This window comes from Quercus lobata, chromosome 2 (assembly GCF_001633185.2).
Source record: "Quercus lobata isolate SW786 chromosome 2, ValleyOak3.0 Primary Assembly, whole genome shotgun sequence".
Classification (NCBI taxonomy): Eukaryota; Viridiplantae; Streptophyta; class Magnoliopsida; order Fagales; family Fagaceae; genus Quercus; species Quercus lobata.
In genome coordinates, this window is record NC_044905.1 from 28,041,363 (window position 1) to 28,113,451 (window position 72,089).

The following is a 72,089-nucleotide window of genomic DNA, read 5'->3' on the forward strand; positions in this document are numbered from 1 at the left end:
ATTTCGACTTTAAACACAATACAATAAAATAAATCAGAAAGTTATTTATTACCGTATATGTAATTGATGTGGTATTGATCACATTCACCATCAGTTAGTTTGTAAATCGTTTATTAGTATAATTGACCATTGTTTAAGTATTTTCTAATTTCTAACAACTAATTGTGGGAGACAGAGACTAACATTTATCAGGTAGAGATCATGTTGAACAAAAAGTATGCCTATGGAAAAAGAATAGGGACATTTCTTTTAAGTCCTTTAGGACTTGTTGACCTGTTGCCTTTTAGGGGTTCTTTTCTAGATTTCATCTGTTTTCACCTTCAGGGAAACTTGTTGCAGCCATTCAACATTGATGAAATAATGATTAACCATTTTGAAAAAAAATGTTAAGAAAGACTAAACCAATTCATGTGAGTCATGACTGGAATAATTTCTACCAAGCAACAGGGAATATCCTCTATTGACAGCATTCGTGGATAATTATGTTAATGACAAGGCCTTTGCGTCAAAAACTTCACAGTAAAGTAGGTCTAATTCAGTATGTAAGGATGGCGATTCTTTGAGGGTAGCGATCATATACAGAAGAAAGTTTAATTTGATGGAGAAATATAAAATGAGAATGCGTGTACTTTCCATGAATAATCACTTCTTCCAAGAGTTACAACTTACAAACCTGAATTAAATAATAATACAAGAGTTACAACCTTAACTAATTAAACAGTATTGTGGAACAAATAATCTTATTGTGGGTGAAATAAAGTAGATGAGAGTACCATGTTATAGCTATAATTTGATCATTCCCATTTATTTACAATTTTGCACTACAGAAAAAAAGTCTATAGTCACGTTTTAAAAATGTGGGAATAACTCCTACAAACAAGAGAAAGTATACTATGTTTCGCTAATATCAACTCAGCATCTGTTTTGGTATTTTCTACCTAATAAATGAGTGACACCTGTTTTAAAAAATCATATCAGACTATTCCAATAAATTAATCACAATTTTCTATACTATGGAGAAGATAAATTAATTATTTATTGGAATAGTCTGATGTTTTTTTTAAAACAGGTGTCACTCATTTATTGGGTAAGAAATACCAAAACAGATGTTAAGTTGGTATTATCGAAATATAGTATACTTTCTCTACAAACACAAATATAGTTCTATTTGAGCTATACTGACGTTTTCTATAGCAACGTTTTGTTGATAGATCTAAAAGAGAGAAGTAGAGAACTCCTCTTTTGTTTGGATTTTGATTTTTGATTTTCCATCCTTTTTTTTTTTAAATTTATTTTGCAGAGGAATTTGACTAGATTTGAAGAGATAATATATCTCCTTTTTTCCGATTGTTTAAAGAATACTATAGTTGAATAAATTTTCTATGCTTCCAATTTTTATTTTCAATAATTTATTGAATAAACTTTTATCACTTTTCTGTTTGCTCTTTCTAGAATCAATTTATATAATATCTTATTACTCTATTTATTCTCTTTTATATTCTTATAATTTGCTACTATTTCTTCTCTTTTTTATAATTATACCATCTATTATTTTTTAGAGCATTCAAAACTACATATATTGAACCGAATATTATTCATTAAAATATTGGAAAAAGCTAATGGATATTATCCTACTTTTTCTCTCTCTCATTCTAATCCTTTTTTTTTTCCTCTCGTCCTCTCCCTCCAAATTTTCAAATATAGTATACAATCATTTGGTAACACCAAAAAAATCAACTTGGTTAATTATCAAGTCTATGAATTTAGTAGATGGAATTTTTAGTGGTCCTGCAACTGAGTGATTTGCAATCCTTTATGCAACACACGGAGTGATACACCATTAACTAGTTGTTCCTCACCAACCATTTAATATTTTAAATTATTAAGAAAATGACGTAGGAGTGGATATACTACATAGACTTTAAAATTTCATGCACCGGGTGGCGAACTTTAAGGGTTCTAGTTGAACATAATTAAATCAATGAACCAATCTTTCCCGTATCAAATCTTTTCAAAGAAAAGAATAAACCTCATTCAATTGGATGATAATTGATCAGATTTATTCATTCAAAAAAAGATAGTCAATTGGATGATAATTGATCAGATTTATTCATTCAAAAAAAGATAGTGCGCTCTTGTAAATTAAGGCAATGTAGAACTTGCACACCAATTAACATCTTAATTAAGGTTCTCATTTGAGTGAAACACCGAACTTGTGGTATATATGGCACACTTGTGTCATGTGTGGAATCATCAAGTAGATAAAGAAGGAAATATTTACAAATTGTCTGTCTCACTTTAGATGTTCCATTTTATGGTTCATAAATTATAGCTTACCATGTGTTTGATTTTTTTTTTTTTTTTTTCATTTTAAATTTTGACTATTTTACAAGAAAATAAAAAATTATGCATGGCAAATTTTAATCAATAGAACATAAACTTATAAAGTGAAATACAAAAAATAGAATAAAAGATTTTTATTCGTTATATAAGCATGATAAACACTGTCATGTGTGAAAGCATCTAGTAGATAAAGAGGGAAATAATTTTTTTTTAAAGGAAAAGTAATTCCATGGAATTCTAAAACCAAAAGGATGCACAATATTCGGGACTCAGCCACAATATTAATTTATTAGATTTATTCATTGAAAAAGAAGTGCACCTTTCGTTTGTAAAGATAATAAAGTATTTTCAAACCCATTAACAGCCTAATCAAAGTTCTCACTATTCTTAGTTGAGTTTACACCACACATGTGTCACGCGACATAATTAAATTTGCAAATATCATATTGGCCAACACAGCATGTATCAATCAGCACGCAAGCAACATATGAAAAAAAAATAGAAAAAGAAAAATAAGAACATGCGCAATTCAAATCCCTGATAGTTTCTGAATTTAGCCATTATTTATGTAAAAGTTTACGAATTATGCAATAGTTTTTGCTTCTACAGTCACTATTCGAATATCTCAAACCGAATATACTTAAATAAAGTGGACTAATAGTAAAAAAGGTCACTTCTGTGTGAGTTAATCGTAATTGGTCGAGTTAGAATGCTTTTGATTTTGAAACCTGAAACATCAGCCATAGCTTCTTGGAGGATTACAAATCCAAAGCTGAAAGCAAGTCCATGTTCGCTTCTTAAAAGAGAAAGAATCCCACCCTAAAACATGACCATATTCATTTTTAATTTTTATGCCACCAAATCTCTCCAAATAAAGAAACAAAGAAGTAATATATTATATATATAATCCTAGGTGTATACCACTATACCTAGCTATCAACCTATTACTTACCCAATGAATATAAACAACTAATCTATATATGCATATATTGTTTTTATATATCTGTTATGCACATAGTTTTTCTGTAAAAAAAAAAATTCATAATATAATATTTTGTTGCTACTAGTTTCAAATGTATTGAATAAGGGTCTATTTGGATACCGCTTATTATTGAAAATTGAAAACACTGTAGTAAAATTATTTTTAAATGTGTGAATAGTATTATGAGACCCATTTTTAATGAAAATTTTGCTGAAAAAAGATGTTTGTGGGTCTCATGAACAGTGCACGGAACCCACTGATAGACGCAAATGCGCAATGCAAGCATTGAAAACACTATCCAAACTCCACCTAGATATATTCTAGATTAAAAATTATATATAAGAGATGTATTCAAAAGATAAAAAATATATATATTTTTTATATTTTTGCTTAAAGTTGTTAATGCAAGTCAAAAACAGACCTAAATTAAGTTACTAATACCACAAATTATTAAAGAACGAAGATATATATATATATATATATATATGGGGGGGTGGGTTTTTTTTGGGGGTGTTGGGGGGGGGGGGGGGGTGGGTGGGGGGAGATGGGAATTTTATTTACATATAAAAGAGCTTTTAGTACATGATAGCACTCTCTAAAAGTACCCAATTTCATTACATCTCATACAAAGTTATAGTACACAAAAGATGGGTATGTCTCAAATTCAACCACACTTCTTGACTGCTTTTTTCTCTTTTTTGCTAGGTCGTTTGCTACTCTATTGGCCTCACGGTATACGTGTTGAGGATGAATGGTCTAATCTCAACAAGTTCCTGCAATCACAAACCAAAAGTACAATTTCTAATGCCAAAACATCTTCTGTTGTTAGCCAATGTAGTACAACTACTTGAGAATCAATTTCTAATTTGACATGTTTAAAGCCTAATTCCCATGCCATAGCTAAGACTAACCCATGCCTGACTGCTCCTAATTCAAATAAATATATTTGATTCCCTGGCCTCGTGTGGCGCTCGTTCTTATTTTAAAGGTTTTTTGTAACTCATGCCAGATATGCTTTGGGGATTCGTCACTGTACCTCCACAGAAACATATCTAACATATATATATTTTTTTTATAATCTAATGAGTACCAATTAAGGTTATCCGATTACGTTTTCATTTGTACATAATGACCTTCTGGATGATGTTTCCGATGATGCTTGTGCTCACCATGTTCCACAGGTGCCTACCTAGACATAGGAATAGTTTTCTACTATTCTTTTTTCAATTGATTTGGTTGAAATCGGCATCAAACTTCTATTTATTATGAAATGAGACTTCTTTTGTCAACATTATTGAAAACTTTTTTTTGTTGATTTCTGGCCAGGTTTAATTAGCCCTGGATTTTCAGTAAGCGAGGTGCAAAGTTAACAATTATTGTTGCAGCCTGATCGATAAATTAAGAAATATAGCTAAGGGTGTGTTTGGATACCATTTATTTTGCTGAAACTGAAAACTTATTGTTGAAAGTATAGTAGATAAAAGTAAAAGTTGGTTGAAATAGTACAATAAGTCCCATGAATAGTACCAAAAAGTGCAGTGGCGTCTATGAATAGTAGCAAAAATAAGCTGAATAGTAAAATAATTTTAATTTTCTATTCCAATCCAAATGCACACTAATAATGATTAGAAAATGACCAAGAATATGTATAAACTATATATGAGCCTTGAATTATTTCACAAATGGATCATCAAGAAAATGGAGTATTAATTAGAGGTATTCACGCCCGATAAGTTCTTTGAACAGAATTATAGAATCATTGTATCCCGACTAAAATTAAGTACAATAGAAAATAGAATGGTTACTGATGAAGTGCAAATCGTCAATCTTGTAAGTTCGTCTAGATAGAGCTGGGTCCTCATCACTGTCTTTGCAAAGTGGAACAATGGCTCCCTTAAGATGGTCACCGGTGTGGTGCCTGCCACCACACCTCCGATGTCAAAGTCAGTATATAGAAGTTTTTAGAGAAAAATAAGAGAGGACTGAATATTAGAGTATCTATGAATACTTTTGGGTGAGTCTATGTACCTGGTTTGTCTCTGATCAGAGTGTATATATACAGCTTCATGGTTCCTAGCCGTTGGGGGCCTTCATTGTGGCTTTAGTGCCCTTTTTGTAAAGTCTTAGGGCTTATGAATATGGGTTTTTATGAGATTCCAACGGTCTACCAACTATTTGATAATTGTCCAAGGTATTGAATGCTCTTATTAATGGCTCTCTTGTGTTTGTTTGTGTCATGATAAGGTGGACGAGTATATTTGATGAGATCGTCCATGGAAGTTAAATTCGTCAGTCCCATTAGCTGCCCCTCGTGTTCTATGGTCGTCGTGACGTGTCATGACGACCATCAAAAGATGAAAGGTTTTCCGACTGGACATGGCTCTTGGGATTTCGCTCCACATTTAATGTGTGGTGGCAGCACCACACGCGTCATGGCCACGTGGCGGGTTCTGACAAGTGGAGTTTAATGCTTCAATTGTGTGACTCTTGGGTTTCCTCCTGTATTTCAGTTTTTTGTGCCTTAGTTTTTAAACTTCCCTTCTTTTCACTTCCCCTTCACTTTTCCCAATCTCTCAATCATTGTTCTATGTTTCTTCTTTTCCACTTTGCTCTTGCGATTTTCTTTGAACCTTTGCATTCTTATGGCTGAGTTGTGGTTGCTTCTTTTAAGGTATGTTTATCTTTTCCTTTTCCTTTGCTTTTCTATGGCATAGACAAATAGTGCTTAATTTCTGATTTTTTGCTTTTGTTGTTGTTGTTTTTTTTTTTTTTGGGGGGGGGGGACTTTTAGGATTATTTTCCCTTTTCCCCTGTTCTCAGTTTTTCCATGGCTAGTAGCTCTGAGGTTAGGACAGCTTGCCCTTCAATTTCCTTTCTTTTTGCTCATTTGGGGGCTTCCTTAGGTGTTTCCCGCAGCTTTGTCCCTTTAGTTGGAGGGTTTGTCTTTGAACGTAGTAGCTTGAGCGTCGCGTTAGCTGATTTGCTTCCCTTATTCAGTCAGTCACTTGATTGGTTCAGGGGTTTAGTGAGTGGGCAGGGAACGATGTCTGAGGTGAGATCTAGTGACGATCCCTTGGGGGGGAGGGACACTGCCATCTCCATCCCTCAAGAGGTTAGGGTTTTCCATGCCCTTGGGGAGGCGTGTGGTTTGGACAGTGAGACACTTTCTAGATTTAGGGATAGATTCCAATTCCCTGATAAGGTTAGGGCTCGTCTTCCTCGTGAGGAGGAACAAGCCTGCCACTTCTCGCCTGGGGAAGTATGCTTCTACAAAGCTGCTTTCCTAAGTGGGCTTAGATTACCTGTCCACCCATTTATTATGGAGCCTTTAGGACATTTTGGTATTACTCCTGGGCAACTTATGCCCAATTCGTGGAGGATAGTGGTCAGCTGTATGGAGATATGGCTGGCTGCTATGGATGGAGACATGATTAGGGTGGACGAGCTCGTTTACCTGTACCATTTGAAGGGGTTTAAAGAGCATGAGTATTACGAATTGGTGCCATGGGAAAGGAGGACTAGGATCTTCTGGGATCTACCTTCGTCATTCAGATATTGAAAGTCCCGGTTCTTTTTTGTATTCGGGGATGACTGGGAGACTCCCTCTGACGAGGTTTAGGGTGATCTCCTTAGGTTGCTCCATCGGTAGGGAACCCCGAACTTAGGTGTGTCGTTATTTCTTCTAGTCTTTTAACCCTCATTCTTTTTGTGTTCATTTTGTCGTCACTAACTCTTCTGTCCATCGTCTTGTGCAGTTAAGAGACAGCCCAAACTTAAGAGCAGGTATAAAAGACGCGTTGAGAAGGCCATCGAGTACGCGGGGACGATTGAAGATTTTGACGATTTGGTTGACCCACAGACTCTAGCCTTTTACTGCCTTGGTCCAGAGCCATCTGCTTTTGTCCTTCGAAATATTGAGATCGAGGAAAAAAAAAAAAGAGTAAGTGTTAAATTTATCCATGCTACTCCTTTCCTCTTCCTTCCTTTTTTCTTTTTTCTTTTTTTATTTTTTTATTTTTTTATTTAACAAGTGTTTTCTTTGTGCAGGAATGACGACTAAGTTTAACCAAGACATGTACATGAAAATGAGATTGAAGAAGAACGAGCCACTGTCCAATCTTGGGAAGAGGATAGTGCGCGTCGTAGGGAAGGGGCCCCCCGTCACTCCAGCTATCCTCGGTACTAAGATGACGAAGACAGCTTCTCCGGCCACTTTGGTTGAGGAGATCACTACTCCCATCCTGAAGAAACCACGCTTGGCCGACAAAGGAAAAGAGAAGGCTGATTCCCGTCCGTCCAGTGTTTGGGATGATGCTGGGCTGGTGGTGGAAAGGGCAAATGAGGTCGTCACTGTTGAGGACTTGAAGGTTTTCTCTGGTATGCCTTCCAATGAGATTGTGACTCGTCATGTCCACAAGCTTGTTCAAGTAATGTACTTGTGCAATTTCAGCCCTTTCTTTCTCCTTTTTTTTTTTTTTTTTTTTTTTTTTTTTTTTCTTATCATCCTGAAGGTTTCAATTTTATTTTCAGGTGCTAGGGGAGAGTCTTTATATCACCTCGAAGTACCTCACTTAGGAAGCAAAGGTTGCGTATGTGATGTCCAGGATGGAGGCTCTAGAAGTAGAGAACTTCAAACTGAAGAAAGACCTAATTATTGCCATGGATAAGGCCAACACCATCAAGTAAAAGGCCAAGACCTTGAGTGACGACCTCAGAACCGAGCGACAGCTAACTCTTGATAAGGACGAGCAACTTCTGGCAGCCAAGGAGAAACTCAAGACCATTGCTGCGAAGGCCGTTGAGGCTTTCCAGCAAACTGAGGAGTACAACACAGTGCTCTTCAGTTGGTATTACACAGGTTTTGAGCTTCTGAGGAGGTACTTTGTCAAGCACCCTACTGGAGTGGATTTGAAGAACCTCGATCTTGAGGAAGTAGACAAGGAAATGGTTGCTGACGAGGCCTCCCAGTCCACGGCCCCTGAAGGTGATGCTCTCGAGAGTGCTCCTTTGCCTCCAGCAAATGGTAACCCAACTCCAGATGCCTAAACCTGTTACTTGTCTTTTCTCTTTTTGTTTTCTGTTTTGGGTGCTCGGTGTATTTTGGGCCTTTTTTTAAATTCTAATTCCAAAAAAATATTTTTATTATAATTTAAGAACAATGTTTTTAGCCCAGCATTTATGGGCTTATAATTTTAATTTTGAAACAATGATGGTTGCCTGTTATTTTTGGGCCTTTAATTATATTTGTGATTACATACTTACTTGCTTGTATTCTTATCTTTGCATGATCCCCGCTTGCTTTGTCCACTTAGTTGCTTCGTTTGCATTGGTACCTTGTACATAGTTAAATTTTCTGTTGTGACTTGACGTTTTGAAGGGGAATTGACCCTTCAGTAACTTGCACCTGTCTAGGTGGAGTCTTTGTTAGCCAAAATTTCTTTTTTGTGACTTACATCCGTGTAAGGGATTTGTTGTTTTTATGGCTTCGTTAGTAACTTACATTCGTCTAAGCGGAATCTTGTTACTTAGCCGTTTTTTATGACTTACACCCATTTAAGCGATCTTGTCATTTTTGGCTTCGTTAGTAAATTACATCTGTCTAGGCGGAATCTTGTTACTTAGCCATTTTTCATGACTTACACCCATTTAAAGGATCTTGTCATTTTTGGCTTCATTAGTAACTTACATCCGTCTAGGCGGAATCTTATTACTTAGCTATTTTTTATGACTTACACCCATTTAAGGGATCTTGTTGTTTTTGACTTCATCAGTAACTTACATTCGTCTAGGCAGAATCTTGTTACTTAGCCATTTTTTTTGGCTTTTAAGCTGCTAGGTTTGCTTGCATTAAGTCATTGGCTAAATAGTTCTTTTATTGCTTTCAAAAATGAATACAATTGTCTATTACATCTATTGATGGTACTTCTTCAAGTGTTCAATGTTCCATGGTCGTGGAAGTCTTTGCTCGTCTAAAGTCTCTAGGTGATAGTTGCCTTGTCTGGAGTAATGGACGACCTGATAGGGAACTTCCCAGTTTGGGCCAAGTTTCCCTTGGGCAGGGTCTTTGGTTGTCAGGGTGACTTTGCATAGGACAAGGTCCCCTATGTCAAGTCTTCTGAGCTTCGCCTCTTGTTGTAGTACTCGGCCATCTTCTGCTGGTACCTTGTCATCTTGTTAGAAGCTCCATCTTTAACCTCGTCCAAGCAGTCCAGGTTAACTTTCAGTTGATCGTCGTTGCTTTCCTCGTGGAACATCTCTCGTCTGATGCTGGTTATTCCCACCTCGACCGAGATTACTACTTCGGTGCCATAAGTGAGTCTGAAGGGGGTTTCTCCTGTTAGGATTCTTGTTGTAGTCTTGTAAGCCCACAAGACATTGGGCAATTCCTTGTACCAGGTTCCCTTAATGTCATCCAACCTAGCTTTGATGATCTTGAGTAGTGTTCGATTAGAATCACTCTGGAGGAGCAAGTTTTTGGCTCCTAGTGCTTTTCCGACCCTTAGCCCTGTCAATATTCCTTCGTACTTGGCTTTATTATTAGTGGCCGAGAATTTTAGCTGAACCCCATATTTAAGTGTTTCCCCGTCTGGGGTGATGCTGACGACCCCTACTCCTCCCCTCTTTTGACGAACCATCAGTTTGTATCGTCCATTATTTTGCTTCGTTGAGGAGACTATCCTCGTCTGGGATGGTGAACTCGGCGATGAAGTCCACTAATGCCTACGCTTTAATAGTCGTCCTGGGGTGGTACTCAATGTCAAATTGGCTAAGCTCAATGGCCCATTAGACCATTCTCCCCGCTGCCTCGAGCTTGTTCATGGAGTTCTTAATTGGTTGGTCCATCATTACCAAGATGAAGTTTGCCTGAAAATAGGGTTGTAGCTTACGTGAAGCTACTATTAATGCGAATGCAATCTTCTCAATTCTTGGGTACTTGGCTTCTACCCCTTGGAAAGCTTGGCTAACATAGTAGACCGGGAGCTGTTTCCTATCCTCTTCTTGAACCAAGGCTGCACTCACGGCTGTGACTAAATACAAGTTTTCTCTCTCCTTGGACGGACTTAGGAAGGGTGGATTGCTTAGGTAGCACTTGAGTTTTTAAAAAGCTGTTTCACACTCGTCAGTCCCAGCAAAAGCTTGCTTCAGTGTCTTGAAGAAGAGTAAGCATTTGTCCGTCGCTCTAGAGACGAACCTGTTAAGTGTCGCTATCCTTCCTATGAGCTTTTGGACTTCCTTGACCGTCCATGGTAATGTCATATCGAGTATGGCTCGTATCTTCTCTGGGTTTGCTTCTATCCACCTTTGGGACACCATAAACCCCAAGAACTTCCCCGAGACTACTCCAAATGCACACTTACTGGGGTTTAACTTCATCTGGTATTGTCTGAGTGTGGCGAACGTTTCTTTGAGGTCGTCTAGATGAGCAAGCTCTTCCTTACTCTTGACTAGCATGTCATCCACATATACCTCCATATTTCTCCCGATCTGCTAGCTGAACATTTTATTCACTAACTTCTGGTAGGTTGCTCTTACATTCTTCAGTCCGAAGGGCATTACCCTATAGCAATAAAGCCTTTGGCTTGTGATGAAAGTGGTTTTCTCCTAGTCTTCTTCAGCCATCTTTATCTGATTGTATCCCGAGAATGCATCCATGAACGTCAGTAGTTTATGCCCTGTCGTGGAATCCACTAGCTGGTCTATCCTTGGTAGAGGGAAACTATCTTTTGAGCAAGGTTTGTTCAGGTCCGTGAAATCCACGCACATTCTCCATTTTTCATTTGCTTTCTTCACTAGGACAACGTTGGTGAGCCAATCTGGGTAGTAGACTTCCCGAATAAAACCTGCTGACAACAGCTTGTTAACCTCATCTGTAATTGTTTGATTCCGTTCTGGAGCAAAGACCCATCGTCTCTATTGGACGGGCTTCTTCTCGAGGTCCACATTCAGCCTGTGTTGGATGACCTTTGGGGATATACCTGGCATGTCCCCGTTACTCCATGCGAAGACGTCCAAGTTCTTTTCAAGGAACTGGACGAGTCTCGTCCTCATCTCTGGGCTTAATGTCGTCCCTATTCTGGTCATCTTAGCTATTTCTCCTTCAACCAATTCCACTGTCTCTAGGGCTTCCACTTTATCTTCTTCCTTCTCCTCAATCATCCACGTATGGTTTTCTTTTGTAACTAACACGACCTAGTAGCATTCCCTAGCTAGTACCTGATCACCTTTTACCTCGCCCACACCGTTTTCTGTCGGGAATTTTACCTTCAAGCAATAAGTGGACGTGGCCGCTTTCCAATGGTTGAGTGTGGGCCTCCCGGTGATCACAATGTATGATGAGGGACAGTCTACTACCAAGAAGTCCAATTGACGAGTTAGCTGCCTCGGGTGAGTCCCCACTATGACCGTCAGTGTCATTATGCCTTTGGAATACACCCTGTCTCCATTGAAGTTGACGAAGGGGGAGTCAAATGGGCACAGCCTTCCTGGATCTAGCTTCAGCTGTTGAAAAGCAGAGAGGTAGATGATGTCTGCAGAGCTACCATTATCCATGAGGATTCTCCGGGTGTTGAACCCTTCTATTGTTAACATTATGACTAAGAGGTCATCATGAGACTGCTTCACCTCTCTGGCATCTTTTTCAGAGAAAAACATGTTCCTACCCGTTCGTCTTTGTTTCATCGAAGGCATCTTGAGGATGCTGTTCACCTGCCTCTGATATGACTTCTTAAGGGACTTGAAAGACCCTCCTATGGATGGCTCGCCTATGATCGTCTTTATCTTCCCGATCACGCTTGGCGGACGTTGAGGCATATGGTCCTCGTCCCTTGGTGAGGCTTCACGCTTATCCTTGTCATTTTCTCTGGACCTATTGTGTTCCCCCTTCTTCACAAATCTCTGTAGTTTCCCTTTTCGTATGAGCTCCTCTATCTGCTCCTTCAAATCTCTGTAATCCTCTGTGTAATGATTGTGATCCTTGTGGAAACGACAATACTTCTTCTTATCACACACATTGGGTGATGAATGTAATGGCCTAGGCCATTTGAGATAGTGCTCGTCTTTAATCTGCGCTAAAATTTTATCTACAGGCATAACTAAATGAGTGAATTTTACTATTCGAGGAGCTTTTTCATCCTTCCTTTTACCCCTATCGTTTGTCTGACAATATTGACGTTCCCTTTTCCGTCTTCTACGGTTGTCCTCCTTCCTTCCTTTTTCACCGGTCTTTTCCTCATCCTTTATTGCGGCTAAGGCACCTTCTGCGTTTATGTACTTATGTGCCTTCAAGAGCATTTCCGCCATCGTCTTAGGAGGATTTTTCGTGAGTGAGACCACGAACTCTCTGGACTTCAATCTAGCTTTAAAGGTAGTTAACTGTATCTTGTCATCAACTTCATCTACCTTTAAGGTTTCTCGAGTGAAGTGTTTCACATACGACTTCAGGGTCTCTTTCTCCCCTTGTCATGGTAAGTAGGTGGTCTACTGGTCTCTTCAGGCATTGCCCTCCAACGAAGTATTGCAAAAAGGCATTGCCTAATTGCTCGAAGCAATCGATGGACGATATCAGTATCTTCATGAACCACTCCCTTGCCCACTCCTTTGCAACTCCTTTCGTGAACCACTCCCTTGCAACTCCTTTGAGAGCGGTGAGGAAAGAACGACATAGTATTTCGGTAGGAGGCTGTTGAAGGCCTAGTGTTGTCTTAAAGGTGTTGAGGTGGTCTAGGAGGTCCTTGAGGCCGTCAAATTGTTCCAGCTAAGGCAAACGAAATTTCGACAGCACTGGGCATTGCAGGACCACCGCTATAAAAGGTGAATCTGTCATCTTGACCATCCTATCTAGGTTTCGATCTGTCTTCCCTTTAATGGCATTTCTTAGTTCGTCCATTTCTTTTCTCATCTCCCAAAGAAGATCTGAATTTGGTTCATCTAGAGTGACCGGCCTTCGACGGTCACTCCTTCTTTAACCGATTCTCCTTTTGTTGGAGCTGTAGCCTCATCTCCTGATTTTGTCTAGTGAGCTCTTCTACACTAGCTGCAAGTGTCTGGACTTGCAGGGCTAAAGCTGCAGGGTCCTAGTTGGACTCCATCTGAATTTAGGAATTGATTGGAAACTATGCTTTCAAACCTAAGTGTGAAAGTGTCGTTCCCACAGACGGCGCTAAACTGATGAAGTGCAAATCGTCAATCTTGTAAGTTCGTCTAGATGGAGTTGGGTCCTCGTCACTGTCTCTGCAAATGTGGAACAATGGCTCCGTTAGGTTCTAAAGTTTAGGATTTTATGTATTTAGAACTTTAATGTGTATTGTTGGCAAACCATGATCAAAACAATGTGTTTAGAAGTGTTTAAAGCTAGCTCAAAGTTGTGTGTCAATGTAAAGTTGGAATCGAGTTAAAGTAGGAATCATTGTGCCTTTTGGCCTGGTTCGATCGATTGAACGACAGGCTCGATCGATCGAAGCTCGGACAGAATGCTTTTCTGCAGATTCGTCCAACTCAGCCCTAGTTGTAAACGTTTTTAGGGTTTCTTATTTGTCCTAAGTATAAAAGGAAAACCCTATCTACGTTTTAGTGTGGCTCATATTTGCGGTTTTTGTAAATCTCTTGTGAGATCTAGAAGAGTTTTCCTTTACACAAACTTAGGGTTTTCAAGGAGAAGATTTATCTACACCTTGATGATCAATTTAGTTGCTGCCATTAAAGCTTAAAGAAAACACAAGCGGGTGTGCTTGTAGCTGGTGGTGAATCCAAGAAAGAAGGAGTCCGTGGATTCGGAGTTTGCACATGGTCGTGTCAGTAAGTTCTACTGGTTGGTAGCAATAAGAAGTCGAATGTGGGGGCTTGTAAGTCTTATTGTATGAACTTCGATTCTTTCAAGATAGTGGATTCAAGTTTACCTTGAGGATAGGTAGGTCAAATCCTCCCCAGGTTTTTACCGGTTTGGTTTCCTGGGTGATCATATCATTGTCTTATTTATTTTCCGCTGCTTTGCATGATTTGATCTTTTATATTGTGATAACTTAGACTTGTTTAATTGGACTAAGTAACAACTTGGCTAATTACCTAGGTTTAATCAATTGTTTAAGGGGTCTAAAAACTATCAGGCTCCCTTAAGATGGTCACCAGTGTGGTGCCTGCCACCACGCCTCCGATGCCAAAGTCAGTATATAGAAGTTTTTAGAGAAAAATAAGAGAGGACTGAATATCAGAGTATCTATGAATACTTTTGGGTTAGTCTATGTACCTGGTTTGTCTCTAATCAGAGTGTATATATACAGTTTCATGGTTCCTAGCCATTGGGGGCCTTAATTGTGGCTTTAGTGCCAATTTTGTAACGCCTTAGGGCTCATGAATATGGGTTTTAATAAGGTTCCAACGATCTGCCAATTGTTTGGTAACTATTCAAGGTATTGAATGCTCTTATAAATTGCTCTCTTGTGTTCGTCCATGTCGTGACAAGATGGACGAGTATATTTGATGAGATCGTCCAAGGAAGGTGAATTCGTCAGTCCCATCAAAGGAAGGTGAATTCGTCAATCCCATCAGTTACATGAAACAATATAAATTCACAACAATTTCATAAAATTTTTAAAGTAGTCTACCAACATATGGACTATTAAAAAAATTAATTGTAAACTATGATAAGGTTCATGTGTGAAGTGATGGGTTGATTTAAAAATGTTAAGAATTTTTATTGTGTCTCTAATTTTATTACAAAAATTATCATTTTTAATTAGTTTTTTTTATTGGAAAAGAATAAATGAGGGTTTTTTACTTTTATTTTTGAAATAAAAAATCTGTACATGTTCTAAAAGAGATATACAATACGATTTCATTTGATAATGGGTTTAATAAACGTGGTTCCAAGGCTAGGGTTAACTTGGCAGTGATTTTTTGGAGACCATGAAGTTCTACGTTGAATCTGATGTATTGGTTAACCCCACACAACACACTTATAGACCCACATATTATAAAATGGACACTCCACGAACCAATCTCACGAAATAAATTTTCAATCTCCAGTCAGTCTGGATATGAGTTCCTTCTGAATTCCTCGATTTTTTTTTTAGTTCTTTTATTTTGTTTGTATCAGTGTCCTGTAGTTCTGATCTTTGAGATTGTTCAATAGCCCTTGAACGATCAAAGTCTTTTTGTTATTTTAAACTATATTCCAGCACTGTTTTGATCAGCTTAGGTTTTGGATTTTCAGTGGACCCACTTTTGAAAAATACATCTCCCACCATCGAGTGGACCCAATTTATATAGCTTGAATGGCTACCATCCTCGTTTGGACTATCCTGTGGCATTTTTATTTTGTCCTACGATTTCTCAATGACAATTATGCCCTGCCCTCAACGGCACTTGATTAAGACAAGCTAAGCAAGGATGGGTTCTTGTGTGAACACAGACTTTGATTGCAACCAATGTCCAGTTGCACTAGACTCATTCAAATGATGACACACTACTAACAGCATACACACATCATTTGGATGGTTCTAGTACAACTGAGTATTAAACCCAATCCCTACCCTAAAAGCATATTTTGTCACACATACTTGGTCATAACTTGCACATTTATTAATGTGTGATTGGATTATATCACTTATACATGGGACTACCATTAATACTTATAAAAATTTATTCAATCACCACTTAACATGTGTATAAGTTGTGGCAAGGTATGTGTCTCTAAACTTTTTGGGCGATGATATGTTGGTGATTTACAAGATTTGTTAGGTGTAATTATTAGGTGTTCTTAGAGTATCATGACACTGAGTATTAGACCCAATCCCTACCCTAAAAGCACATTTTGCCACACATACTTGGTCATAACTTGCACATTTATTAATGTGTGATTGGATTATATCACTTATACATGGGACTACCATTAATACTTATAAAAATTAATTCAATCACCACTTAACATGTCTATAAGTTGTGGCAAGGTATGTGTCTCTAAACATTTTGGGCAATGATATGTTGGTGATTTACAAGATTTGTTAGGTGTAATTATTAGGTGTTCTTAAAGTATCATGACATATTGCTTTGTCTTCTAGCAATCATGATACATTTCATTAATTATATTTTAAGGGTTTTACTAACGTGTGCCCTTATGGCATAAATTAGTAAACCATTTTAGGAAACCTTTTATGGAAAAATAAAAAAGTAATTAACTATTTTAAAGTCCACTAGCCAAACACTAAGTGTTGATTCAGACCCCCTCCCCCCAATTTTAATTACGGCTTAATAAAGTTTAGGCTAAACATAATTAAAGCAAATTTTATGTACTTAGCCAATTAATTAACCAAATTAAGAACTCAACAATTGCATGGATAACATAATTGAACTATGCCAACAAGTAAATGCAGTAAGTAAAGAGGATGTAAACCAAAGACAATACCGTATGTGTTGTCGAAGAGGAAATGGAGAACTCAACGGAAAAGTCTCTCCAAGAGCCGACAAGCCAAAATGATCCACTAAGAGGATGAGTTGGAGTACAAGGATAACAAGAAAACCCTAAAAGATCCACTACACTTAAGCCCTCCAAGCTTTAGTTATCAACGGACTTCTCGAAGTCTTTTATTATCTGACTTTTCAGATCTTGCAACATAGACCGATTGCACCGCCAAGCCTTACCGGTTAAATTTGGCTAAGCTCCAATGCTTCCCAACAAACCAAGACACTCTTAACACTCAGTTGATGTGTAGGTTGTGTTTGGTTTAATTTCCTCTCAAGATATAACAATGGGAGAAGGAAGAGATCGAGTAGAGAAAAACTATGGGAATTGGGTAGGAATTTGTAGGCTCAAATTCACTAGCTCTCCAATGGTGTTTTTAGGGTTTTCTCTTTAAAATTCTCCTTATAATTTCCTAAGAATTAGGATATATATAGTGTAAGAAAATAGAGGGATTGTTGCTTCTAGAAGATGAGTTGTTAGTGTAACTCATGGGTAGGCACACTTGCGAGTCACTTAATTATGCTCCAACAAACTTTTGAACTTTTTCTTATGTGCTCCTCATATGTTAACTCACAGGTAATTTAGTCCTGAGTCACTTGTGAGTCAATCTTGAGTTTTACTGAATGTGTAATTATTTACGAACTATAAACCGACCCAAACACATTGAAGCCCCACAACATATAAGGAAATAAATGGATTGAATTAAAAAAATTTGGCATGAAATAAATCCAACAGTAAAAAAAACTCTATAAAAAATCACAACTTAACAATATTCATAATGAAATCTATTATGAATACAAGAAGAGTGAGTACACTAAGGGCAATGGTGGCTCTAAGAGTTTTTTTTAGGGGGGTAATTAACAAAATTTGATAAAAAGTGAACTTGAATATATCAAGTTATTGCCAAAAAAAAAAAATCAAATACATGAAGTTTTACAATTTCCTTTTATGAGTTTTTATAATTTGAAATCGTTATATGATAGTTCATTATCAATTGTCAATGTAGTTAGGTGTGACCAGTTTATTTTGTTAAATTTGTATAACATTTTTTTTAATTTTTACTTAGTTTTCATTATTTTTATAAAAATATATTAAACTAGATGAAAAAAATGTAACCCATTGGCACTATATTATTTGAACCCCCTAGATAACAAGTAATGCTATTCCTACCTAAAGGCATTAGTTTAGAAAATATTTGTAGAAATTTGAAAAAAAAAACTAATTTTTTGACAAATTTTTATATTTTTCATAAAAATAACATCAAAAATTTCTTCAAAATATCAATTGATAAATGTTTTAAGGGTATTCATTAACCAACAAAATACTTAGGGTACGTTTGGTACACTGAATAGGGATTACAACAGGAATTGTAATATTTATTACTAGTAATAAAGTGTGTTGTAATGTAATAACTAAACATATTCATTAGTTTGATTGTGAGTTATAACATTATAATAAAACTTAACATTTATTTTAGGAAATATTTTACTCATACAATTATATTTCCTTAAAAATTGTTATTTTTAAATTTAAGATAGATATATGTTATTTTTTATGAATTTTTATTTTTATAATTGTTAGATGTATATGAAAAATTTGTTTATTTGGAAATATATTAAGTTTTGAAATTATTACACTTATTAAAGAATACCTAATACAACATTTTAAAATGGAATGATTATTCCTTATAATAAAAATATAACTAAACTAAAGAATAACTAAACCATAAGAATAATTTCATTTCAAAAAAATATATATATAAATAATTTTTACATTACAACACCTATTAAAGTCTACTAAACATGCTCTTAATCATTTTTTTCCTACGTCAAATTAGGACAATTTGTCGGACAGCAAGGTCCCACGTGGGACTGATCAATCGCGGAGGTCCAAATACTAGAGACTACTAGCCTAGTAATTAATGGTGCTCGAAAGGTACCAAAAAATTCATGCAAATGGACACGTGTGAACAGAAGTTGTCAGAGTCAGACAGAAACAGCATTGTCTTTGCTATGTACGGTCCTAGTTCCTAGTTACTAGACCACTAATGATGGTCTCCGAAAAGTGACAAAAATACATGCAGATGGACACGTTTTAACATTGTCCCCCGCTACCAACCAAATTTATTTGTTTTTCTTTCAGTTGAAAAACCTGTTTCTATTTAGCAACTTGCAAAAACGTGCGCGTAACTCCCTTGTCCCATCAAAAAAACGAAATGACAAAGCCAAGCACCTAGCTAGCTTGTGTCATGCCCGGTTTTTAGAAACGTAGATAAAAAGATAAATTTTACTAAACTACCTTAAGGTTTGACTAATTTATATATATATATATATATATATATTTATTTATTAATAGGTAAAATTAAGAGAAAATTTAATTAGAATTTAAGCTAAAATTCAATTAGAGTCTAATTTTATACCACGTAACCCATCTAATTTAAAGTTTAAATTTTTGTGTCAAGTGACTTAATTCAACATTTAGTATAAAAATTGAATTTCAATTAGAGTTTAATATTGCGTTATGTATCCCATCTAAGTTCTTTTAAATTTTGTGCCAAATGAGTTAATTAAGTATAGAAAATGATGAGTCTAATATAAATAAACCACAAAAAAACCTAATTATATAACTAAAAACAATATAAATTTATAAGTAGTTTATGTAATATACCATGACTATGTATCGGTCCATTACTATCTAGGTTATATATATAAATATTAAACCATAGTTTATAGAAAATTCAATTATAATCAAAATTGGATTTTGCTTTTGTTAGCTTTCCATAAAAATTAAACTGTTAAGAATTTTGTTATTATTTTTTCTCTGAACTAACGATTTTTTTTTTTTACACAATTTCTATTTAGATTTTTGTATACGAAGATATTGAACGTAACAAACTGTAATTGAGCTGAACAATCTCATATACCTTTCCTCATTCAATTTAAAAGATATTATTTGACCAATTTATTATTTTATTTTGTGTTTGTATTTAGTATAATTTCACAAACAATAATTGTGAATTGATATTGTATATGTAGATTCGATAGTGTTTTTCAAAATCATATACATAATAATAGTGTAATGAGAAACTTAGCATAATCAATATCATGAAAATTGAAAAAAAAAATTAAAAAAAAATAAAAGAAACTATTTTGGTACCTCCAAATGTACTGATCAAACTATGTCCTATATGTTTAATAACTCAAGCTAATATCAATGACACCACTATGATTCTTCATTCCTGTGTATAAGCATGGGTTACATACTAGTATCAATTAAGTTTAAGACTTTAAAAAAAATGACCAATTTGGTCCTTAAAAGACAATTTTATCCTTGACTCCGTTTAGCACAATTACTTTATTCTCACATTCTATTCACTCTTCTCTTTCTCATCTCAGACCCCTCTCTTCACCCTCTTCTCTCATATTTTCTCTTCTCGGTAAATGTTTATTACATGCTAAGATCTTTGAGTTCTATTCACTATGATTACACTAAATGAGCATGGATTTGAGCACAAATCACACTACACGACTATACCATGTCGTAGAACACAAATATACACTGATACACACATAGCCATATAAATTCTAAAACCTAAAACCCCCCAAAAATCATCCTATATTACTAATCATACACGCAGATTCATATGCATGCACCAAAAAAACCATCATATTAGAGTCATTTTGAGACAAACCCTAAATAAAAAAATACCCATAAATCTGCAAATGACCATACCTAAACCTCCTTTCAAACCGAAATCAAAAATCACCAAATCCTTATATTACATAAGAAAACCCAATCCCTAAATTGACCAAGACCCAAACCAACAAAGAACCAAACCAAAAGAGAAATAAATAAAAAATAAAAAATAGAATAGAGAAAGAGGATAGAGATTGGTGGCAATCAGTGGTGGTGTTGAAGCTTGTGGGTCTTTGCCAAACATTCCCTTGACATTTGGCACACAAACCTAAACACAAACAAAGACCTAAACCTAAAAACAGAGACCTAAACCCAGAAAAAAATACCCAAACACGTTTGGCACCAAATTAGAGCTATTGGCAAGGAGCAATAGTAGCAGTGGTGATGCGAAGCTTGAAAATCCCTAGCCAAATGTCTCCATGGCACTAATTCGGAGAGAGAGTGGAAGTCGATAGTGGAAAATCATGGGTTTTTGTCATGAAAGAGAGAGTCTTTAGCTATCGTGGGTGTGGGTGAGAGAGAGGGAGCTATCGTGGGTGAGAGAGAAAAGAAGAAGAAGAAAGAGCTAGAGGTTTGACAGAGAGAGAGGAAAAGGGTTTGAGTCTGAGATAAGGAGAAGAGAAGGGTCTGGGCTAAAGTAACGATGCTAATGAAGTCAGGGACAAATTTGTCTTTTAAGGATCAAGTTGGTCATTTGACTTTCTAGGGAGGATTCCACAAAAGGCCTCTTCTAAAATCATTAGTTATTTTTTATTCAAATAATTTTAGACGAAGAAGACTTGATTATTATTATTATTATTATTATTATTATTTTTAGATTCTTGAGGTAAGCATTCTACAAATTCCTTTTTTATTATTGATTTGGTGATTAAAAAATAGTTAAACTCTATGGAAAATTATTTTAGTATTTGTTTACACCTTTTTTGTAATTCAATTAATTATGAGGGATTTTAAGTTATGTTGGAGTGTTCTTAAAGAATTGCAAGAGTAAGAGTTTTTGAAGTAGGCATTACTTAAGGTAAATAACAATTTTCTTGACTAGTTATATTTTACTTGAAATAAAATGTTGTATTAATTAATTCTTCCTTTCTCTGTGGTTAAGTTTTCTAGCTACGATTATTTAAAGAAAAAAAAATTGAATACTATAAATGTATTTGATTCCATTGATTATTTAAAAAGTTTCTATTTCCTTCAAACTCGGATCAAAGTTGGGTGTGTATGTGTTTGTTTCTCCAAAAAAAAAAAAAAAAAAAAAACTCGGGTCAAAGTCTAAAAATTATTTGTATAATTTGACTATGCTTTAAATTCAGCTATGAGGGTTTTACTACTTGTAAATGAACAAAAACTAGTTTCTCATAGGGAATAATACGAGGCCAATGCATGATTCTTGGCCTGGTAATGGGGATACAATGTGACCATAATTATAAAAATTGTAAAAAATATGAAATCTGATGATACAGTGTGACCATAATCATAAAAATTATAAAAATATGAAATCTGATAGGATATGGGTATGGATATCGTTTGAAGTCCAATGAAATTTTTGATGTTTTGGAATTCATTTTAAATGTTTTGTCCAATTTTAATTGAACTGAGATATAATTTCTAAGCCTATGAGTTTTGTCTTGTTAATAGTTTATTTTATCTATTTTATTGTATTTATGCTTGATACAATGGTTACTTACTGAGCTATCAAGCTCACCCCCCATATTATATCTATTTCCGATTTTGAAGAGTATCAAGTTTAGATGTATGTGAAAGGGATATTAGGTGTGAATGGAATATTATGTTTGATTGTAATAAATATCAGACACATTTGCTATGCGGTTATATAAAGATTTTAAATTTAACAACTTTTGTGTCGATTGTAATTTTTGGAGATTTTTTATTTAATTATTAATTTATGGGAGATTAATTAATCTTGGACTGTCAACTCTTTTTGTTTCCAAAAGAATATTCAATAAACACAAAGTTTTAGTGTTAGGATCATCTATCCAACCCTAAATTCAAGCTTGTGCATGCATGTATAATTTGTAAAATTGATGCTTTTTTGATATAGTTTATTTTTGCCAATATGTTATAAACTTGTTTTTCTTGGATAATATGAGTTAAACTAGTATCAATAATTCTAGCTTTTAGAATTAAGATTTCTCATGTTCATATAACTTTCCTTTTGTGCTTTAACAGTGTAAATTATTTCATTTTTACTATAATTTTCTTATTTTTCCATAAAAAAAAATAAGTGAAATTCAAAACCTTCGATCTAGGGGATCAAATACCACCATTTGAATTACTTATTTTGAGAGGTAATTAACATGATCGTACCCATTCACATAGACACACTATTCCCTTAAGGTTGCAGTTTATTACATTACTTAATCCCTTTTAAAGAATAACGAAAGAACTTTAGAGTGGCTTGACACACTTAAAAGGTAAAGCCTTATGGGTTTGTACCATTCTCATGTGCCTAGTTTATACTTTGGGTTTGGAGTTGCGATACATAAATTTAAAAATAAACACGAAGGTAATTTGTGAAGAGTTTTTTTTTTTTTTTTTTTTTTTTTGTGAGAAGATTTGTGATGATGATAATTGTTGTGAATTGTCAACAAATGTTGTATTCCTGCATACATACTTTGGTTATAGGGATTTTGAAGTTTAACGCTTATTTGGTTCAAAGAAGAAGAGGTGGAAGGTAAGAGAGGAGAGGAAAAGGTCTATGCCATTGTCATCTGCCTAGCTAGCTCATACTTTTATTCTCTTTTATCTCATTTTCCTTTCAAATGAAGCATTTTCTTTTTTTGCTTTAGTCAAATTAAGTAAAGTAACACTAGTTTTTTATTTTATTTTTGTTATGAGTAAGATATAAATTAAATCCCCTATATCAACCTTGCATATGAGGCAGTATCATATCATGCTATTAGCCCATCAACCACACTAATTAATTTCCTTTCTTTTAATAACTTAATAGTTAAAATAATGCAGGAGGGGAATTTGAACATTTCCTAATAAAAAAGGTCAAACTATGCCATTGAGATATAAGACTCTATGCTTAGTTACTTATTTTTTTTGGCAAAAATGCAAAACTAACCCTCTAACTTTCAGTCTTTTTCATTTCAGTCCTCTAATTTTCAATTTTGTCAATTCAGTCCTCTAACTTTCAATTGCTATCAATTTGGTACTCCGTTAAATTCCAGTTATGTTCTGCCATTAATTGAGCCAAAACGACGTCGCTTTGACTCTTTTTCTTTTTTTTTAATAAATATCAGAATTTAATGAAAAAAATTGATATTAAAAAAAAGAAAAAGAAAAAGAAAACATTTAGCTGAAATCAAAACTGAGGAATCACTCCACACCCAAATCCCTAACTTTGAGAAATTTGGGAAATGATTATGCTGGTCGACAATTTGAAAGAGAGAGACTGAGTCTGTTTGAGAGAGAAATTGAGTCGGATTGAGAGAGATTAGAGTCGTTTTCAATAGTATAATGAGATTTAAAAACAAAGTTGATTTTTTCTTATCACAGAGTTTCGAAGCAACCAAACAGAGTTTTTTTTTTCTCTCTCTCTCTCTCTAAATTTTGATTTTGGTATTTTATAAACACTTTCTCAACAACCAAACACTGATAAATGCACACACTTAAAGCATGAGCGAAAACATGAGGAGCGTGACCGAAAACTTGGACAAACTTGGACTTGAAATTGTCAAAACGAAGCTGAGCTTCTTCAACTTGAGAACTGTTGTCGTACACTAGCTCAAGTGACAAGAACACTGGGATTGGTAGCTCTTCATGTTTCGCCATTTTTTTCCCCTTTTATTTTCTTGGAGTTCAATTTCCTCAGCAACTTTGTAATCTGTTTTTTTTTTTTAATTTTTTTAATTTTTTTAATTTCAGTTTATTTTCTTTAAATTTTGAAATTTATTATAAAAAACAAAGAGCCAAAACGGCGTCATTTTGGCTCAATTAATAGCAGGACATAACTGGGGTTTAACGAGATACCAAATTGATAGCAATTGAAAGTTAGAGAACTGAATTGACAAAACTGAAAGTTAGAGGACTGAAATAAAAAAGATTGAAAGTTAGAGGGTCAGTTTTGCATTTTTGCCTATTTTTTTATTCAATAGTTAATTAATTCTTTTATTTGCATAAATTTATTATTCTTTTTAACCTAATAAGGTATTGTAAAACCATGTATTAAAAATCAATTGAAGGCACTATTATTGTGATGTAACTTGCAAAACCATCTACTTTGCTAATCTGATCTACCAAAATGAGAGTTAACAAAAATGTATCTTTAACTGTTATACTAGAGAGATGCATGAAGAAGAGTTACGCATTGTGTAATCTATAATCATCATTAGATTACTAGAAAACGTATATATTAATTAATTACATGATGAAATTCTTAAAGTCTTTATAATTAATTAATTACTTAACGACCGGAAGTTATGGTACCACTATGAGTATGAGAGCATAAATATTACCTCATGACTCACTCACTTAAAAGTCAGGGCACGTTTGGTAGACTGTAATAGACACTATAATGTAATAAATATTACTATGACATCACTATTCGGTTGTTTAGTTATGTTTTTATTACAATGAATAGTTATTCCTTATGAATAGCTGTAAGGACTGAAATAGGATTGGTCCCAAAACTAGATTGGTCTCAAACCCAAGTGGCTCAAATAATAAATTTGTAGAGCGTGGATGGAAGAACTAGATTTATCCCAGAAGAAAAACGATTAGATTTAGTGGTTTAAGACTGTAAGACATAAGCAAGATTAGAAAATCTATCCTCGGAATAGACCAAGTAGGATGTATCATATGGTTTTTTTGAACAAAAAAAATTGTACAAGAGTCCCAGTCCTGATCTTAGATAATCCTTTTATTTTTCTACCCCCCTTTCTTTAGTACATCTTTTCACGTTATATATTCCGGTCTTGGTGTCACCCCTACCACACACGTGTAGGTTAGATTCGGGGAACTCCTTCCTGTCCCATCCAGCACTTCCCAGAACCATCAACTAGTAGCTATGAGGTTGTTTGATCACTGTTCAGACATTACTTTCACATTAATGCGGCCAGAGAGTTGGTTGGGAGTCATTTAATGCGGAGGTAACAGCTTTTTGAAGATATTTTTTGTCCTTATCCCTTATCCGACGTCTAACTCTTAGTGATGATGTAACTTCGAAATAAGTCCATGACGATATGGCACTTGAACTGACCTCGAACACATGTTGTTGAGATGACTTTTATCCTCGAACGCTTGTTGGACTTATCTCATATTGTCTCCACTCCTCTCTTCATTCTGTTCTCCTTATAATCTTATTTGGACCTCCTCGGATGGTCTAACGTCCTCGGATCGGGCCATAGGCCCAGTTAATACTGTCTTAACAGTACTTCCTAATTAACTGGCCCCCACAATAGCTATTTTTCAAAATGAGGGATAATTATTCTTTATCAAAAGTACTAAATATTTATTCCTTCATCTTATGTAATAACTTTTTTTTAAAATTTCCTAAAAAGCCATTAGTTGCCACATCTTTAAAAGGAAAGAAAATAAATTTTCCTTATTATTAATTATTAGCTCTATTTTGAACACCCTAAAATAAGTATATTTTAGGAAATTTGACTTAAAAATGATTTAAATACACCTTCTTTTTATACTTTACTAAATTGTGGATGTATATTCAGGATTCTATTCTTAAATAGTTACCAAACTAATGAATAATAATACTTATTACATTTCAACTTAATATATTTCTTGAAATACTTATTCCTATTCTCATATAATAATCATTACAGTGTACAAAACGAATCTTTATCTATGAGAGAATGACTAGTCATACGAAATCACACAACATGCTTACAAGTTGGGACAACATGGGGTTGCACGACCAATATCTAGTCATGCATCATGGCCTAAAAGCAAGAAGGCCCAGATTTTAAGAGAGAAAAGTGCCTGTCATTCCATATTGTCTCATTAAGGAGTGCCCTAAAAACAAAGGGCAATTCTTACATAGTCCCGGAGCAATGCTCCGAGACTATTTAAGTTTTTTCCAAAAACAAAGGCTAATATTAATAAACATTATTATGAGTAACAAGTTACATTTTTTTTATTCCTTCTTAAAAAAAATTCCATTTTTATTTTATTTTATAACCATTTAAGTGTCAGTTTGGCATGATTAATTTTGTCAATTTATTTTCCTATTCAGCTTATTTTTGCTACTATTTATGGATCTCACTGTACTTTTTGGTACTATTTATGAGTCTCATTATACTATTTCAACTAACTTTTATCTTAATTTACAATACTTTCAGTAAAAAGTTTTCAGTTTCAGCAAAATAAACAGATTCCAAACAAAACCTTAAGTGTGCATTTGTTAAAAATTATTTTTTCCAACTTATTTAACTATTTAGTTTATTTTTGCTACTATTCATGGGTCCTACTGTACTTTTTAATACTATTCATGAGTCTTACTATACTATTTCAGTTAATTTTTACTTTTATCTACAGTACTTTCTATCAAAAGTTTTTAGTTTCAGCAAAATAAGCAGATCCTAAACAAACTCTAAATATATAATATGAACTTTTTTTTTTCAAAAAAAGAAAAACACAATATAATGGAACATTGATTAAATACACATTAATTTATAGGTTTCAATTTACTCAACGCGTAAAAAGATTTGAAGTTCAAGTCATACTTACACCAAATACTAATTAATATTTACTATAAATTAAAATTCTATTGTTTCTTAAAAAAATATTAATGTTTATTAAACATAAATTATTTTACATAGTTTTACACACATTTCAAAAACACGATTTTAGTTGGTGAGTGTGTAATATTATAGTTGGTGAGTATGTAAAATAATATAAAATAGTCCATATCCAACAACTTTAACCATTTAAGCTTTAAAAATGAAAAATAAAACAATAACTTACCATATTATACAGATTTTTCTCTACAACCGGTTGAGGTATATTCTTTATCATGACTTTTGAATGGATTTGTGGTGTATCTTTATATTAGAACCTCTTTCCCTCTCATTTGTGTGTATTTGTTTCTAAAAAAAAGCTGAGATATATTCCTTACTTACCATTGCCAAAAAAAAAAAAATTGGAGGTATATTCCACGCGTTTTAAATAAGCGTGGGTGGGTGTCTATCTGTCTATTCAGCACCACTACTACAACTACTACGGACTACCCTTTCGTTTCCGTTACGACGCAGAGGCGGCGCCACAAACCTATTTCTATAACTGCCAAGTATTTTCCGTTAAACGATCAATAACATTAACGCATACCCTTGCTACCTCGTTTTTAACGGTTACACTTTTGTGAGCTTTGAATAAACAAACCTTCCCAAACTACCCCTAACTACTCTATATAAAGCTTTGAACTTCCCACTTCTTAGTCTAACCCAAATAAGGAAACCCACACACACAGACACACATATTCTTGCTCTCCATTCCATCTTTGCCTTTCTTTTCTCTCTTCTATCATGGAGACACAGGTTGATACTTTGTGGGTTTTAGCTCTTGCTTCTAAATGCAAAGCTCTCTCTTCTGAATACACCATTTTGGGTGTTGTCTTTCTTTGCATAACATGGCTGACCTTGGCTTTGTGTTACTGGGCTTATTGTCCTGGAGGCCCAGCTTGGGGAAAGTATTGGTGGAAGAGATCATCAGCTAAGAATATTAAGCCAATACCAGGACCTCGTGGGCTTCCAGTGATTGGAAGCATGAGCCTTATGGTTAACCTAGCTCACCACAAGCTAACCAAAGCTGCTGAGTGGTGCAACGCTAAGAGACTCATGGCTTTTAGTGTTGGTGAAACTCGTTTCATCATAACGAGCAGTCCAGACGTAGCTAAAGAAATCTTGAACAGCTCAGTCTTCGCTGATCGTCCAGTGAAAGAGTCTGCTTACAGTTTAATGTTCAACAGAGCGATTGGTTTTGCTCCCTATGGGGTTTATTGGAGAACTTTGAGAAGAATCGCTTCCACACACCTGTTTTGTACCAAACAAATCAACGCTTCTGAGGCTCAGAGGTCAAAAATCGCATCCCAAATGGTTTCCACGACCATGATTGCATGTAATAGTAGTAACTCTGGCCGTGAGTTCTCTGTTCGTGACATACTCAAACGAGCTTCGCTTAACAACATGATGTGCTCGACGTTTGGACGAAACTATGACCTTTCACAGCTCGATAGTGAAACTGAGGAACTGAGCCAGCTTGTGTCTGAAGGTTACGACTTGTTGGGAAAGCTTAACTGGTCTGATCACCTTCCTTGGATTGCTGGTCTTGACCTTCAGGGAATCAGATTCAGATGCTCCAATATTGTTCCTAGAGTGAACCGGTTCGTCAACCGGATTATCCAAGAGCATAAAGAGCAAACCGGTCAAAGAAACCATGATTTTGTGGACGTTCTTCTCTCTCTTCAGGGGCCTGATAAACTCTCTGAATCCGATATGGTTGCTGTACTTTGGGTAAGCAACAAACACTATATTCTAATATTATTCTATCTGAATATTTCTTTTTCTTTTTCTTTTTCTTTTTTTCATTACAAAATGTTTTGGTTATGAGGCTTGTTAATGGATTTTAATAGATTAATCAGTATTACCTACGAAAGATTATTAGGTACATACTGACAAAGTATTTCTTCTCACGTGTTCACGTAGACGGTGAATCAAACTATGAATTTGATCAGTGAGATTTGCAATTACGTACTAAGTGAGAGAGAAGGGAATCTCCAATATTATTTTTGATGTTGAATTCCTGTCCTAAGTTATAGTATGTATTCATGACAAACGTGTTATTTTTTAACTATTTTTAGTGCTAAAAAAACTGTGAGATTCATTTACTAGGAAAGTGTAGCTTCAATGGGCCGGGGTTAAGATTCTTGGTAGTAACGTTTTTATTTTACTGCAACGTTTCAGCAACTAAAAGAGCCATTATGATTGTTTAATATAATGCTAACTATTGTCTTCATTCATTATATGGTCCTTCATTACAGGAGATGATTTTCAGAGGAACGGATACTGTGGCTGTTTTGATTGAGTGGATACTAGCCAGGATGGTACTTCATCCTGATGTCCAATCAAAAGTGCACGATGAGCTCGATCGAGTCGTGGGAAGATCAAGACCGTTGAAAGAATCAGATATTCAATCCATGGTTTACTTGCCAGCTGTGGTGAAAGAAGTTCTTAGGCTACACCCACCGGGCCCACTTCTATCATGGGCCCGCTTGGCCATTGAGGATACTATAGTTGATGGCTATCATGTGCCTGCAGGGACCACAGCCATGGTTAACATGTGGGCTATTACAAGGGACCCACAAGTGTGGTCGGACCCACTTGAGTTTTTGCCAGAGAGATTTGTGTGCAAGGACGCAGACGTGGAGTTTTCTATCATGGGGTCGGATCTGAGGCTAGCTCCGTTCGGGGCGGGTCGGAGGACTTGCCCCGGAAAGGCATTGGGTTTGACCACAGTGACTTTTTGGGTAGCAACTTTGTTGCATGAATTTGAGTGGGTGAAATCTGATCAAACCCCAGTGGATCTCTCTGAAGTGTTGAAGCTTTCATGTGAAATGGCAAACCCTCTTACTGTTAAGGTGAACCCAAGGCGTACATGAGAAATTTGCACGTTATAATTAAATAGGCAGCATAAATTGTATTAATGCTGGTGTTTGTCTTAATTATCTTTCACCTAAATGTAACCCTTAATATATATGTGGGTTTAGTCACTAGGCTGTTAGTTATTAAGGTTAATGTACGTATAAACCTCAATATGTTGAGGTTGAATCATTAGCTAGCTAGGCTGTTAATGATAATGTGTGTGTCTTGTTTCTACTAATGTATAACCCTCTTCCATATATATATATATATATATATATATATATATGTGTGGGTACAAGGGCACTTAATGTTAATATATGTGTACTACTTCCGCTAAATGTATGTGTAATATCTTCAAGTTTGTATGCACCAATTGCACAACAAAATATCATAATTTTCGCTATCCCAACAAATGATTTCAGAGTAAATGTGCCTTCACTAAGCATACACACGGCAATTAAGTTGGGAAAATAAGCAAACGATCCAACTTTCTGGGGATGTAGAATTGAGTTCTTTTGCAAAAATAAAAGCATGTTACTCCACATGATCAGATAAACCTATACAAGAAAAAGAAAAATTTACATGCAAATTAATTTGCAAACGTAGTCTTTCATGATAAGCCTCCAAGTATGAGAGGGTATAAACTATAACGTCAAATCCCCCCCCCCCCCCCCCCAAAAAAAAAAAAAAAAAAAAATCCTAACACTCTAACAATATTGTATATGATTGACTAACAGAGTTTTGTTCCGATTTTAGCGGCTGAAAGAGAAAGTACAAAAGAACCAACCAATCTATCCTTGTTGTCCCATCTAAATGTGGTCCCATTATGTTTTAAACATTTAGTATAAGATCAAATTTTTAGCGGCTATGGCGTCAATCCAGATTAATAACAAATAGATTTTGTACTTGTCAGCTATTATCTTCTATATACAATTTTCTTGTAAAAAGACTTCTTATTTATATTTAAGGTGTTTTGTGTGATTTATTTTAATCACTAGTGGAAATTGACAACACACCTAAACGTTTTTTATATGCCATTATATCTTGATACTTGTCTAAGTTGTTGATTGATTGAGATTGATTGAGAGACTGAAAGAGGAAAAAAAAAAGAGTGAAACACAAATTTTTTTCCTGGTTCAAGTTAACGGAATGCGTTTTTAAGTGAAAACCCTTAACAATTACATCTCTATATTACTAAATTTGTATTACAATGAATGTAAGGTTTATGTACTTGAGAACCCTAACTAATTCTAGAGTTGATTTGTTTGCTCTACAAATAGATGAGTCCACAGTAGGTTTGGGGCTTCTTGGACTATAGTATGTATTTTTCATCTTTTCCCACTTAATGGCTTGTTTAAATCTTGTCCATGTAAACTTATACTTATCATATTGATTGCTTCATTCTTTTCACATTCCTCTCCAACACTTAAGTTGTTTGCATTTCAATTAACATTCTTGGTTTCACATGGTTTAATTCGTAAAATCTCTTATTGTTGAATAAATGATTTGTGATCAAATTTGATCTCCACTATAAATAAACTCACTTGGCATTATATGTATATATGTATATATATATATATATATATATTTTAACCATGATTTAGTTTTTGGAAATGAGGCATCCATGAGGTACTGGAAGTCTTGAAGTGTTGCTGTTAATGTATTTCTACATGAGCATCCTTTGAGGGCAACCTTCTCATTGCACGACCAAAAAATGAAAATGGAAAACATAAGCCTCCCTTATATTATATTCTATATATAGTTTGTCAAAAAATTAAGTATCCTTCTTGCATGATAATTTTTTTTTGGGTAAACTACATATTTGATCTCTAATCTTTATGCTGAATGTCAATTTGGTCCCTAACCTTTCATATGTGTCAATTTGATCCCTAACATTTTGGTATTGTATCAAAATGGTCCCTATCATTAAATAGTAGATGGAAAATGTTGACGTGGCTAATGTTCAATATAAAATATTGATTTTAGGCCACATAAGACTGCCACTTGGACTGCTACCTCAACCTAACATAAAAAGATAAAATAAATAAATAAAACATCCCAGTTTAGAAAACTCAATATTTCAACTTTTGAATTATTATTTTGTTCATTATTTATTATTTTTTCTTCATTTGTTCGATGTTCCTCTCCGATCCAAATCAACTATGCCTTTACTATTTTTCTTCCTCTGTCTATGTTCCTTTCAACCTAAATCGTCCCACTAATTTTTTTTTCTTCCTTGCTCTTTCTCCAAAATCAACCTCTTCACATACATCATGACGATACAGTCCAAATCAACATCAACAAAACTTAAACTGAGCCAAACAACACATATTAACTCCTCCACCTCTCTTCCAATTAATAAATAAGCAACCAAATGACCAAACAACCATGGACGACAACCAAATGGCCTAAAGATGAAAAGTGAAAACCATCTCGTTGATTCAAGGAGATGGTTGTGGTGGCCAAACAACGAAATTGAGAGGCGAGCCTTGTTGCCAGAGAGAGAAAAAGGTGGAGGAGAAGACCAAACAGCAAAAGAGAGAGAAAGCGGCCAAACAGTGAAAACCATCTCTCTCTCTCTCTCTCTCTCTCTCTCTCTCTCTCTCTCTCTCTCTCTCTCTCTCTCTCTCTCTCTGCTTTAATTGCTAGCATAGACTCAAGATAGGATGGAAGATTTGGGTGATTCATCTAATGGAATAAAGAGTCATGGGCACGTATCAGTTGAGGTTTCATTGTGGGTTTGACGGGGTTTTGCAGCGGTGGTTTGAGTAGCGACGAAGGGTAATTTTTGGTTGGATTTGAGGATTAGATTAGGCAGCAAATTTTGGGGATTATAGTTGTGGGCTTTGGAATTTATGGGGTTGATACGATTTCTTGGTGGCGACAGAGCTGTTGGATTGTTTTAAGAATTCATGGCTGTTGAAGAACAAACCCAGCATTTGGTCTTCAATTAAACAAGGCATGTCAATCAGAATTAAACCAAAATTAAAATGATGTTTTTAGAAAATAGAACTGCAACAACACTAAAGTATAAAAAGGACAATGAGCAAAAATAAAAAAGAGATTAATAAGCCTCGTGTTATTTGTTTTTTTTTTTTTTTAGGCTGACATGGCAGTCCAAATGGCAATCTTAGGTTGCCTAAAATCAATATTTTATTTTAATCATTAGCCACATCAGTATTTTCCATCTACTATTTAAAGGTAGAAACCATTTTGACACAATACCAAAAGGTTGGGGACCAAATTGACATATTTGAAAGGTTAGGGACCAAATTGATATTCAGCATAAAAGTTAGGGACTAAATATGTAGTTTACCCATTTTTTTTAAAAAACAAAAGGTATTTTCATCATTTTATAGAAGTAGAATTATCGTATTCCTTGGTTGGCTTTAGGGCATATATAACTTTGCGAACGTTTACCTAGTGGACAAATTTTAGTATGAAATAATAATACATAAAAGTCATTGTAGCACAGCTGAAGTATTGTTGAATAAGTGTAATAATTTGAATCAAAATAAAATGTCATGAAAGCATCCATAGAATATTCGAAGCATCTACATATATATGAAATATACACAGTGCCTTGACTCAGAAGTGGACCTAATTAACAAAAGAAATGGACAAAGGCAATGTCATTGCGCAACACAAAATTTTTGACCCTATTGAGGACGACAGATATCAAGCCCTATACACTTGAAAACGTACAAAATTTCACAAAGTATGATTTCCTAAAAGTTTGTTCAGATTTACACTTATTTGCAAGACATTTATAATTTTTTAAGAGCGAAGATGGCTCATGGTCCTCACAAAAATTTCACATTGAAGAGTCCACCCTTGAATTAAAATATTTAACATGTCGCATGTAACTAATGTAAGACAATGAAGTGGTTTGTGCACAATAGTTTCCATGAAACTTAGGAGTTTTGGATATGGACAACCTGATTTTTAATTTACTGGAGGTGATATATATGTCCAAAGTATATATATATATATGCCACCTGGAAAGCAAAGGCAATGTGTCCAAAAGAAAGAAAATTATTGAATATTTCCAGAGTACCATAATTGCGTACTTTTCCATTTCACATGAATTGTGAGTCCTACTATAAATTTAATTAGTGAGACTCACAGTTATGTAAGAGGGATGAGTACGCATTTATTGCACTCCGAGAATACCCAATAATTATCCCAAAAGAAATCTTCATATCGACAAGTTGTCAAAAATATGTTTACATCGTTTTCTTTATTATTTCCTTTTCAATTAAAGAAGCTAGGGTTCTACTTATTTAAAAAAAAAAAAAGATAATAATAATTAAAAAAAAAAAAAAAAAGAAAGAAAAAAGAAGAAAAAGAAGCTAGGGTAGTTAAAACTTAAGGATACCACAAAGTAGGTTCTAATAAAAGTGTAGTGGTAGAAGAATACTATAATATTTTCTTTCTTACAAATGCAAAGGGGGAATTTGAACCTAAATTATATTTCTTTTTGTGAAGAATCGGACAAAATCACTAGGTTATAAGATTTTTGAAAACTGATAATGAAAGTTATTGCCAAGAATATGCTCAGCCCAATAGAACAATGTCAATTAAGTTAATGTTAAAAACGTGCATTAAATATTAATTGGGCACTCATATCAGTAATGCTTTGTGGTAGATTCATGAAATGTCCTCATACAGGAAGAAATGTGAGGCTTTTGATTCAGAACTATCGTAATGACTGGATCAAATTGACTCTATCATTGATGAATTATGACTTAATTAAGCAAAAAGTTAGGCATAATTAGAGGATCATAAGGGTTTAATTCCCTTCTCTCCCTTTTTCTTCTCCTTCTTTCTGTTTTTATTACTGATTTCTCTTGTCCTACTATCGGGAACAAGCTCAGCTTGCTTGAGTTCCTGTTTTTTAAGTTGTATACGTATACTTTACTTCACATTTTAATAAAATTCTATCGGTTATCTGAAAAAAAAAAAAAAAAAAAAAAAAATTACCGATTTCTCTCACTCTTTCCTAGAAGGTTGTTTTCAGGCATGCATGGGTCAGGTGGAGCCCAGGGGGTTCAAATGAACCCCCTGAATTGAACCCAAAAAAAAAAAATTTATTATAATATTTTTTATTTTATTTTTCCTGTTTTGACACTTAAAATAAAAGTTTGAACTCCCTAACCTTAAGTCCAATTGAAATAAATTTAAATATAATCATCTTAATAATATCTTAACATTTTTAAACCCAAAGAAAAATCTTAATGACAAATCAATTTGATCTAAAATCTGGGAAAAAAAAAATTAATTAGCCCAACAACAAAAGTAGAATCTACTAATCTTAAACCTTAGAAAAAGCTCATTTAGATTTTAAGAAATTTTAAATAAATCAATCAAATGAGAAATTAGTGGATAAATGATTACTTGACTCTGTACATTGAAACATATGTAGCTAATAGGATTGATAATGAAGATATCATGCAATAATTTCAAGATATGAAACATTATAGAAGGTAATTATAAAACTTTATGTATTAAAGATTTTTTGTTTTTGTTATGTCGATATATTTAATTTATCTTTTGTTTAAAATTTTATATAATTTATATTTCTTATTGAACCCGCTAAAAAATAATGCTAGAGCCGCCACTGGCATGGGTGACACATCAAAGAAGTTGGCCGTGGAAATATTAATATAATTCAAAATGGTTAAGCGTGGGCTGTATATGTTCATAATTATATTGCATGAAATAAGCATATTATCCATAATATTCTTGGAAGAAATAAAAAAGAAAAGAAAAGAAAGCATGACAAAAAGAAGAAGAAGACAAAGGACACAAAGAAAGATAGCATGATAAAAAGCATGATCTTGGTGTTGCTTGTGGAACGATTGCTATCAATATCATCGTCTTGTTTATTAGTTTGGATCCCATTGTGATGATAAGTTTTTCATGTATATCTGTTTTGGTTGTCATTTCTGGCTCTATTGAAAGCTTTAGTACGATAATCACGTAACATGAACAACTAGTCGATAGCATGTGAAAAACACGTGGATAGAAAGCAATGGTACGAACTTCATGAAAAGTCCATGACATGCTAATAATTTTGTGCATTAACTCCAACATAGATTGATCATGCTCTCTGTTTTGTATGAGCTATAGCTATAGCTAGGTACCCTTGATGGGTCCAAATCAAAAGTCTTTGCCGGAAAGAAGTCTTTTGCTGCATTTGTCGTAATTGCAACCTCCAAGTGCCAAGCATGAAAGATCGATTTTTAAAAAATGTATTTTTCTGATAACAAGATTTAGTAAGATTTTCAAAACATTTATCTTTGTCTTTGCTGATACCATCTGTAAAATATCTATAGATTCTCTCCAGATAATGCTTGGTGTGGTTATCTAAAAAAAAAAAAGTAGTGAAGGTTAAAAATGTAGTACCGGTTAAGATCTTATTGAAGATTATAGAAGTACTATAGGCAAGATGAATATAGATGGCTCCTAGTACAGTCGTTGACCGACAAAATCTTTATAAATTGCTTTGTAGTTTTATACTGGGCTCGCAGCAGTAATTGTGTAAAAGAAAAATTAAATAACCACGTTTTAGCAAACTAAGTCCAAAATATACTCGGCTCTCATCAGTGCTCTAACTGGTCCATTTAACACTGACTTACTTTTGAAGCTTATTACTTGAAGCATGCGATCAACATCTTTGCATTATTGTTATTAAACCATAGCCAGCCGGAATTTGATTTGATATGGGTTTTGTATAATTGGATTAGTGGCTTAGCAAGTCGGTTACCAGTCAAAACATGTAATTTAATAAAAATTAAGAATATTTCAAAAAAATTCTAAAAAAGATGGTATGTTTGGTAACTATTTTTTCTCCCTTATTTTCTGTTTTCAAAAATAATTTTCTATTTTTGAGACTAAAAAACTTATTTGACAACCCAAAATAGACAGAAAATAAAAACTGTTCTCAAAACTCAATTTGTAAAGGAAATTGAAAACATGCAAGAGGCTATTTTCAGTTTTTAATTTTCAAAAGTCAATGAAAACACGTGTTTAATTTAATGAATCTGTGATTATTTAATGAGTTAGCATTAGAGTTCAAATCCTAGTAACGACATATTTTCGTATTTTCTATTTTTTTTTTCAAAAAAGTATATTTTTAATTTCAATTAACCAAACATATTTTTTATTTCAAAAATACAAGAAATTTTTTTTTTCATTATATTCCCAAAAACAAATTTTTAAAAATATAAAACAAAAACTGTTACCAAACATAACCTTAAAATTTGAATTATCAATTTTTAAAAAATCATGTAAAATATTCACAATAAAACATATAAAATGACATATTTATTGCAATATTAATTATCGAACACTCTTTGCATAAGACAAAGATTATAGTTCGTTAATTTTTTTTTGTTGGGAAAAATTTTTAAATGATTTCCTTAAGTTACAAACATGTATTTTTATCAACTAATAAATTTATAATTGTAGGATTAGATCCTAAGCAAATCATGCTTCCTCGTGAATTTATCTTGAATTGGAATCTTTTGACTCAATTTTATCCCTTTTTGTTGAGGGAGTAACCCCATTTTTCACTTTTAATTGGTCAAAATATGTAGAATTTCTTACTTTTGTGAAGAATTAGATCCAAAAACTAGAAGGGAGGGGGGGACTATGATTAATTGATTAATTAAATTCTTTTCCCAATAGTGAGCCACATGTATGGGATAAATTTTTCCATTGATCATGGTATGAAAGATGTTTTAGAGGCTCATAAATGTCCATTTATAGACTAGATCTAAAGGCCTATATGAGGGGTAATTATTGAGTACTCCCGAAATACCATAAATGTGTACTCTATTCTCTCACATAACTGTGAGTTCCACTAATTAAATTTATGGTAAGACACACAATTCATGTGAGATAAAAGAGTACGCATTTATAATACTTCTGATATATTCAATAATTTTTCCTATATGAGATCCTAAAAATGTCATGACATGCCCAATTATTTATTAAACTAGCCATGTTAAGATCTTTAACCATTATTGAAGCTCACCATGTAGCATTTGATGCCACCTTATCGATATCTAGTGAGTGACTATGGTATCCAACTTTCATTTTTCATACATTGACATGTGGATTGATGAATACTTCTTGAGTTGCAAATTAATCTATGAGTTCACCAATTATTGATGCTTCTTGAAGCAATAAGCTTATATTACATGTAGTAGTTTGCAGAATTATTATTGGAAAAATAAATAAAAGAATTGGGCCATGTGAGCTCTTCGTAATAATTATGACCCATACCTTTAACCAATTTAGCTCTTAATACAAGATCATTCAAGTTAAGGATTTTTATTCTATTTCATATTTTTATTTTTTAAGTTCATCCTCCAAGGAATGGGACATGGTAATTTTTCATCGTTTAGCTTGAGCACAAATCAAACAAATTCAAGAAATTCATTTTTATAGGTAAATTCCATAATATATAATAAAGTTAATTTCAAACAAATACCTAGATGATAAGTTATAAAAGAATTCTGAGTTTAACTTAATTATTAAAGAATTTTTTAGAATCAATTAATTACGGAAATTTGCAATGATAATAATAAAATAATATCATGACACATATTTAGAAGATTTCCACAAAAAAGTAGAAATAATTCATTTAAGGAAAAAATTGCAATTGAAAATTTATAAAGAACTCCTCATATTTAATTGGATTTGCTAAATTATATTCTTAAATGATCTAATTAAATACTTGAATCAATTAGGTAGCATAGATTAATGTCTAATCTATTGGGTTGGGTTGGTTTGGATTTTTTTTTTTTTTTTTTTTTTATACAAGATAGAATTTCTACTCTAACTTAGGGTCCGTTTGGATACCGCTGAAAACTGAAAATTGAAACTGAAAACTGAAAAATACTGTAGCAAAATAATTTTTAAATGTGTGAATAGTACCGTGGAACCCATTTTTAATGAAAAAGTTGCTGAAAAGTAAAATTTGTGGGTCCGTAAACAATACACAATATGCACTGATTGGCTGAAAAAAGTTTGAAAGGTCAAAATTTACGGTTACTGTTCATTGAACAGTACATGAACAGTAACCGCAAATCTAAGAAACGCGTGAAAAAAAAAAAAAAAAAAAAAAAAAAAAAAAAAAAGCTGAAAGACGCAAACGCGCTGGTTTTCAGCGTAATCCAAACGCAACTTTAATCTAAGTGTATATGTGTGTGAAGCTCCCACCTAGAGACTTGAACCCCGACCTTTGCCCTCCACATCCCATAAGCACTCATACTTGTGGAGTGACCACTGTATCAAGGGTGCGCGGTGGTTGGTCTGGATTTATTAATAGAGTAATTTTTAGATACTTCCGGAGCATAGAAAAATGTGCTCATTTCTCTCACATTCATGGTGGAGTTTACTGATTAAATTCATAGTGTGGTCCACTATGAATGTAAGAGGAAAGAACACAATTTCTCCATACTCCGAGAGTACTTAAGAAAATTTTCCTTATTAATGATGCTTTGCATCAATGATTTTCTTTTTCCAAAAATAAAAACTTTGAAGAAACAAACGTTTCCAAAATATAATTTTCAACTTATTTTTTGAGCAAGAAAACCACTAAGTAAATAGGAACCTAACCAATTTTAAAATATACTTTTTTTTTTCCCTTTTTCTCACTTATAACTAAATACACTCATTTAGCACCACTAATTGGTACGGTCAAAGAGAATCTATCTCAAAAAATCTAGAAAGAATGGCCGGATATACAATCATGATTATTGATGAATATAGTTTGAGTATGTCATAAGCAATAGAGCATAACAAGAATCAAATTTTGAAACAAATCCTTATTTTAAGAATAATATATTCATGTGGCAAACATATGGTCGTGCATAAGATTTTTTTTTTTTTTTGATCTGGGTCGTGCATAAGATTGAATTTGAAAGAATACATTTGCAATTTTTGCATTTCTTGAAAGTAACAAGCAAGTGATTATTAATTATTCAATAACTAAATTAAGTCATTTTAATGATGGTACAGAATCAAATTTGATGGTATGACGAGAGCAACTGTGTTTAAAATTATTATACATACATACATACATATATATATATATATATATAGAGAGAGAGAGAGAGAGAGAGAGAGAGAGAGAGAGAGAATGCCATATGGACTAAAAAGAATAAATTTATAATGTGATAGATTAACTTGGTGGGCAATTTGGGCTCAAGATTGATTTTGGTTTGTAAATGCTAGAATATGTGCCTTATGGTTAACGATGCCCACTTTCAATTGTCAGTCAAATGGGAAATAGTAATTTGGATGGAATATTCAAAAGAAATATTTCTGACTGAATAATTCCATTGCATGACTAATGAATTTATTTATTCGAGAATTAGATGGGGTTTCTTTTGTCATGATTATGTCTATTCTGTAAAATGGAAACTGTAATTGCATATTCAACAGAAATTTTGCTGACTGAATGATACGATTCCAAAGAATAATGGATTTTCTTATTAGACAAATTCTTGAATTGGAAATGATTTATGTTTCAAAATGGAAAGGAATAAATGCAATGATTCTTTTCCTTAAATTGTTTTTTTTTAATGCTGTGGCCTGTAAGTGGAAGAGTCAAGGTGCTAGATATTATGATTCTCAGAAAAAGAAAAAAAAAATGTTGCTAGCTATTATAGCCAAGGATAGATCCTCTTAACATAGGATTCTTGTTTTGTGAATATTAAAATAAGGAAACCTGAAGTGCTTCTGCTCTTTGTTTTTTTTTTTTTTTTTTTTTTTTTTCTTTTTTTTTTTTAATGAAGAGAGATTATAAGAAATTTTATTTATTTTTTTATAATTTGATAATTGTGTGTGAGGGAATTGAATTATGGATGTCTCCAATAGAAAACCAAAAAGTGCCATTTGGGCTACAATGCTATTGCTTGATATGATAAATTTTAATTTATAGTCTCTAGTTTATGATAATTGTTCTCTTATGATAGTCTTATCATCAGGCCAAGTTATCAACTACTTTTTAGTATAGTCAGGATTTGAACTTATATCTCTTAATCGAGGGCAAAAAATTTTATTAATTGAGTTATAAGTTATAACAAGAAACTAGTGCAAAAAAGCATTTTAGGTTTAATGAAATGGTAATAATGATTTGGATCACTCAAAAGAAAGGAGAAGAAGCTCAAAAGCCCCGTTGCTGTAATATGTTGCGCATAGCATGGGCTGGCCTGCATCATTGGAAATGTAAGGTCAAAAGCCCAAGCCTTCGAGATTCCAACGTTGAAGATCATAACTAAAGACTAGCTGTCTAATATATTTCATTGAAAGAAAAGAGGAAGATAGGGCTTGGCCCATCACTTTCCTTAGGACCAAAGATCCAAGAAGGTAGGAAGGAGATGGAGAAGGCCTATTCCAATTTACAAAAGAGAGTAAAAGTTAGTCACTTTGTTTTTAGATGGAGAAGGCCTATGACATTCATTTCATAATAATTGCTTTTTTTACAACAAATTTTTTATCAATTGAGCTAACTAAAACTTACGAGTATAAGTCATACTCGTGTGAATAAAAAAAAAATCCAAATAAATGAGGGAGTTGGATGACTTGACATTTGCTGTGATCAATTTGATATACTACTTTGAGTAGTTTTGATGAACTGGGCAATAAGAATTTTGGGGTCTCCTAAAAAGATTAGGAACTTGAGCGTGTGCTCTCTCGCCAAATTTAAGTATGCCTTTGTTATTAATTAATTCAAAAAACATGTGCACCACCATGCATGACAATTCATAAGTTAGGAACTTTTTTCAATTGGGGATAATTGGTTTGTGGCTTGTGGGTGGGTTAGATTATCATGGTGCACATTTATAATCAAGAGGTTGTATTAAAAAAAAAAAAAAAGGTTAGTTCAATTAGTTGTAGGCCCAAAGATTTCGGCCCGTTTGTGTGTGCCTATGAATATTGGCTTTAACATAAACATTTTTCTGTGGGCTCCATGAAAAGGGTTCAATCAGGTCAGCTTCAAGCCCATTAAATGAAGTTTGGGGAAACTCGTTTACTATAGGCAATTGATTGAACTTGAAGTCCGTGCCATGACAAACTAATAAAACATTATACACTGTCCACTGGAAAAGCTATTATTTAATATCCACACCTGAAATAACAGACAGGAAGGACCCATTCTTACATGAAACAACCAACATAAACTATACCACAGCTTATTCCAGCATTGGTTACTTGAAAATGTTCAGTATTTATTGAATGTAGCCGAATCCTGCATTCTTGAAAGTGCCTTTTCAAATTGGCTCCATCTCTGCTCTAATGTCCCAATGTATCCAATGGACATTCTAACCAAGCCTGGTGAAATTCCAGCTAGTGCTTTCTCCTCGGCATTCAATTCACTACTAGTACTACTACCAGAGCAAGACATGAGGGTCTCATAGTATCCCAGGCTAACTGCCATGAGCCCAAACTGAGTGGTGTTTTGCAAAAGGTTCATCAACCGGTTAGCCCTTTCCTCAGTTTCCATGTCAACACAGAGAAGCCCACCAAATCCATAGTCCTTATTGCCGAAGGACTTCAAAAGATTGTGATTTGGGTGATCTTCAAGGCCTGGGTAGATGACCTTAAGGCCCAGCTTTTTCATCCTTGTGGCAAAAACTAATGCTCTGTGGCAATGCTCCTTCATTCTTAGGCCCAAGTGAGGAATCCTCTCTGATAGTTCAAAGGCAACCTTGGCATTCATTGTTGGCCCTAAAAGCATAAGGGTCCCTTGGTGGAGGTCCATCATGGAGTTCACAAGACTTGCAGGCCCACACACAGCTCCTGTCAATTGTCATTGGAATGTTGGAATGCATTAACACTCAAATTGTAGAGTTGAGAAGCAATCTTTTGCATCTTCTAAATATATATGAAGTATCCTTCTCACCGCATTTGGATTTCATGTAACTGTACATTCACATATTATGAGAGATACTTATAATAGTTATATGTCGAATGCATGGGATAGTTTTTGTCAAAAGTGATCATCACGCCAAGAATGCAGAGTAATACTAATATCGTTTTCATAATATTAATATTGATAAGTTGGGCACATCAAGGAGACAGCAAACATCAAAAGCAAGAAAAAATGGAGCAAAACATCATGCATATCTTTTGCATCATAAAAGCTACTTTTCCTAAGAAAACACATGGCAAATACAATAAATTTCAGGAATGAGCAGTGAAATTTGTACACCAGGTCCACACTTGAAAATTACATATTGTGATGAGGACCACAACATGAGATAATGGCAGGCATAAAATTCCACAAGACATGCATAAATTTCTTAGTTTTAATTAGAAGTTGATAATCACATCATTTGCCTCGATCATAATTTGAGACAAAAGCTTTCTATTCACTTGACAAGAAATAAAGTCACATCAATTAATTTTAATTTTAATATAGAGTAAAAAACTTGGTCCTACATGGGAATTCCCTCGAAGATACCAAGATGCTGGACTCTACTGGTTGGTGGATTTGGGCTTATCAATTAAGTGTGGGCATTTATCATCATTATTGTAGATGACAAGAATACAGATGAATCTCTTTTTAGAAAGAGCTTTCAATAAATCAGATCTTATATACACTCAAAAAAAAAAAAAAAATCAGATCTTATATGTTAAAGAGTTAAACCACCCAAGTGGAACAAATCCTTCTACTGCTTTTTACAATATGATACTTAAAACTTATCCAGAATATTCTAAACCGATAATAAGACAGTACCCAAGTAACCCAAATCTGACTTGATACGAAAGGCCAGTGCACAAAGAAACAAAGCCAAGTTTAATTAGAATTCCTAACACACATCACATGAATGGTTATATCTTTCCACAGAAGAGGAAAAAAAAAAAAAAAACCATTTCACGCCCTCCTTTTGTGCGTATCTATAAACATCATCTATTTCACATTTTAAATTTTAAATAAAAATATTAATATCACACGTCAAATTGTGGATATTATACATATATAATGTTCATCAACAAACATATGAGAAAAAAACCCATGTTTTTCCATTGAGGAGCTGTCCTTCTTAGTTTCTTAGTACTCATTTGATAAAACAATCAACTTATTTTTCAATTTTTTTTTTTTAAAGTACATTTTGAATAAGTGAGATTTTAAAATTGCTTCACGAATTTCAATTGTAAAAAAGAAAAGGAAAAAAACAGTTCTTTTAACGGATCAATTTGTAAATTTTATATCATAAAATATGTAATATTGATATTCCTAACATTACTTAAATAAAAGAACCACACATTGCTTAGATAAACCAAATGACCTATGGCTAAAATATCCTATAAAAATTAAAAACAGAAAAAATAAATTAAAAAACAAAACTAAACAAGAACTGCATAAAAGATAAAAGTATAAAACACGTGGCAGGTATGCAAAGAAAAGGTAGACAGCATCATTCACGAGGTGAAACTAACACAACCACATGAATCCAATAATGTCCTGTGGGCAACATCGAAAAGGCCACAGTAGTACAGTACACACACTACGCTACACAACTTTTGATGGACACTCTTTAGTCTTTAACCCTGCGCCTGAAATCAATGTACTAGATTCCCTCATTTACCATTAACCACGTGGTCAAAAAAAGTTGATAGTACCATTTTTACAAACTTTTAATAGAAAGAATTTTTTTTTTATAAATATTTTTAATAAAAATTATAATGACCATGTAAAATAGATAAAATTGTTTTTTATTGTGCAAAATATATATAGTTTTTTCTTTTACATTTTAGGTTGAAAACAAGAACATTCGCATGTAGTGCCCTAAAAAATAATCTTTAATACACTAAAAAATTATTTTACTTTAACATTCTATTTAATAATATACCTAACATCTTATCTACTGTTTTAACATGCAAGCTATTAAAATAATATAAAATTTAACATATCATTGTTTAAGATTTCTCTTAATTGAATTTTAGTTTGCTTTAATTTTATTTTTATATTATATAATTTCTAGCTCACATTCCTTAAAAATGACCAAAATAATAATAATAAAATATATTTTGTGTGTGACCAGTGTTTCTAGTTAAAATTTCCAACTGTTAAAAAGTTACCAAAAGAACAGGTAAAAAAAAACAAACAAATTACTATTCTGTCAAAAAAAAAAACTTTTATCACTTCCTCCATAAAAAATAAAAAAAAAAAAAATTTACTAGTTTTTACGTACCTGCAATAATGTCGGCCCCACCGCTAATAAACTTGGAGATACTATGAACCACAACATCGGCGCCGAGCCGAGCGGGAGAGATAACCATCGGAGCAAAAGTATTATCGACAACAACCTTAACACCTTTCTCGTGAGCTACTCGGCTCAGCTCCGGAATATTAGCCACACTCAGTGTCGGATTCGAAACTGACTCAAAATACAACACTTTTGTCTGTCCCAAAACCATCGCATTCTTCACCATCTCCAAATCGTTTATATCCACAAACGTCGTCGTTATGTTACAAGCTCGAGGCAGAAAGTGGGTCAGCAACGCGTGGGTCCCACCGTAAAGTGCTCTAGAAGCCACCATGTGGCCCCCACTGCTGACCAGTTGTAAGAGAACCGAGCTAATCGCAGCCATGCCGCTCGAGGTGCAGTACGCGGCTTCGGTGAATTCCAGCGCCGCCATGTGGCGGCTGAGATTCAACACCGTCGGGTTGAAGTGCCGGCTGTAGATGAAGAAGTCACGGTCTGGGCCGAGCTCGCCGGAGAACATTCTGCGCATGGTTTCTGGCTCCATCACTGTGAAGGTTGCTGAGGCTTCGATTGACATGTTCACTCCGCCGTGCTCGCCGAACTCGTGGCGCGCCGCCGCTAGAGACGCCGCGGGGTCGTCGTGCGTGGAGGTTGGGAATAGCATTTGTTTCTTTATGGTCTTGAAGTTGTTGCTGTCGTCGAAATCATCGGACCCAGTTCGTTTTTTGTTGTCAGAGATAACAAAGTTACTGTGGGATTTGGTGTCAGCCATGATTTCTGGTTTTGGGTTTCAGAGAGCAAAGGATTTTGATTTGAGAGAAAGGTGAGTAAGGAAGGTATGAATGAGAGGTTTATATAAAAAGCGAGAAAGTTTTTTTTTTTTTTTTTTAAGAAAATAAATAAATAAAAAGCGAGAAAGATGGTGGTTGGGTTGGTGGTTTTTTTTTATGGGACGGGGAAGAGGAAGAAAATATTGTGAGATATATAAAAGAGTATTGTTATGTTTATAAATTATTTTATAATATTTTTATAAATTATTAATGTGTAATAATTATAATTTGTAAAATTTTTTGTAAAAATGTTTATATCTTTAACATTGCTCAATATAAAAAAATTTATGAGTTATTATCAAATATTATAAAGTAACGTGTCTACGGTTATAATAAAAGTATATTTATTAATCTTATTTATTATGGTGTTGATGTGTTGGTTATAGTGTTAATGCGTTATTAAAATTTTACAAAAAAAAAAAAAGTTTTATTAATCACATTTATTACTGCAATTTGTAATTTAATTTTTTTAATAGTTTATAGAATAATTTAAGAGTGCTGTGAAATTATTATAAATTTCTATTATTTTTGTATTTTTAATAAGAGTTTGTATGATTACAACAAAATCTTACAACAATTTTCCTATACTTGAAGTGTCAACTCATCATAGATCAAATTTTTAAAAAAAAAAATTATATCAAAACTCACTACAACTTAAAACAAGAGTGTTGGGACAATGTTGTGAGATTTTTTTTTTTTAATAATATAAAACTGTGTTCTTTCAAAATAAGGAATAGGATTAGAAGGACATGTTAATGAATATCCTTAGAACAATTGTTAATAAATCATATTTGGAAAATTTTGATATCACTTTTATGAAAAATATATAAAACTATTAAAAATATTAATTGTTTTATCATTTTTTCATAAAATATTTTTGAAAATAGTCCATAAACCAACATCAGTATTCCTTGATATTTCCCTTTATATATTAACCAACAAATTTCTTACCATAAAATTAGCACTCCAACAAAATCCAACGAGATTTCAGTATTCCTTAATATTTCCCTTTATATATTAACCAACAAATTTCTTACCATAAAATTAGCACTCCAACAAAATCCAACGAGATTTCATAACAATGGATGTAGAAGGTACAGTGAATCTGGTCACTTTTTTGAGAGGTGTAGATAAGTTATGTAAATTTCTTGTGTGTGGGATATCGATTAAACGATGGTATGACATGTATGGAAACTTCCTGTTTCCATAGAAAAGTCTGTCTTGGGTTCTGACTCTCAATGCCATTGGAAAGTAGTCCGGTGATCTTAGAATAAAGGTATACAGTCCCAAAGAAAAGAGCTTGCTGTGCAATTGTCCCATTAACATGTCTCGATTCAAAGCACAAGCTAATTGTGTCGGATTGAGATCCTTTAAAATTTCTAGGGTACTCTACTGTATAAAGTTTTATTAATCTTAACTATTCATTTATAATAAAAGGTCTAGATTTTTCTATATCATTAATCCACTAACAAATTTCCTAAAATAATGGTTTAAAAAATAACTACTCATAAATGATAATTATTGCCTTACCTCTTTTACCTAAATCAGGTCTCTAAGAAAACATGAAGTCATCTTCTCCTTCCCCTCTTCATTTTTCAATTTGTACCACAAATAGTTTTGGTTGTTAATTTCAAAGTATAGGTTTGATTGAAATGGGACATAGAAAAATCATATTTTATGATCCTAAGTGCCAATCATGTACTTGAAAAGAAAAAAAAAATGTATATGCTTAATTTTAATAAAATTAATAGAAGACTAAAAAAATTGGAATGAAAACCTAGGTGTCTCTACCATTCATATATGATATATGATATATATATATATATATATATATATGCTTCTTGGTCTATGTGCATAATAATCAATTTTCTAAATAAGCAAATTTCTTTTGTATTTAATGTTGCATTGTCATAGCCACTATTTGCATGTAAGGTAATAACTATCATTTATGAGTAGTTATTTTTTAAAATCATTATTTTTGTAGATTTGTTAGTAGATTAATGATATGACAAAATCTAGATTCTAGACCTTTTATTATAAATGAAAGGTTAAAATTAAAAGAACTCTACATGGTAGAGTACCCTAGGAACTCTAGAAGATCTCAATCCAATTATGTCCCATTAAAGTGTCCCCTATGTGCATTTACTCAGGTGACCAATTAATCCTATAATTTAATTAATCCTTCATAGTCTTCAATGCCAAAATTATGGTCAAAGACATTCTCAAAAAAAAAAAAATATATATATATATGTATATATATGTGGTCAAAGAAATCTGCAATCTAGTCATCCCCCAAAAAAGGGGGAAAAACAAAACTAAAAACTACTTTCTAACACCCGTAAACGATTTGCCCACATCTCTTATCTATTTTTATATATGTTACGTTATATATGCTTATTGTCAAATGGTATTGAAATTCCAATGCCGTATTTTCATAAGAGTTTGATCACTTGGGTATTTTTCGGCGTTTAAATTCTCATTTTCTATTTCAACTATCGAATTAAGAGTCTAATTCTGATCACTTTTACACAAGTCTATAATAGCAAGACACATTATCAAGTTAGTAAAAATTGTTTGTGAATATGCTTTATGTAAACTTACAATGTCAACTTATGTAATATGTATCCCATTAGGAATGACCAAAACTTGTGGGTGCTACCCAATCTAACCTGACTCAAAGTTGGTACATTTGGTACGTATGTTGTAATAGCTCCTATAATGGAATAGTTATTCATATATAATAACAATTTGGCCATTTGATTACATATTTATTATATGGATTAATTATTATATTGGAATAACTATTCTTTAAATTGAAGAATAGTTATTTCTCTTTAAAATTAATGTAATAGTTATTCCTTAGTACGTATAATAGGTTTTAAAATTAATATATTTCTAAAAATATAAAGTTTCCTTATACATCATCTTTTACAAGTTTTTCATATGTAACAATCAAACTTATGGATAGTAATAATTATTCCATTACAATGTCTTTCATTCCCAGTAATAAAGATTACTATTCCTAATGTAGTCTACATTCAGTGTACCAAACGTACTCTTAGTTTTGCTCAACTTGCTAGAGAATTTTGACTACTTGGATTGAAAGTATTTATATCATTAGTATAATTGTTTCCCATAAAATGCAAGATTGACATAATTTGTTGGCAAAATTTCCTTTAAAATCTATAAGGAAATATGTTAAACAAGAGGAAAGTTACGTCTACAACACTTTCATAACAAATTTTAATTTAGGTCTACTATTCACATCACTTTTTCAACCACCAATAATAATCTACTATCTAAAATTTGTTATGAAAATGAAAAGCACATATCAATTATATCAAACTTTCTATTAATCACTAATTTTCTATGTGCATGCCATTAGTATCATTTCAAAATAAACTTTTAATGAGGTTAAACTTTAAAAATAAATTCTTACTTTTATTGCTTTGACTAATCAAAAGATTCAGAACTATAGTAAGAAAGAAGCCTAACATATAGTGATGTTATTAACATTCCCACATAAAAAATAAAAAAAAATAAAAAAAAAAGGCGAAAATGCACTTTTGGTCCCTACATTTTGGACATTGTTACAATTTGGTCCCTAAATTGATTTAGGTCCTAGGTCAATCCCTGATTTTCAAAAATCGTTTTTAAAATAGTCCCTACCGTCAACCCAGTAACAGAAAATGCTGAGGTGGCAAATGGCATGTCCTACTTGCTGACATGGCGCTGACGTAGATATTAAAATATTATTAAAAAAACTTATTTGGCATTTTTGAAATGCCACCTCAAATTTAAATTAATAAAAAATTAAAACAAAATCTAGGTTAGAAATTTTAAAATAAATAAATAAATAAACATTAATTTAATAAATACATCAAAACAAAATAAATTAATTGAATGTCTTTTTTTTTTTTTTTTAATTCCTTTCAGTACTTTTTCTAAAGTTCTTGTTCTCTGTGTTCTTCCCCATAATCAATCTCCAGAGCAAAGAATCAAACCCCAAACCCAGATCTCAACCAAACCCCAAATCCATATCTCCAACACAACACAGCACACTCACCACCCAAATCGACTCACCATCCTAACTGACTCCACTGCCTCCATTGAGAGAGCTATTTTTGGATTCTCCAGGAAATCCAAAAACTCAATGGCTCCAAACCTAAAAGCTCGACTGCTTCAAGAAACCCAGAAACTCAAAAACTCCAAAAAACCCAAAAACTCAGTTTCTCCAGGATTTGTATTCTCTAGGAAAGCCAAAAACTTGGTTTAAATTTTTTTTTTTTTTTTAAAAAAAAAAAAGTTTTGATTGACCGAAGCTCCAGCGGTGTTGGCGTTTTGTTTGGGTCATCTTGCTTCAACGGAATCATCAATCGATTGGGTTATGGTGGTGGCATGACCATGGGTCTTCGTAGCATATGGGTTGCGGGTTGTGGGTTAGGTGTGTTATGGGTTTTGTGGCTAAGGTTTCTGCTAGGTTGTGGCACGTTGGTGGCTCGATGGTTGTGGCATGATGGTGGGTCGTGGTAGCATGGAGGTATTAAGCAATGGGTTTTGATGTAGATCGGCAGTTGTGGCAGAGGATTTGGGTGGAGGTGGTTTGCTTCGATGTGTTTGTGTGGGTAGGGATGGATTTATTGTTTTCTCCGATGGGTTTGTGTGGGTAAGAATGGGTTTGTTATTTTGGATTTGTGGTGGGTGATTTGGATTTGTGGCAGATTTCTGTGGGATTGTGGCAGTTACTTTTCCTAATTATCCCAAAAATTAGATTTAAGATTATAAAAAAAATTAAATTAAATTTTTTTTTGGATAGGAACTCAATTTTTTAAACTGAAAAAGCTTTTTTTTTTCCCTTCTTAATTTAATTAAATTAATTTTTATTTATTTATTTATTTTAAAATTTCTTACCTAGATTTTGTTTTAATTTTTTATTAATTTAAATCTGACGTGGCATTTCAAAAATGCCAAATAAGTTTTTTTAATAATATTTTAATATCTACGTCAGCACCATGGCAGCAAGTAGGACATGTCGTTTGCCACCTCAGCATTTTCTATTACTGGATTGACGAAAGGGACTATTTTAAAAACGATTTTTGAAAATCAAGAACTGACCTAGGACCTAAATCAATTTAGGGATCAAATTGTAACAAGGCCCAAAATATAAAGACCAAAAGTGCATTTTCGCCTAAAAAAACGTTTGACATGAAAAATGTTTAATAAGGAAATATATCAATTGATAGTTTAAAAATGTCACCAATTTGTGAAAAAAATTTCTAATCAATTATCATTAATGGATTTCGCTAAATCATGAGAATGTATGTATGTGATGCATCTTTGAGACATTACGCATGTTTAAAATTTTGAATCCATACATCTATTAATGTTAGTTAAAAAAAAAAAGGTTTGGGTGCAAAATCATGTTTTTAACTTAAAATTATTATCAAGAGTCTTGTAACTTAATTGATACCTCTTTATGCACAAAGTTCTTGTAGGTCTAAGGAGAAATGGTTCGCATTATTTAAACTTATTATAACTATCTCAAAAAAAAAAAAAATAATAAATAAATAAATTTATTTTATTTAAAAAAAAAAAAAAAAAAAAAAAAAGGTTCAGGTCAAGTCTAGGTAGTATCTGCATGTCATAGTTCGGGTAGGGATCATGTACAACAAGTAGTAATCGGATTTCGAAGGTTGAGTATCCACGGGTAAAATGTTTGGGTTGGGTTCAGTTATACCCGACCCAAACCATCCGTAGTAGATTATGAAACTCCCTGAATTTTTGCCATGTGATAATACATCCTGGAAACCAAAAAAATGTTCCGCAATTTGCAGGGAATGTGTAAGGTAGCATTTTCCTTCTTAGGATAGATTTAATTTTTTGGTAACTTATTTCCTTATTTACTTCGTCATTTTAGAGGCCTGCAGGCAATGTTACTTTACAAGGTGAAAGTTCTTGTGTTTCTTTTTAGAAGTTAGCTCACTAGCCACACTATCTGAAACAACCACATTTGCTCATGGTTTGAGTACAGCAGTGTTTGAGAGCTTAGATTTCATCAGAGCAAAAGAAATTGGGTTCAAATTATATTTTATATAACTTTTAAAAATCTTACATCATCATTCAATAATTTTTTTTGTTAGATATATATTTTGACAAATTTACTATATTAAAATATATTTATTCTTATATCTTTTATGCTTGCAAAATTTGAAGATGATGAGAAATTTATAACTATTTTATTAATAAATTAAATGTTTAAAATTCATTTTTTTATATTTTAAAAATATACATAAAACATTTTTTTTATGAATTGAATAATAAATAACATCATATTAATATAAAATTTGGCATGCATGTTTAGAAAAATGAAAACGTATAATTTAATAGTACAATTTTTTTAAATATTAATCTAATAAAAATTTGTTGAGTGGTGTGACATTGAGAAAGACTTAGACCATGTATTTTTAATTTTGGCCTCATTTATTTATATAAAGAGTGTCTTGGTGGCTTGGTACTAATATGATAGGCTTTTTACCTTTTATTTTTTAATTGAAAAATTAATTTCTAAAACTACTCCTATTATTACTTATATTACAAATGTTGAATAAATGTAATTGTTGCTACCTCCACTAAAGAATCTAGCTTCATCACCTACGATAGCTTCCTATGGTGGTTGCTTTGGTATGGATGCGGTCAAATCCGTTAGTCATATATGGGTGGTTGATGAACAACCCTACATATAGGGAGATAATCATTTTCCATTTCTTAAAACCTTCATTCCCTATGTATTGATTAGGAACTTAACCTGTCATATTCTAGATTATGTGGATTGGATTAGAAAAGTGTACGTATATTGTTATTTGAGCACATCGTATTGACATATTGATTGTTTACTAAGTGAAATTGAGCTATATAAATAATTATGATAAACTTCAATTATGATTTGACTAGTTCTTTTGTGATGTAATACAAATGTTACTAGTGATTCTTCGTACGTACTTGAGTTATTAATTACAAATGTTGAGATAGAGAGAGAGAAAGAGTCAATTTTGTTACTATCACTATCAATTTTATTACTGGTGGTAGGGGCGAAGCCAAAGGGGGTGGGGGGCGAGAGGGGGCAACTGCCCCCAACTCCACTAGATATTTCACACAAATACTACTATTAAGCAAACTGCCCCCGACAATAAAAACAAAATACTCCACACTTGATACTTGAGAACAATGAAACTTGACAAGCTGACACCAAAAGGAAGGGGAAAAAAAAGTTACTATGTAGTCTTTAACACTCTAAAGGCTATGGGCTTGTTTGGTAAGGTAACTCAAACAACAGTTTTTAATATTCAAATACTGAAAACTATGGGCACCAAAAAAAAAACAACGCGTTTAGTAAGAAATATTTTTTAGGAGTGTTTGAGTTACGTCTTTTATTTTAAGGTTTTTAAACACTGAATTTAGAAAACTTCTCTTACTTTTTTGTTTTCAAATAACATTGGTCAATGACACTTTTGTAAATAAATAAAAAATAGTAGGTCCCACTGATTAGATTACATGTCATCACTTAAAAAAAAAAAAACATACACATACCAAACACACAATTATGTTTTTTCACTTTTGAAAAGACGTTATTAGAAATATAGTACCAAACATATTTTTTGCATTATGAGTACTTTAAATACGTGTTTTTACAACACTTTCTAAGCTACAATTTTCGCATCATTTTGAACAACAATACTCAAACACCTCTACTATCATACCAATCTTGTCCCATGCTTTTTTTCCTTATTCCAAATTTACCCTTTATAATCACTCACAGTCTCGCTACACTTTTTCTTGCTAATCACCCTTTTAGAAAAACTTTCTCAATGCACCTTAACCAAAAGTCCACAAGGCTTTAATTACTGGATCCTATAATTTACACATAATAATAATAATAATAATTACAAAATTACTTATGTCCATATACTAAAAAAACCTCTATGTTTAAAAAAAAATTCACTACCATTTTTTTTTTTTTGGTGACTTTTTTACAATTACAAATGATGTTGTTTTGCTATAGATCCAAAAATTTAAATCCTTTGAAGAATTAAGGGAAAAAAAAAACTTTATTTTTTCATATATATTTTTTTAAGCAATCAAGGTGGTGAGATGCACATACAAAATTTATTTATATACTCTTATTACTTTTACATTGATTTATCTAAATTAGATATTTAAAATTTATGTATTTAGATTAGTCTCTTATATTAATTGTTACTAGTTTGTAACCCCATGCATATGCATAGATATACTTAAAGATATACAATAAAATGCATAATATAATTCCTATATATATAATTTAAATACTATTGATAGTCATTTTTATATTTTGTTAACTCTTTAAAAAAAAAAATTGTATGGATATTATTTGATAAAAAATGTAAATTGTCCATTTTTTTTAAAATTATTGTGAAGCACTTTTTGTTTTTTTATGATTCATTTATTCTAAACTCTTTGATTTTTGTACTTAATAACTCAATTGGATGAATATTTATGATGTAGTCCTACATTTGATTCTAAAATTAAGAAATAAAACTCTTTAAGAATAAATATTTTAGAACACATGGCGCAAAATTGGAACTCTAATTTGGAATTCTAATTTGAGTTTCTCTCAGCTTCACCTATTATTATTGTAAAGGCGGGTTTTGGTTCTTTGGTCTAAAAGATGAATGGATTAAGGCCTAAACAGCCCAACACAATAAATTTGTGGAGAGTGGACTGAAAAGCTAAGTTTCAATGAAGTGACGACACCCGTAGTGGGCCAAAGATGGTAAAAGAGTAAGGAAAAATAATGAATAGACAAATATGATGCACAGAAATTCTTCCTCGGCAACGTCCGAGGAGAGTAGCTCTCGAATATATTTCTCTGGGATTTGATTACAGTTCCTTTTCTTAATACTAGGATGTTTTCTCTACATATTTCCCCCCCCCCTTCCTTTGGAGGGTTTCTTGCATTATATAGCTCTCTTCAGGCGATCTTAGCCCTTCATTTGTTGATTGCCCAGTCCATCGCTTGAGTGCTTGTCCCATCAGACACCTTCTCAAATCTCTTGTGAGTTGCAACAGCCAAGGTAGTACTGTTCAAGAGTCTTCTCCAAATAAATGCAACCAAGAGATTTGGTGGGATGCATTGAATGTGGAAGCAGCCACCATCCCTCCAGTCATGTCAGGGCTAACCCCCTCTCTGAAACTTTTTCTCAACAGCAGGACTTCCTCTAACAATGTACCACTGATGTAGCCTTACTGTCCGAGCGTATAACCTCCTCGGCACGATAATGGGCTCTTCGGCCATGGACATGACACATGGCACAGGTACCTTACCTAAATTCTTGTGCCCCACATTTATATATATAGATCAATAATGAATTGATTATTTTCCTTCATTTATTTTGATGATATGAAATTAAAAAAAATTACTTTCATTTTTATTTATTTTGATTAACAATTCTTTGTTGTTTTAATATTGATTAATATTTTTTAAGTTAATTTCATCTTTCAATCTTGTTCTTTTCATCTTGCCCGCCTGAATTAAAATTCTAGCTCCATCACTGACTGGTGGAGTTAAGGCATTAACAACGCATATTTTTGGCTGCCATGATAATTGACAAACTTCCCTTCCTCTTGCTACTGCTCTAATTAACATAGTTTCAAAGCAAAGATTTGAAATGACTTATTTGGATAGGAGGTATGGGAGGCTAATTAGCGTCTGATGATGCCCTATGTGTTATTGTCGAACGAGAGAGAGGTACTAGCCTCTTTGATATTAATGGTTTATTTGCATGCATGCATGCATGCACACATGGGTGCGTATGGATGAGTCAGGTCGCATATATGGATTTTATTATCTTTGCTTTGTCATTGTCGTCGTCATCTTTGCGCATATAATCCTAGTGTTCTTATCCAAAAAGAAAGAATATTTAATGTCTATGAATATGAAAGGACAATTAATTATTAGGTGCAAGAAACAATTTCATAAAACACTTGCATTAAGATAGTGTGATATGCATGTACTCATCTATATATATAATAATAGGTGAAGCAGAGAGAAAATCCAATTAGATTTCAATTGGATTCTCAATTTTGTGCCACTTGTCCTAACCAAAACTCAAAAAAAAAAATTAATTAGATTATAAATTTGACTTCAATTTTGTGTCATGTATCTTACCTAAATTTTCTAATTTTTGTGCCCAAATAAATGATACATTAACATTTAACACGGAAGCCAATAAAACCACAATAATAATGCTCATTGGCCTAAGCAAAAACATCTTACCTGCACACTTTCATGGAGATTATAAATTGGACTCCAATTTTGTGTCATGTATCTTATCTAAATTTTCTAATTTTTGTGCCCAAATAAATGATGCATTAACATTTAACACGGAAGCCAAGAAAACCACAATAATAATACTCATTGGCCTAAGCAAGAACATCTCACCTGCACACTGTTATGGGTGATCTCAATAGAGCCTGGAGCTCTTCTAATCCCACAACCAGAACCAAGGAGTCCAACGAGAAAGACTATAAAAGTAAAACATCATCTCCTCCTAATTCCATATCTTCATCCCATGCCTCCTCCTCTCTCAACCTCTACCAACTAGATCCACACATTGCCCTCTCCTCCTCCTTACGGATTTTTTAGAGCAAGGCCGGGTTCAAACACAATGTTCAATCCAACTCTTCCTTGCTTCACACTCTCATACATTAGCGCTTCATTGGCGCCTCCAAGAAGATTCCAAGCTCAATGATTAGTTCTTATTTTTTAATAGTTTTAGTGTGTCTGGATTAAGATTTTGTTAATTTGTTAAAAGTGACAAAAATATAATCATATATATTATATTAAGTTGAAGTTCAATTTTAGAATTCAAATTGAATCAAATTAATTTCTAATTGTAGTTTAATTTTGTGCTATGTGTCCAATTTGATTTTTAAATGTTGGTGTTAAGTTACTTCCATTCATAATGCTCAATGTGGAAATTGAATCTACTAAGATAAACATTTTATCATCACAATTGTTAATATTTCCGTGCGTAAGCATGGACTACATGCTAGTGTAAATAATAATAATAATAAACATATACATATAATATCATTAATTATTTAACAATCATTTGCAAAAATAATTAAAATTTGAAATAACCGTGTTTTGATCAACTTATTAAAGTTTTTGTAAAAGATTGTAACAATATATATTGTGGGGCCCGGCCCAGAATAATGGGCTATTCCAAATTCAGGCCCGTCCGAGGAGCGTCCTGTCCGAAGAGAAACCACATATGAAGCATTATTCAATCCCAATAACGGCAGGGTAACCTATCCAAGGAGTAACTCCTCCTCGGACGTCAGAAATCCCAACGAGGAACTCTCCCCAGCCAACTCAGTTTACCCTCCCAACATATAAAATGAATAAAATCCAAAATATCTCACGGGAAGCTACCACCACATTAAATGCGCCCCAACCACCCACTTGGCCGCATTAATGAGGAAAGGACCCCTGAACAGTACCACATTGGCCTCTGCAACTCACAAAAAGAGTGATGAGGGCGGCTGATGGGACAGGTGCTCAAGTAGATGCTTAGATGATCAACAAGTGTAAGGTTGAGATGAGAGGAGGAGAACTATATATAATGTAGTAGAATCCCTCAAAGGGAAGAAGAAAACTGTATCAGAAACAAAAAGAAATAGAATCAAACGTGAGAGACCCATTCTTGTGTCTTTATTTTCTGCAACCATATTGTCCAAGCATCAAACCGAATAGGCTCACTGAGGCCAAGTTCTTTGACCCATCCTCTACAAATAATATATTGTGGGTTGCGCTTTGGGCCAAGGCCTGATCAATAGAATTTAGGCCAGGAAAATCGTGCAACTATATATATATATATATATATATTATGTAACTAAGTCTTTAGATTAGATATATAAATTTCTTCCTCTTTTTCTTTTTGTTTAGTATTTTTTTGTTTTTGTTTTTTTTTTTTGTAAAAAATGAATGCAATTGATTAGCGCGTCTAGAACTTAGCTCAATTGATTAAGTATTAGATGCAAATATTTTTAGTAAATATAATACTAATTCCTAATTAAAGTTTAGTTGCCAAGAGTCATATAACTTAATTGGTGGACACATTTTCGTATTTTCAATGGAGGTTAAATTCTCTGCTCCTAAATATCAAATTAAAAAAAAAAAAAAATTAGTTACGTAAGTTCAATTTACTTTTTCAATAAATGTTTTGGTCTGATAATAAAAAATTATCATTAAAAGTGAAAAATCCTTTTTTTAAAAAAAATTAGCCTTTTCAAAATTTGAAAAAAAAAACTTAAAAAGGAAAAAAAAAAAAATTTAAAATGGGGAAAAAAGTGATAGTAACCGGCATAGTGTCACGTCTTTCTTTTTAACTTTAACCAAGCATGCCGACATGAAGTACTTTTCCAACATAGAATATACAAAATGAGCATTTCCTCAACAAACAAAAAAAAAAAAAAATATATATATATATATATATACACAACATGAGCACGCCTTGGGCTTGCAAGGTTATCTTCTTTTTTGCTAGATTTACATTATTATTATTATTTTTTTTTTGGGCGGCTCGCAACTATTCAAAATCCTTATTGTCAATCTCACCACTAAATAATACTGTAGTCATTTTTATATTTTAAACTTTCACATAGCAAATTGCAGAGTGACTTGTAGCATATTCCATATTGACTATGACGTCCAAATGAATGGGAACTCAAATATGCGGGCACGATGATAAGGATAATTATAAAAGTTTGGACCTGCAAGAACCTGGCTTATTATCCGGATATATACCTTTTTCTTTTTTTGCTGGGTTATCCGGATATATACCTATAGCTTCTCTTATCATTTAATTTAATTGACTTCTCAAAGAAAAAAGCCATTGCTAGATATTTGCATTTCCTCACTGTCTCTAACCATGACAGAGAAATATTGCTTCAGCCCTTACGCACAATTAGCCCCATATCTATCTATCGTTATCTAATTTAACACATGGGTCCCATTGGATAAGGCAGAACCCACCACATAAATCCCACTCTTTCCTTTCTTTCCCTTTTTCTTTTTATCTTTTCTTGTTTTCTGGTTATATCCTTAGTTCATTCTATCCAACCAATTATTGTAGCTGCACTTATGTTTGATGATACTATTACCTTAACTTTTGGGAAAATTACTTAATATTTCAAGAGTAATATTTCATTCTTTAACATGACTGGTAGATTACACTATGAATTTAATTAGGAAGATTCAATATCATTGATTTTTTTTTATGGTTCAAGGATAACTTGCTCTTTGTAGTTATCCAAATCAAAATACGTTAATAGCACTAGCAAGTAGCAACCAAATTCCCTCCTGGAAAATACTATAACTAAGGGAAAGTTTTAGAAGTTAGTGTGGAGTGTGGACAACTAATTTGCTGGAGTTTGGTATGAAATGGTCTTAAGCACGTGCTCCTGCTTTGAATTGCATTTAGAAAACGTGTAATTAGTCACATGTTTGCTATCTAGCAAATTTTATCCCTAATTGTTGGCATTTTTTGAGAGAGAGAGAGAGAGAATTATATTGAAATCTTATGCTGACATTAGGCACATATTATTTCTCTCCAATTACCATTATGTCTATCTAGCTAATTTAAAATATCGATACTTTGGTAGGAGTGGATTTTAATTTTAATATATTGGTAGAAATAGATTTTAATTAGCTTAACTGGTAAAATTTCTTAATTTCAAATAATGAATTTGTGATCATTTCAAATAAGGAATTTGAGATCAATTCAAATCTACTTAAGAAAAAAAGAAATCTATTAGGGTCCTAGTCTAATAAGAAAGAGCAATAATCACAAAAAGGACATCATAGTTTCAAATCCTATCATATTTATATTTTAAAAAAATGCATATAAAAATATGTTTCTTTTTTAGTTAATTATTTACTATAATCTCTCGTTATCATACCAAGAGATTAGGTTGTATTTTTCAAGCCCAAATCTTCTATCCAATTTTTCCTATCCCACTCTATCTCTATGCTTCACAAATAAAAAATTATCAAGTTTCCACCTACTTAATTAAATGCTAATTTTCTACCTTCTCTTATTTCAGTTTCCTAAAATAAATAAATTAAAAACCAAGACATCCCCACCGGTCACTGCCACTGGTCCAGCACCACCAACCAGAGCCGATGCCACTACAATGGCAAACTACCAACACCTCGTTATTTTCAAATCCATGACTAGGTACATGTATAGAGAATTTGTGTTGTCCTTTCATCAACTAGTATCTATTCATTGAATCCACCAACCAATGATCTATTTTGGTAGATTGATAAAGTTTATTAGAAAACAAAAAACTAATATCAAGTGACTCGTGATTTTCTTTTGGTATTTAACTAAAATTGTGTTGGATATATACTTTGATATTATTGTCTTAGGAATTTAGGATCCTACCTTTGCTTTTGAAATAGAAGGGGATTGTTTCATGATATGGGAGTACGCATGGGTCCATTTGGTTCGATTTTAAGAAGAATTTCAAAATAAACAAACATTGGCCGCTTAAGAAAACTTTGGTTGAACGGACATCCAACATATTTGAAAAATTGTACGGGGTTCGGAACACAAACATAATTGGAGGTAGATAGTCGTCGATGAAGAGGCACCGGCATTAGTTGGTGGTGGTGGTTGGTGGAGTCGTGTTGGTTTTTATTTTATTTATTTTAGGAAATTGAAATAAAAGAAGCAGAAAATTAGTATTTAATTAAGTAAGTGGATATTTGGCAATTTTTTTAATTATGGAGCATAGAATGGGATAAGAAAAGTGGGATAGAAGATTTGGACTCGTATTTTTCATTAAACAAAGATTATGATTAATTCTTATTGTTAAAAAAGTATTCTAATTTATAAGTAATCGGATCTATTATTTGAATTCTTTAATTTTAGCTAATGCATTAGGCTCCACAATTAAAACAAGCATGCACACTAAGCAGTATAGGAAACAATACCCATTAGCATTCACAATGGAAATGCTAAATGCCATATGTTGCCTCTATTTAGCATTTGTCTCTCAAAAACCCCCCACCATCTCTTTCTTCATCTCAATTCTCACTCCCTCTTTGATTCTCTCTCGTTCAAAGCATGCCACTAGAGCTGGGTCGCTCAGTCGGTGATCGATGTCGAGATGGGTCTGGGTCAGTGATCAATGGCGGCGATGTGGGGTGGTCTCGATGGTGGCGGTGTGGGACTGGGTCGGTGGGTTTGGGGTGGTTTGTGATGGGGGGTTAATTTGATAGGTTTGTATTTGATGGGTTTGTATCGGTGAGTTTGTATCTGATGGGTTTTGCATCGGTGAGTTTGTATCAGTGGGTTTTTTTTTTTTTTTTTGGTAAGCCCAAAAGTAATATATAATCTACTCAGAAACATGAGTATATATCGGTGGGTTTGTATCGGTGGGAGTTTGTATCTAATGGGATGGTCTAGGTCCGTGGGTTTGTATATAATGGTCGGTCTATATCTGATGGATTATTTCATGGTGGTGGTGGGGGGATTCTTGTGGCAAAGGTGGTGGTAATGGGTGACTGAAAGAGAGAAACAGTGAGAAAGAGATAAACATTGATGGAGGAGAAGGGTGGGAGAGAGATTGGATTAGTATTATTTTATTGGATAGTTATATTATTTTTTAATGAGTTGAATAGAAAAATAAAAGTTGGAATGTTGAAAATGTTGTAAAATGGTATGGTATAATTAATAAAATACGTTTTGAGATAGTAAAATAGAATAGTTTGAAGATTTCGGATGCAAATGCTCTTACAAAATACAAAAATGAAGCATGCACCAAGAGAACCATCAATGCAGCTGAGGACTTGGGGAAAGTTCCAAAATGTTAATCTCCTTGATATTTTATGGCCTCTCCATGTTCATCCTCGTCCTTACTAATCTTTATTATTCTCTAATCATGTTTGTCTTAAATAGTATTTTGATAAATGGGCTTCCTCCTCTTATCATCATTATCATCATCTCCAAAAGCCTAAAGGTGTTGGATTCTCTTCTGATTTTGAATGACATTGAAGGAAAATGACGTGTACACTGCAAACTCCACAATCCACAATTCCACATGTTAAGTAGGCCCCAATGTCACATAGGGCCCACAAATGATCCCTCTGGGGCATGCTTTGGATTTTGCTTTTGGGTCCGGCGAGAGCGTGTTTATATTGAGTTGTTGAGGGTGCCCATCCCCATGGGTCCCCTCCACGTTTAAATCTAGAATTATGATAGTATCAAATAAATTGGGTACAATTTTGTACTACAATTCGTCACATAACGAGTTGTAATTAGCAAAAATATATCTTCACATAGTCTATTATCACATTTTTATCAACCATAACTCAACATGTGTCGAATTGTGGCACAAAATTTTACCCAATTATATAGCATTGAATAATTCTTAAATCCATCTGAGTTATCCTTAAAATTGACCAAAAACTTGGTTTTCATGTATTAAAAATATATGGGTTCCACAACTAGACCCATGATGACCTTTGCCACTATCTGTACGGTCTTGGCCCTCAGAGATGTAGCATGTAGGGATATTTTATTACAGCTTCATTATTTCTCCAACAAAATTGATGTGAAATTTGATCATTTTTTATTCAACTTGGAATGTTTTCAAAATTTATATGATTTTTTTTTTTAATTTAGATGAAATTAGTTCTTCACGTGATAATTGAGACAAACACCCACATAAAAGAAAAGTGATTTATAATCAATTTCATTAAATCAAATTAAAATAGTGAGTTAATATAAAGTTATAAGACTCAATTCCAGCTTTTTAAATTTCTAGAAACAAATTGATTTAGTTCAAATACCCCCTTCCCCTCTCTTTTTCTTTTTTTGGTTTAAGTATTTTGTTTAAAGGCTTTTAGTGTAAATATTAAGCTCTATGAGAACAGAAAAATCAAAGCAACCGATATTAATTTCCAACATAGTTTTCTGTGAGATTTCCCACCTTTTGGGTTACTTCCTAAGAACATTCAAAACTCAAGTCCAGAAATTTCTTCGGTATGATTGGGCAGGCATCCTAGTCAGATTCAAGTAAGTCTTATACTACTCAAGAACATTATCTTTTTTAAGATCATAATGCCATCGATTGAGTGATCTTGACCAAAACATGTAATGATAGAGGCGGCTAGAGCATGCCAAGTCACTCATGGTCTACCATTCAAATGCAAATACAATCAGTTTGTTGGCCAATAAAAAATACTTACAATATCTAAATAGGAGCCAGGATTGTTTTTGAACTCAATTATAGAATGCCACATGCAATGAGGATAAGCAGGGATGTGAGATTAACTTTTGGATAACTATATAATATACCACTCCAAAAAGCAGACCAGAAAACTAGGACAAATAGTAAGGGAAAGGCTCAATAAAAAAAAAAAAATAATAATAATAAATAAATAAAATTAAAAATAAAATAAAATAAAAAATAAAAATAAAAAAAGAGGCTAGAGAATCCCTATCCAATTCCAGCTCAATAATAGAACAAAAAACTCATGTCCTAAAGGGTATCAGGGAAAGCAACGGTTTATTCCTTGATATAAAAGGACAAGCCAGAAACGTCCCTATAGCAACATTGACTGTGAAGATTTTATATCTAATTACTCTCATAGTAAATAAAGGATGTGCAGACACAATTTCCATCCAATGGTTAGAGAAAAAACTGTTCGGTTGGAAATGCCATCTCGTGCTCATTGTTCACAACAGTGCAGAACAAATGCAATACACCAACTGGGTGCGGTGTACAACATGCCAACGAACACTAACTTAAAGACAAAGATGAAATTGACATTTTCATGTTGATGAGATCTATTGCAACAAGATGTCACACACCTAATATACTAAGTATTGCATTGTGGCATGTCTAGCTATGCTCTCGAGGTGAATGACAACTTGCAAACTGATAAGATAGAAGATAATCTAGACTATACTACATCTTTAGTTCATTCATTTCTGTAAATTCATTCTTTTCATCAACATTTCAAAAATATGGTTCAATGAAGGTGTGCCTGCCGGGTTCCAGTGACAATACGTAACACTAAAGTTTGATGACATTTAACTTATTCAGTAAATTTTGTTGTACACAATTTTGATAGCAAGACTATATATGAATAGATTATATTTATGTGTGTGTAAGAATGCTAAGCATCTGCTAGCTATACTTCTACACTGTGCAAGCCCTCTGTAGATTGCTGTGCATCTACTGAATTACTATGTGATGCAAGGCCTGCTACTCTCTCTAGATGCTGAAGGTAATCCATCACAACAGGATCAGTCCAAGGAGCTCCACGTGGAGCTTCGTCACCAGCAACCCACCCTAAATGGCCACCTTTGGGTGTCACTATCAACAAACAGTTTGGATTTTCCTACAAAACACCAATGGATATACTTAATTAAAGAATAAAAACAATAAAGAAAACAGAGAGAAGAAAAACACAGGGAAGTTGCATTATTTTTTTTTTTTAAGTGGAAGTAATAGGGAAGCACAAGCCTGGTTAGATTCATGTGATCCAAAGAATATCTTTAAATCAAAGATTACAAAAGAACTCACCCATAGATTGACAGAATCATTGGTATATATCAAATAACAACATGGCAGTCCTTAATTTTACAGGTGACAATTCAAACTCCAGCATAGGTCTATTCCTTAACTTTTTCCCATTGTTAAATAGTCTCTTTATAGTTTAACCATGTTGCATGGAAAACTTCAAATGCAGCAAACTGTAAAATAGTTAAGCAAGAAAAGGCCCACAATACACCTCCAAAAAAATTTTCTTTCTTTCTTTCTTATCCTTCTCTAAATTTCAACAAATTGGGGCAGGCTAAATATCACATAGGAGCATTTTCAAGGTCTCCGTAGCCAATTTTATCTTCTTTCCCCATGTTTGGAATAGATCCTTCAAGGTTATTCTCCCCAAACAAAAGTTATTTTGTTATTTTTTTAATATTGCACTCCAAGCATAATGAATCAAGCAGCAAGAGAAAGGAATTACATAGGACAAAATGTTCCTGTGGGAGAACATGTTGAGTACTTGATATGCTTAATGAACTTTGACTACTCACAAATTTTTTTTTGTATTCCCAGGAAATGCAGCTTATAATGACAAATCATCTGGAAGTTCTTTTTTTGAAGTTTCAGGAATACAGAGAGGAGGTTCGTAAGATGTTCCTTGGTCGGGAAGTCACTAACATAATTAAAAATTACTTTAGCAAGTCATACAGAGCAAAAAGATAAAGTCTCAGCTAGTATTATGGTAATTTGGCAAAATCTATATAAGTTTTTTGGGATCCTGTAACCTAGTTTTAGAATGGTAGGCAGTACATAAAAGAGTTATAACAATCAAATGTTGGTTGAGCTATCTTCTAGTGGGTATCAAGATGATGAAATCAAATTGAGGTTATTTTAGTTATTATAAAAGCCAGAGGAATACCAGCATGACGAAGTTGATTCGGATGAGGAATGCATTTTTTTTTAAAATCTTATTGGTAACTAACACACACATCTGATGGTCAAGAACCACAACCTTCCCAACCACCTTGCTCTTACAAGGGGAGGAGGTGTCATTTGAGTTAAATCTCATTGATGAAGAAATGCAACATTTTATCTAAATTAAATTACAAGCAGAATAAAGTGATCAACAATCTCCACAAAACATGGAAATTATGCTTACATTCCCAACTGATCAATAAAAGGATGATTAAATAACTTCTTAGGATTAAGAATCAATGTGGTTGGAAATAGGGCCTATGGGCTATGTAGTATTAAGGGAATAAAGTAACTTTTGTACCATAGTAATTTGAATAAAATAATACCCTAGATGAAGGCATGAAGCTAAAATTGGAGAACAAGATTTTGCAGGAGACCTTGATTCATAAGGAAAAGGCTTTGTGTAGTTAAGATGATAAACAAACTTGAAAGCGGTTAGCCACCTTAGGAATAAGGAACAAACCGTGCCTTAAGAGATTAATAAATTTTGGTATATTAGTATACAGCTTAAGGGACTAGGGAGCAATCCACAAACCTTGATATCTTCACGAGGGATTCCCCTAGCAGGAGCAACTGGATCATTTGCTGCCTGCAATTAACTGAACATGTAAATATATAGCACATGCTGAAGATTGATAACATGATTCTTAAAAGCTCCAATATATTATGCCACATAAGAAGTCAGCAAAAACCAATTAAAGTATAGCATTTAAATCTTTTGCTTCCCTTCAATTAAATCAGTGTACTTCCAGATATTAGATGTAGCCTAATGAAATAAGTGCCAAGATTGCCACACATTTTAATCATACAGTTTTGCCAGAATAACTTTAATGCCATGCATATCTAAAAGATTGCAAGTCCTATGTTATGCCTATGATAATGGAAAAATCCAACACTCATTTGAGGGGTATACTAATAATATACACACATAATTTACTATATGCAGAAACTTATAACTTCTCTCTCTCTCTTTGTGCGCCTCACCAGACCACTGAAACAATGAATTGAAAAATTCAGTGAACAGCATATTTTTCTTTATGCTTTTTTGGTATTATGCAATGCACAACTCTTGAAAACCATGCAATATATGTCAAATGTAACTTCTATCGGATCACACAAACTGGGATTGATTAACAGACCCAGTAATTAAAACCATAATTTCAGACTACCTCACTCTTGTTCTACAGACTGTCTCAACAAACAACATTTATCTCTGCCTAGTGCTTCAATAAGGAAGACTTGGCCAATCTTAGTGGCAAATTTAGGATGAGGTTAATCAAAAAGATCACTGATACTCTCTTATCAGCCGAATTCAATATAATGAAATGGAAGAACAAATTCCCTGTTGCCAGACCTCATCATTACCCAGGACAAGTGGAGAGCATTAAACCAAACAGTATGTTTGTTGCGATTCAAGACATGAATATCAGCTCTAAGGGACAGCAGATGTGGCACTTCAAAACATGCATAATACATATTATGAGTGTATTATGCATGTGCACAAAGAAATCATTCCTGCTGAAATAGAAGATTGCAATAATCGGCCTTTTATGTTGAAATATATTCATTGTTCAAAAGGAATCTCCTCCTCCCATATGTAAAGATTGAAGGGTGAGACAAAAGGTTCAATATCATGCAGGTGCATGTGTAATGTATTTATCTATCAGGAGAGAGAGAGAGAGAGAGAGAGAGAGAGAGAGAGAGAGACAGAGAGAGAAATTATCAAAAAGAATTATAAAATTCATATGCACCAAAAGATGACCAAAAGTGCAAAAATTTGATCTGCCAGAGATGCTCATACAGTTCAACATTAAACATGAGGTTCAGGAAATATGATTTTAGAAGTGTATGATAAGGGGTAACAAAATTACCTGAATGCAAAGCAAAGGTATTCCAACATGTTTTACTGAGTCTGAACTATTAGAATTGGAATAGTAGTCATCCACTGACTTGAAACCAAATGAAACTGCAAGGTTTATAAGAGGTGACATATTCTTATAAGATCAGGACATACCTTTATATCCATAAAGGAAACTTCACTTTCATGTACAAGAAACACATACCACGGGTTAGTGCATCATCAAAGTACCTAACATACTTTGCATTGGCTGCTAGTTGGATATTGAATTCACCGCCCATGTCTTCAAAGAGAAGAGCATGCCTTCAGAAACAAGAGATTTCAGATGATACTTTCTATGAACACAGAAATCCATTTCATGCATATATAAATAGATAGAACATAAAAGAAATTTAACAAAGTATTACTTCTTGAAAATTTTGCGGAGAGAACTTGCGAGAGCTTTGTCATAGAAGCCATAACGGAAGTCCTCACCTGAATTGACCAGATTGAAAGGATTACACAAGGACACAGCACCAGAAAGAGGGCAAGTATGAGATTCCTGCAAGTAACACATCATAAAAATATAAATGAAAAAGAAGTAGATTTGCAGTAAAGTGGAAAGAAGCAAGCAAAACAATCCAGTCCAAGAGTGGCTCCTTACAACCAGACCAATAAAATATAATATTCTTCTCCAGAAAATGATAACTTTAGGCTGGTGATATTCAAAGTCACATGAGTGTAATTAGCTCAGCTCAAAACTCAACATTTTTACTTTTAACATTCCATTCTTCAAAGGTCCCACAATATCAGATTTTTTGACCAGTGATTAATATGAAACAATATAAAACTAAATCTAAAAATGTGAAGTCGTTTTCCACTAGCCCAAACTCCTTGTTGACCTCGCCATTGTCCTTTAGAGCCTCCAAATTGAACTATATTTGACTCAGAACAGATATGTGGCATAAATGTAAACATACAATCTAGTACTATTTCTGAATAGAATAGGTAGCAAATATGTGACAGGGGAACAAGTTGAATGCACCAAAAGGAAATTAGGAACAAATTAAGGCAGTGAGTGAGAAATGAACAGATCCGCCTATGATCTAATGGAAAATATCACCTAAGGTAGAGCATAATTGGGGAAAAAAAGAGAGTCAAGTATTCCACCTCGTTTTTTAGATTTTTAAGGAATTGATGAGTTTAGTAGAGCAGAAAATAACAGAATTTTACAACAATAAGAACTTGTTACAATTTTCAAGCTTAGCCTCAAACTATCATTATGCAAAATTAAAACCAAATTCACATTTTTCATAAGCTATTACTTATTAGTCATGGAATAAAATATAGAGAATGAATTTAAGAAAGCAAAACAGTTGGTACAAGAATATATATTTATTTAAAACACTCAGCTAAACACAAGGTATACGGACAACTTGGTCTCCCAAAAAAAGGGGGGGAGTTAATGGGTTATCCTACCTCGCCCAAATAACGAACAAGAATGTTGGCTCCCATAGACCAACCAACAGCATATAAATTAGCTTTTGGGTATGAAGTCGCAACATGTGCCACTACTTCACGCATGTCTCCTGTAAATGAAGCTGAAAATAACTGCATCAACAGAGTGATAGTTATCACGTATACTATAGAAGCCTCTTAGAAATCAAATATTGTATGTATAATTTCAAGCTCGGAACAGTAGCCAAAAAAAAAAAAAAAAACAGAGTCTTGCACTACAAGTATTACCTGAGGAGTGGTGACAGGACTATTGCTACAACCTCGGTTATTGAACACCACCACACGCCAACCTTTACTTCTTGCTCTAACCAACATGTGCCTCACATACGTGTTCTCACTCCCTCCTGCTAAACCTGGCTGTAACCATCCATTATAACCACGGAAGCTAAATAAGTAAATGCCAAACTTCTATTTTGATCTCTCAATTATGTGTTGAAGCTGAAAGTAAATTATGAAATCATATAAATCACAACTCCTTTGAACTCTTTCTTCTTGTATTAGTAAGGTTTAAACTAAACTATAAATTGAATAATTGGATTTGTAAAAGCAATATCACAGAAATCAGGAAGTGTGGACAAGGGATTGAATTAACACAATCGATAATTAAGCAACAAAATTGAACTCTCTCTCTCTCTCACACACACACACACACACACATATATATATATATATATTTAAAGCCAAAATTTAGAGAAAATCCAATTAGTTCTCAAATTGGATTTCAATTGTGGGCTAATTTTGCGTCATGTGCTTGGATGCACGGACACAGATACAGGTAAAGGTATGGGTACGAGTACGATTTGATGACACAAGCAATTTTTAAAAAATTATAACATGATACGACAAATTTGATAACGTTACGTTACGAGTATGACATGGCTATGACACCTCAAATGAAGTGTCCGTGCATCCTAGGTCATGTGTCCCAAAATTTTTTCTTAATTTTGGTGCTTTGAAATAAATGATATGTTTTGGTAGAGCAAAAAACGATCGTAATTCTCTTGTATAGTTTAAAGATGACAAACAAAGTTTATCCATAATTAAATGAGACCAGAGATAATCTATTTTTAATGTTTTTTACTTTTTCTTTACTGTCCTTTATTCAAGTTCAATTTTTTTTTCCTTAAAATTTAAGAAGTTACAATTTCATCTCGAAAATTAATATATCAATTACATTCTCCCTTACCTTTTTAAAGAAATTGCATTTTGATATATAGAGTACACAGTAGAAATTATAATTTCAAATACAAAATTATAATTTTCTCTAAACTTGAGAACAAAATTAATAATATACAGGACAAAATAGATATTGTATGAAATACACTCGAATTTTGGTCACAAATTTTTTTTTTTTCTAAAAAACATCTTTAAAAATTGGCATGAAAATTAAAAATAAGAAAAAGTACATATGGGTAATAGGAATTTAAATGAATAATTCGATACTACAAGAACGGCATATATGTTAGACCTTTTTTTTTTTGTTGAGAAATAATAAAAAGTAATGCTCGTTTTGATCATGTTTTCAAGCAAAATAACATATAGAATTATTTATTTTATATCATATTGTTACAATTCAAAATATAATATATATATATATATATAATACTAAAATCCAATAATCCAAGTGTATGAGTGAGTTGGCACAATAAACAATCATAAATATGTGACTAACATTTTCGATTAGATAATAACTTTCGAGAATTCTATCCAATCATAAAATAAAATAAATATAAATAATGACATAACTTCTCAGTTGGCACAATAAACAATTATTATTATAAATATAAATATGTTGGTAATTTTATGGTACACATCTCTTTTTTTTTTTTTTTATGTATTATAAATATCTAATCTTAATCATTTATCTATTATTATAAAATATGTATTATATATATATATATATATAAATATATATATATATAAAACACAATATTCTATCAATAACCAAGTAAAATGTTCTGTACGAGAAAATATCTCCTAAACTCGCTTCACAGAAGGGCCATATAATATAATTTTCACCAAGGCAGGTTAAAAAAAAATTGTTATTCACACACTTAAAATTTAATATAATTTTAATTTTATCTGTATCCCCCAAAGTTTAGGTAACGTTTGGATTTAAAGCTTACCCATCAATGTACCACATTTTAAGAGAGGTACTTAAAAAATTTAAAACTAAGATTAAAAAAAAATTATCTCAAACTTGCAATTGCAATTTAGTATTAAAATAAAATAAAATTCAGTTTTTTTTAAAAAAAAAAATTTATATGAAAAACTGAAAAGAGTAAAAGGTAGTGGTAAAAAGAGTAAAAAACGGGACTTACCAGTAAAATGAGGAGAGGAGAGTCGGGCGGCAAGTGACGGTCGTCGCCGGAGACCCAATCGAGTGCGACGGAGCCGTTATCTTGGGTGCGGATGCACTCACGGCGGAGCTTGACGTCAGGGAGGGACCGAAAGTAGGCGGCGTAGACGGTCTCCACGTGGCAGTTCCACCCGATTAAAGGAAACGTGTTGTACGGAAATCGGGTCAGGGTCGAGTTGAGAGCCGGCAGGACTGACTCAATTGCTCCGCCTATAATTTCCAGCGTCGGATGAGCCTGAGCCTGAGCCTCGTGGTGGTGCTGCTGACTTGGCATTGCGGTGACGTGGACGGCTGAGATTTTGTATGGGGTTTTGGTTTTGGTTTTGGCGTTGATTCGGGAGAGTAATTGGTTTTGAGGGAATGTGATTGGTCGGTGATTGTATAACGGAGTCACTGGTGGGGCCCTCGCCATTTTTACCGCGCTTTTTTTTTTTTTTTGTGGGAGTTATTTTATTTTATTTATTTTGGGAAAATTTAATGAAATATGAATTTTTTTTTTTTTGGGTAGGAAAATTCCGGTAACACAGAAACTGTTACCAAAATTTTCAACGAAATTGTGTATTTTTGAGCCCGTTTGATAGAGAAGTTTGAGTAATGTTATTTAGGTATTTTTGATATAGTTGTCGGTGAAAAAGTGTAT

At 33.3% G+C, this 72,089-nt stretch overlaps 4 protein-coding genes across 5 annotated transcripts in view; 1 reads left to right on the forward strand and 3 right to left on the reverse strand.

Annotated features, from left to right (window-relative positions):
- Positions 1-11,515: 11,515 nt before the first annotated feature.
- LOC115962337 lies at positions 11,516-12,625 on the reverse strand. Its single transcript, XM_031081254.1, has one exon. The coding sequence runs from the start codon at positions 12,623-12,625 to the stop codon at positions 11,516-11,518; it is 1,110 nt and encodes a 369-aa protein (XP_030937114.1).
- A 15,138-nt stretch (positions 12,626-27,763) lies between these two features.
- Positions 27,764-30,326, forward strand: LOC115975185 (cytochrome P450 78A9-like). Its single transcript, XM_031095881.1, has 2 exons — positions 27,764-28,966; positions 29,494-30,326. Exons 1-2 carry the CDS (start codon positions 27,980-27,982, stop codon positions 30,109-30,111), a joined length of 1,605 nt encoding a protein of 534 aa, XP_030951741.1. The 5' UTR covers positions 27,764-27,979; the 3' UTR covers positions 30,112-30,326.
- An 11,797-nt stretch (positions 30,327-42,123) lies between these two features.
- LOC115975186 (methionine gamma-lyase) lies at positions 42,124-46,213 on the reverse strand. The gene is made up of 2 exons (XM_031095882.1): positions 45,313-46,213; positions 42,124-42,913 (listed from the first exon to the last, which is right to left on the reverse strand). Exons 1-2 carry the CDS (start codon positions 46,097-46,099, stop codon positions 42,336-42,338), a joined length of 1,365 nt encoding a protein of 454 aa, XP_030951742.1. The 5' UTR covers positions 46,100-46,213; the 3' UTR covers positions 42,124-42,335.
- An 18,068-nt stretch (positions 46,214-64,281) lies between these two features.
- LOC115975187 (embryogenesis-associated protein EMB8-like) overlaps positions 64,282-72,089 on the reverse strand; it is an 8,563-nt gene continuing 755 nt past the window's right edge. Inside the window, exons 1-8 of one of the 2 annotated variants that reach the window (XM_031095883.1) lie at positions 71,412-72,089; positions 69,319-69,447; positions 69,052-69,183; positions 68,001-68,134; positions 67,799-67,896; positions 67,607-67,701; positions 66,271-66,324; positions 64,282-64,614 (exon numbers count right to left, since the gene is read on the reverse strand). The exon at positions 71,412-72,089 is cut by the window's right edge and continues 755 nt beyond it. In XM_031095883.1, coding sequence (XP_030951743.1) covers positions 64,405-64,614; positions 66,271-66,324; positions 67,607-67,701; positions 67,799-67,896; positions 68,001-68,134; positions 69,052-69,183; positions 69,319-69,447; positions 71,412-71,861 — 1,302 coding nt within the window. In that variant the 5' untranslated portion in view covers positions 71,862-72,089 and the 3' untranslated portion in view covers positions 64,282-64,404. Of the gene's footprint in view, positions 64,615-64,689; positions 65,434-66,270; positions 66,325-67,606; positions 67,702-67,798; positions 67,897-68,000; positions 68,135-69,051; positions 69,184-69,318; positions 69,448-71,411 lie in introns of those variants that run through there. The other variant, XM_031095884.1, reaches the window with a different exon arrangement.

Bases quoted from the DNA above. Each gene is read 5' to 3' on its own strand.
- LOC115975185 (XM_031095881.1), top strand. From the start codon at position 27,980: ATGGAGACACAGGTTGATACTTTGTGGGTTTTAGCTCTTGCTTCTAAA. The intron at 28,967-29,493 runs GTAAGCAACAAA...CCTTCATTACAG, and splicing joins ATATGGTTGCTGTACTTTGG to GAGATGATTTTCAGAGGAAC.
- LOC115962337 (XM_031081254.1), bottom strand. From the start codon at position 12,625: ATGGCGGAAATGCTCTTGAAGGCACATAAGTACATAAACGCAGAAGGT.
- LOC115975186 (XM_031095882.1), bottom strand. From the start codon at position 46,099: ATGGCTGACACCAAATCCCACAGTAACTTTGTTATCTCTGACAACAAA. The intron at 42,914-45,312 runs GTACGTAAAAAC...GACAATTGACAG, and splicing joins TGGGGCCGACATTATTGCAG to GAGCTGTGTGTGGGCCTGCA.